Here is a 72,089-nt window from a genome sequence, read left to right as displayed (position 1 = left end):
GCGATGAGCATTATGGGGTTACTTGGCTCCGGAGACGAACCTCTCACAACAAATCCTTCTGTATAAGCATGTGTGATGTCCACACTCCTATTTATCCTTTGTGGAGGACGAGAACCAGCAATACAAATGGCATTGCAAAGTCTAGAATCGGAGTCATGTTCACCATAGCTTTTCAATCACAGTCTCATAATATTACAGGATCAGTAGCTCAATCCTCTTCAATGTAGTGTATTAGCATGAACTTTGAAGAGAGGTAGGTTTCAATGAGGACGCAATCTTCATTTAATAAACAAAATAGATTTGCAAGATATTTCTTTGTCATGATCTTCATAGTTATATTATGGTTATGACATTCCCCTCATAGTGGCAATGTTATCTTTGTCTGGCTTAAACTGCAATACCATCGTTCCAATCCAAATATCAACAATTATAAATGCTAATCGCTGCATTGTGAAATCTGTAAATATATTTTAATTGTTTGTGACTTCCTTGGCATTTTAGACTCGAAGTCTTTAAGGATCTCTTTCCTATTGCATGTAACCGTGCAGTGAGAATGTTTTGGGAGGATTTTTGGTTGCCTAGTTATTGCTAGTTATTTTAGCATTAGTTTGGTTTTTATTTAAAAAAAAATAAAAATAAATAAATAAAAAAATAAAATTGGTGGTTAAACGTTATTGAGGTTGAATTTGTTTAAATTTTCTCAATTTCCTTTTAATTTTTAATTAAATCAGTATAAATAAATGCCCATAAATATCTATCTTATTTTTAATGTTTAATTAAATTAGTATAAATAAATGTGCAAAACATCTCTCTCATATTATTTATCTAAACCAAAAAATCATATAAATTAATTAAATTATAATTCATTATTATTAATAAATTAATTAATTTAAGTTAGTTTTATATATATAGATTCACTCTCATTTTATTTGGTAGATTTTTTATTGTAAATATATTTTGTTGCAAGATCATGACTTGTTAATACTAAATATCTAAAAAAACATAATTTATATTGCCACATGTTTATACCATGTTTTTCTTAATTAATCAACTTAATTAAAAATACAAAAATGGGGTGTGGGGCGCACACACATATACACATTAGTATTACCTTAGAATAGCAAAATATCTAGATACATCAATTAGATAGCCATTGTTTAAACAAAATTCACCCTAGGTTGTCCTATGCATTTTCAGGAACCATGTTGGTAGAAAGAAAAAAAACCATTGAGAAATCCCCAATGAATATGCCTCATTGTCCACATTCCATGCATTTTTAGTAACCATATTGGTAGAAAAGAACGATACCATTGAGAAATCGTTCTCAAACTTGGTAGAAACTTCTTCATACAAGTATTTTGTAAAAGTTGCTACTTGTTTTTGCTATTGCTTCCCTTTACTCTCCTTATCTAGACACTATGATGTATAATGGTTATGCTTATGGCAAGTGAAACACTTGATTTGATTCATGTCCTTTCCTAGCTTTGAGTTTGACTTGTTACTCTTTCCTTTATCCTTGTCGAGTCATTTAATTTTGCCTTCAATTATTTGACCAAATGTGGTTGGGATCTTGTCATCACACTTATCATTGGTTTTTAACTACATCAGAGTCTCCTCTTAAATACAATCCTCCCACAACCTTTCAAAGTTAGGAATGTTGTCGTGCGTAAAAACATCTTAGATAAATGGTTCCTGTGAAGTTGTAATCCATTCAATTCCATGTATACCAACTTTGCATTTGTAATATTATCCCCAACTATTGCAAGTTGATCACGAATCTAAATGACCTTGCTAATATAACTGGTGAATATGGTATAGTAATCTCTAGGGGTATGAGTTCATTTTGCAATATCATCTACCTATTTATGTTCTCACTATGGTAGAGGCCAACTAGGGCATCAAACATCTCCTTTATTGTTTTCTTTTTTAATATACGAGGAATCAAATGGTCCTTTATGGTATTCATAATCTTCCTCTTCACCTTTGCTTACTTATTTATGTTATCACTATGGTAGATGCCAACTAGGGCATCAAACATCTCCTTTATTGTTTTCTTTTTTAATATATGAGGAATCAAATGATCCTTTATGGTATTCATAATCTTCCTCTTTGCCTTTGCTTACTTATGAGCTTACCACTACCACAAATCTGTAGGCTAAGCATAACATCCTTGACAATATCACATTGATCATTCTCTTCTAATAAATTGTAACACTCACTTTGTATGACAATAAATTTGAGTTTCCATCTAATCTATCCTCAAATTTGATGCTAGATTAGGCCATTTTTTAGATCTAATGCATAAATTCCCAGATCTAAAAATTAATCCTTAAAATAAAAATTGAAACCCTCTAACTACTAGTTCTTTTTTGAAATTAATTGATCGCTATAAACCATTGAGAATATTAGTAAGAGAAAAGCTTTGATACCATGTAAATTTTTCGATCCTAGTTGATTGTTGTTTTAGTGCTCTTTCATTAGATAAGTAAAAAAAAATGTATTTAACAAAAAAATAATTTTTTGAACATTCAATTAATGTCACACTAGTTGAAAAATGAATAATGAATGAAATAAAAAAACACATAGAGGTATTTCTCCATTGAATCATATTTCCATTCCTTCGGAAAAGCCGACAAGGTGACCTTTACAACCTACCTTTAACTAGCAACTATATGGTCATTAAATCCCCTAGATTTGAAGTGTACACCTCATGTAAGAAAGGAAAAAGTTGAAAAAATACGATACATTAGTATGAATTTCTCCTTTGTGCCATTTTTTACTCTTCCTCTTCTATCAACACTGAAGCACACTTAAGCAATCATTAAAGACAAAGTATGACATATATGGAAAATATTGCTATAGTTGTGTAGAGTCTATTGTATTGGCTAGTAACTTCAACAATCTATTCCTTTCTCCTTGAATGCACTTTGTCCTATGTTATCTTTCTTTCTCTCTTTTATTACGAGATTGACCTCTCCTATCTTGTCCTATTTATGATTTTGAAATAATATAACTAATGCCTTGAATCTTAGCAACTAATCTCCTCAATCTTAGTTGCCACCTATCTTAATCTTGAGATATATAGCTAAGGTTAAATGTTAATCCAATTCATAAATGTTCTTGAGCTTCTAGAACATTTCATTTAGATTTCTAATACTAGTTGGCTTCAAAGCATAAAAGCTTTCACTTTTTCTTTTAATCATGCAGTGCAATTACAAAATAGAGTAATTTTCCACTTTTGCTAACTGGTCACTAAAGACATTTCTTGAACTACTTCCTACATATTGTGACATTCAACCTATGCAAAAATTTCTTCCTTAAGCTACATTTCTCAATAGAGTCCTCATGCCATTATTGGAATGATGTAAGTTTTCCTTCATATTTTAGCTTAATGAGGAAGACATCTAACATTGTTGCAAAAAATTTTCATGATTAGTTTGTAAAATTAATTATGTGCATCACACAAGCCAATGAAATGTTTGATATTTGATATATAGAGGCAAATAAATGACTTTGAGATAGTCCAACAGATGAGGAATATAATATGGATTATGGAAGCATATGATTGAACACATATGCATCAAAACCTACAAAACTGTAATAATTTTTTTATGGAATTTTGGTTTTGACTCTTAAGCAATTTTTATTTACAAACTATAGGAACTGTGTTTTCTAATTCCCATTTTAAGAATGACATATTTAGGCATAAATCAAGGTAAAAGGATGAAGAGGTACATCGAGAGAGAATAGTATGTCATTTGGGATAAGTACTTGATTGGAACTTCAATTATGACTTGACAAAATTGCTTGGTCTAGCCCATTCGAATTGAGATCAATATTCTAGCTTGCATTTATATGGTATGCTCCACGATATATTTGTGGAAAGCTATGAGTCATGTTGCAAAGATGTTTGGATGATATTTTTATGCTGCAAGGAAAGTGTACATGAAATAGACTTTTGTTGCTTTTGCAAGTCTAATCTTCAAATTCTACTCTTGAGCAACATTTTTCCAACTTCAACTAGAAACAATCTAGTCAAAATTTTGAGTATTAAATCTATACGATAAAGAAAATATATTCTCAAGAGAAATTAATATAAGAGATTCATATATTAAAGACAAGGAAAAATAAGAATTTTGAGCCAATAAATCAATTTGCACATTCATTTGTATACATTTATCTCATTTGGTGTGATGTTATTGTTGCATTGTCTAGAATTTGTTTCTTTTTGTCATGTTGCATTACTTCCATATTTTCTATGACCTTGACTAGAATTTTTGGCTCATAGTAAGTGTAATTAATTCTAGTAACTTTTGCTACCTATATTGAAGAGGAGGATTAAATTAATTGAAGTGAATGCTTATATCTTAGCTTATAATTGTAGCTATCCTTAGAAGATCTCAAGTTTACTATAAATTTAGGTGATCAATTATGCAATATTTAAGACATGGTGATTGATATGGTGGCCCAATTCCTTTAGAATCTATGAGTGATGATAGTTGGTTTACTTATCACACCTACATTTCATAATAATGGTTGAAGTGCATGTATAAAGAAAATGGTATTTGGAAGTAATGACTATTAGGGTTTTTTGGGTAGGTTTTGTTCTCTATTTTGGCTTGGTGAAACATGTTAAGGTGAAGCTTTCGCTCAAAAAGTTTCAAACTAATGATGAGGAGGAAGGAGTAATCAAAGGAATGTTGCATTAAGAATTGGGATGAAAATCCAATGCTACTTATTAATTCTACAAGAGTTGATAAAGTGGGATATTTAGTGCTTATGTTCAATACTTTTTCAATTATGAAGACAATTTGAGAAGGATCCTCTTTAATCTAAGGGTTGAAAAGTTGATTGTTAAATAAATAATCTAGTGTCTTTTCTTCCTTGCTAATTTTACTCTAGGGGTTGAGAAGCTGATTGTTAAATAAATAATATAGTGTCCTTTATCCTTGCTAATTTTCCTCTTAGGAAGATAAATAATCATTTCTACAAGGTGGTTTATGGTCTCTAACTATGTTTATCATTTTATTGGAAGTGAAATTGAATTGCTTAGCAAAGAGGGCTTCCTTTTTTCTAGTGTAGGAAAGACTGCCATTCTAAAATTTTGCAGAAGGGTTTGTAGGATTTGTCAAATTGTTTGTTTCATTATTGCCAAACATGATAACATGATGATGATTGTGAAGAAATATGTGGAAACTATGCTTGAAAATATTATATATGATATATTTGCACCAATTGCAAAGTCATTATATAGTTCCCTAGTGTTACCTTGCTTTATTTTATCATTGGGAAGGATCCCTTCGTATGCACCAACATTAAGCAATATGTAGGAAGATCTTCTAGAAAGGAATATTTTTTAATTGAGTTAATTTTCCAAGCATCCAAAACTTCTAGTTGACAAAGAATGATAATCCCTATCTATTGTCTTATGCTCCATGGTATATAAAAATGATACTTCCAAAGGGCATCTCTTGTAGAAAGGTATTTTTTAAGGATTTTGTATTAGTCTCCAATATGATTTTCGAAACATAGGATTATCTTGTACATTGTTTGGAATGCATTTTTAATTATTTCACTTGTATCATAATTTATGTATTGCTACCATTTTGTCCACCATAGGAGAAAATTATAATTTGTGTTTACAAGTCATGGATCTTAAAGCGTACTACACCATGCAATAATATATGATAATGTTGATTGGAAAATGTGATGGTGAAGCAAGAATGATATTGAAATGACAATGTAGTCCCCACTCAACATACATAGGATATCCATAAATACCTTGGGAGGGCATTAGAGGCGAGCCCTTGCAAAACCAACATTGGAAGGAGCTACTCAACTTACTGCATGAAGCTCAATAGTTGTTAAAGAGAAGATCCATTAGTTCCTACTTATCTATAGAATGGGTTGTTGGATCCCAAGAGATATTGAAAAGAGAGTGGAAAAATTATCCATGTATCCCCCATGCCTTTAGACCCAATATTTAATACAATTGTTGGTGGCTACAATGGTTTTCCAAAGAAAAAAAGTATTGTACTACATCCTTTTGTGGCTTTATGTCATTATTAAAATTTAATGTTGTTATCTCAATGCTTTAGATTCACAATTATAAATGATATAAAATAGATATTTGAGTTTGAATGTTCCTTGCTCATTTCTAGATCAAAAGTTTAAAAGAGAAGGACCATGTGTAGAAGATGTTATATATTTGTATAAAGACCATGAATTATATAGAGATTATCCCACGGGAGGAGGATGGAGACAAACAAGAAGGGAATAAGAAGGATTGGGGCAAAGAATAAGGGAGGAAGTAAGGATGGATGCCAAGGTATTTTCCCTGAGGATACTTTTCCAAATGGCAAGGTACTGTAAAAAATGTGGCAGGAACACTACAAGAAGATCTCTGAAGGGTGGGTTGTGAGCCCAACCCTTAGTCCCATAGCACTAGCATGACAACGTTCCTAATGTTCATGGGCTTAGCCGATGGGGGTGGGTGTTAATAAAGGAAAATTTCCATTAATAAAGTTAATAAAGGAAAAATAATAACTAAGGTCATGGGACACGTATTCCAAGTTGAATGTTGGGCAAGAAATCCTAGTGTGGGTGTTCATTTGGTTTATTATGGCTAAGGAAATTGGTAAAGGCAATGGCAAAGGCTTTGAAAAGGAAAAATGACATTTTTGGCAATTTATTTATGAAAATAATAGAAGTTAGGATAAAAGGAATGTGAAAGGTCAGAAGTTGCATGTGAGGAGGAAATGAAGGAAAATAATGGAAAAATAAAGAAAATAGAGGCCTCATTAATAAAAAGGCTTCAAAGGATCAGTTGGTACATTTTGTCAATTTAACCTTTTGTCAGTTTCGTGAGTCCTGAATTTGCCCCACCGGACATGCCTCCCCGTATTATAATATAATATTATATTATAATAATAATTACCCAAGGGATTAATACTAAAATCCCTTAGGATATAATATAATATATTTATTATATTATTATTAACCAAGGGATTAATACTAAAATCCCAAGGAATTATGAACCCGAGGGAATAATATTAAACAAAAGGGACTAATATTATAAACCCAAGGAACTAATAAACCCAACCATTTAATATTATAAATCCAAGGAATTAGTGAACCCAACAGATAAATATTAAAAACCTAAGGGATTAAGAACTACAAGGGATTGATATTACAAACACAAGAGATTAATAAAGCTGACCATGATTGATATTATAAACCCAAGTTAATAATAAACCTGAGGGATTAATACTAAAGCCCCAAGGGATTATGAACCTAAGGAAATAATATTAAACCCAAGGGACTAATATTTTAAACCCAACATTGGTAAACCCTAATATAAGTATTAGAAAGACTAAAATAAACATGGTTTATTTTCGTGGTGAGACAATCCTTGTCACAATGTGGCATTCAACCATGGTTGGCTATGATATACAATGGTTGACCATGATCGATATTATAAACCTAAGGGAATAATAAACCCAAGGGATTGATATTATAAACCCAAAGGAATAATAAAACTAAGGGATTAATACTAAAACCCTAAGGGATTATGAACCCAAGGGAATAATATTAAACCCATGGACTAATATTATAAACCCAACATTGGTAAACCCAAATATAAATACTACAAACACTAAAATAAACATGGTTTATTTTGATGGTGAGAAAATCCTTGTCACAATGTGAAATTCAAACATGGTTGACCATGGTTTGCTATGATTGACAATGGTTGACCATGATTGATATTATAAACTTAAGGGAATAATAAACGCAAGGGATTGATATTACAAACCCAAATGAATAATAAACCCAAGGGATTAATACTAAAACCCCAAGGGATTATGAACCCAAGGGAATAGTATTAAACCCAAAGGACTAATATTATAAACCAAACATTCGTAAACCCAAATATAAATATTACAAAAACTAAAATAAACATGATTTATTTTCATGGTGAGACAATCCTTGTCACAATGTCAGATTCAACCATGGTTGACCATGCTTGATATTATAAACCTAAGGGAATAATAAACCCAAGGGATTGATATTATAAACCCAAATGAATAATAAACCCAAGGGATTAATACTAAAACCCCAAGGGATTGATATTACAAACCAAATGAATAATAAACCCAAGGGATTAATACAAAAAACCCAAGGGATTATGAACCCAAGGGAATAATATTAAACCCAAGGGACTAATATTATAAACCCAACATTCGTAAACCCAAATATAAATCTTACAAAGACTAAAATAAACATGATTTATTTTCATGGTGAGACAATATTTGTCAAAATGCCACATTCAACCATGAGACTAATATGGTAAAACCCAAATATAAATATTACAAACACTAAAATAAACATGGTTTATTTTCATGCTGAGAAAATCTTTGTCAAAATGCGACATTCAACCATGGGACTAATATTATAAACCCAAATATAAATACTACAAACACTAAAATAAACATGCTTTATTTTGATGGTGAGACTTGTCTATGATTGACAATGGTTGACCATGATTCATATTATAAACCTAAGGGAATAATAAACCCAAGCGATTGATATTATAAATTCAAATGAATAATAAACCCAAGGGATTAATACTAAAACCCCAAGGGATTACGAACCCAAGGGAATAATATTAACATTCGTAAACCCAAATATAAATATTATAAAGACTAAACTAAACATGATTTATTTTCATTTTGAGACAATCCTTGTCAGAATGTGACATTCAACCATGGTTGACCATGGTTGGCTATGATTGACAATGGTTGACCATGATCGATATTATAAACCTAAGGGAATAATAAACCCAAAGAATTGATATTATAAACCCAAAGGAATAATAAAACTAAGGGATTAATACTAAAACCCCAATATGGTAAACCCAAATATAAATATTACAAACACTAAAATAAACATGGTTTATTTTCATGGTGAAACAATATTTTTCAAAATGCGACAATCAACCATGGGACTAATATTATAAACCCAACATTGGTAAACCCAAATATAAATACTACAAACCCTAAAATAAACATGATTTATTTTGATGGTGGGACAATCCTTCTCACAATGTGACATTCAAACATGGTTGACCATGGTTGGCTATGATTGACAATGGTTGACCATGTTTGATATTATAAACCTAAGAGAATAATAAACCCAAGGGATTGATATTATAAACCCAAATGAATAATAATTTATGAACCCAAGCAAATAATATTAAACCCAAGGGACTAATATTATAAACCCAACATTCGTAAACAAATATAAATATTACAATGACTAAAATAAACATGATTTATTTTGATGGTGAGATAATCCTTGTCACAATGTGACATTCAACCATGGTTGACATTGGTTAACCATGATTGATATTATAAACCTAAGGGAATAATAAACCCAAGGGATTGATATTATAAACCCAAAGGAATAATAAAACTAAGGGATTAATACTAAAATCCCAAGGGATTATGAACCCAATGGAATAATATTAAACCCATGGGACTAATATTATAAACCCAACATTGGTAAACCATAATATAAATATTACAAACACTAAGATGGTGAGACAATCCTTGTCACAATGCAACATTAAAACATGGTTGACCATGGTTGGCTATGATTGACAATGGTTGAACATGATTGATATTATAAACCTAAGGGAATAAAAAACCCAAGTGATTGATATTATAAACCCAAATGAATAATTCTAATACCCCAAGGGATTATGAACCCAAGGGAATAATACTAAACCCATGGGACTAATATTATAAACCCAAAATTCATAAACCCAAATATAAATATTACAAAGACTAAAATAAACATTATTTATTTTCATGTCACAATGTGACATTCAACCATGGTTGACCATGGTTGGCTATGATTGACAATGGTTGACCCAATCACTCGTCCCTCTAGATAGATTAGATTGTTCAAGCATTCGTCCTTCTATATAGATTAGGTTTTTCAATGAATATTCATTCTTAGAGTGAGTAGAGCCCCATATTACAGAAATTCCACCTATTGTAAAGAGTAACTTGTAATTTCAGATACCTAAAATTGACTAGGTTCTATTGCAAAATCCACTTGGTTTTATCTAATAAGTAACACCTACTCATTAGTACAAGTTATTAGATAATAAGTTTGTAGCATAACTCCATTTGTGCCAGATACCATTGGAAAAGCAACAGACATCTGCGTGGTACCAATGATCCCCATGTAATCTAAATTACTGGGGTCATCTACACAGGCATAATGTCATGTTGGAATGAGAAAGAGAGAAGTAAAAGTATCATATTCTGGATGAGTTTTATTCATAGTGATTGATATCCTTTGCAAGCAACACTCATCCTCTTTTTCAGTTCTAAAGCCACTTGTATGCAGAAGGTAATTCCAATCGAAAATTTCCACGGTCTATGCAATTGTTACAACATCGATTGAGGGGGTTCCTTATGCCCAGACCTTAGAACATGTAATATTCTCTTATTTCTATTGGGATTTAGTCGACCAAACAGAGATAGAATAACTATTGGCAGGAACAAAATCATTCTATCCCATTCCTTCTTGATACTCATCAAAATTGTATTGTTGTGTTAGAAGAAATCTAGCTATACTAGTCCAGTAGACTTCAAAGATACCCTTGGTATAACATTGACAGTCAAACAAGGATTGGAGAAGATATCAGTAGTTTTCCATTTCCTAATATCTATCTTTCATGGGATCAATTCTCCCTTGAGTGACTTTACAATAATATATGGAGCTGAGCATGTCTGGGAATACGAGAGAACGCTCCTTTTCTGACATTATTACTAGTATTAGATACTGGGTTATCCAAAGCATTACCATACCTTCCCTATTCATTGCAGGTTGGTTATTTGTCAACACAAGTTTGGCTTATGATGTGTTCGGGAGCCCCTGGCCAAATGAGTATTTCACAGAAAGTCAACAAGAGGTCCCATTAGTAACTGGCGGTTTCGATCTGTTAGAGCAACTCGATGAATTTAATAGATCTTCTTAGGAGGCACTAATGACTATAGATAAAACTTATCCAATTTCTACAGTTAAGTGGTTGCTCGTTCACGAGCTAGCTGTCCCTATGGTTGCTTTCTTGGGATCAATATCGGCAATGCAGATCATCCAATGACAAAATCTATACTAAAGGAAGAGGAAGTATATAGATATGACACAACTGAAACCAAATGACCAAAATGTTGAATTGAATCGTACCAGTCTCTACTGGGGGTTGCTACTAATTTTTGTACTTGTTGTTCCATTCTCAAATTATTTTTTCAATTAGGAAAAATGAGAATATTCTCACCCCATTCGAAGAGATCCAATACGCATAATTATCTATGCTATGACTATTTATGACTTGAGTATGACCACTTAAGAAAATGTGAAAAGGATTAAGATAAATGGCCGATACCACTGGAAGGATCCCTCTTTGGTTGATAGGTATGGTAACTGGTATTATCGTGATTGGTCTAATGGGTGTCTTTCTCTATGGTTCATATTCCGAATTAGGGTCATCCCTATAATAGTGGAAATGCACTTACTATGGGAAATAGTATACATGCGAAAGTGAAAAATCGATAAGGCCTTACCCTTCAAAGAAGGGTAAGGCCTTATTGAAATCTTTTTTTGAGATTATTTCTATATTAATATGAATTAGAAGAGAGGATTCATACAAATAAAATGACTCTATCATTTACTTCATTCAATGCCTTTCAGTCAAGTGATGAGCGAATCTATTCTTCCATTATATGATCCAAAAAAAAAAAAAAATCGGATCGATCCAATTTCAATCTCTGTCAAAGGAACAACATAAAAATGAAGAATATTAAGTACTAAATATTTTCTCATTTCTATGATGGGAGATTATGCGAAGTTTTTGTAAAAACCTGAACTATGAGAATCTAAATGTGCATATAGAATCTTTTCTTCTCTTATTTTGGATTACAAAATAAAAGAGGAGGAAAAACACCTTTTATTCATTTTCTCTCATTAGGAATGAACCCTATCAAAAGTTTTATGGTTTTTTTTTTAGTGATATTGCCTCTTACTTGTTTGTTCTTCCTTCCTTACAAATTTTCAATATAACGTACAAAATAATCTTAGTTTACGAAGGAATTGACGAATAGGACAGGATTAGAAACCCAATTAGTTCTTGAATAATGAAATAGGATAAAGAATGGGATCAAAGAAAATAGGAATCTTCTCCAATATTTCTTAGTTATTATCCTCATCTCTCCTCCTTGTGATCTATGTCTATTTTCTAGATCATTTGGACAAGGAAAGGAGGGAATGACATGTATATGGTACACAATATAGCATATGGGGATCGTTCAACAAGTTGATATGTTCTAGTGCTTATGGAGTCACTCCCTATTTCAAATTTATTCCAATTTAGATATATCTACATTAACATTTTCTCAAGAACATATAAGGGAAAAGAAGGATAAAAGGCTCCAAAGGGGTATTCATTTTTGAATCAATAAGTAAACTTCATGCTCAAAAATCTATGCACCTAAAGATTCATCCCGGCCAATTGAACTTTTTCAAATTATTTTTACTTAAGGACCAAAAATATATGTGCTAGAATGACAGATGCTAATAATAATAAAAGACCTTTAACACGTAATGGATTTTGAAGTACTATCTTTGCATCTCCTTGACCAAATCCATTGCATTAGGGTTATTTGTTAATGGCTAATTGACCTTGATCAATTCGCCTTCGGAAATAAGAAGCTCCGGTCCTCGAGGTACAATGTCAACCACTTGCCCATCATTATATGTATTATCGACAGTTATCTCATATCCATCCTTTTCTTTACGTAAAATTTTTCTCATTCTTCATTTTGTTGAAGCACTATAGACCGTATTGTTGCTCTTACTCCCATCGGGATAAATTTGTCCTCTTCCTCTATTACCACCCACATATATAGGATATTTCAGAAAGTGAGCTTCTTTATTAGTAGCAGGATCTGGTGAAAGGATGGGGAACACAAGTTCACTATATTTTTTAGCAGGAATAGGACCTATTACAATAATGATTTTTTTATTGGGACGATAGTTCTGAATATAAATATTACCCATATTTTGTCTAATCTCGGGGAAATACGATCCAAAGGAGCTAATTCAAAGACCTTGGGTAAAATTCAAACAACTCCTACATTTAAAGCCCATTTCTTGCCATTAGCAAGAACTTGTTTCATTTGCGTACCATAAGGGATCTTAACAACTGCTTCCAATACGGTATTGTGAAGAACGGACTGTGGAACCTGAATATCCACGGGTTTTTTTGCCAAGTGACAATTGGCACATACAATACGCATCATAAGAACTTAATTTTTGTATTAAAGGGTTAAAAATAGGAATTTGTCAAATTAAACAAGTTCCAAGCCATGGACTCATGGGGGAGGGGAACTCTAGCTTTAATATAATGTCGTAAGTGTAATTTTTTTGATAATTTATCGATTCAAGTCCCAATTACCATCTTTTGGTGAGTTGTAGCTCACTTCTTGAAGCCATGAAAGGACACATAAAAAAATTTTGTTGGGAAAACAAAAATCAAGATAAGTAATAGAATTAAGTGTTTGAAGCTCCTATACATGTATTTTATTAAGGATAATGTGACCAAGATATCCACAAGCTCCCAATCTAGAGTTTTAAAACATTGACCTTAAAGTGAAAAAATGCATTGTCTCTTACTAATCAAAACCATAGTTCTAGTAATCATATTTTTATTTTTTTTGTCATAGAGTCATGGGAGGGGTGTGAATAGGTGTACTCCTATGATAGTAGTCCAAAAAAATTGAAGATTAATCCATCAGAGTCCTAGTTTTTGTTTTATGATAAGTTGCAACTTAATTTAAAAGGTTTTTAGGTACACATGGCAACTTTGTACTAGGGGTATAGAAACAAAAAACAAAAAAAAAAAATTAGTGTCATAATTTAGGCGAATTTAGATAAGGCTCATGCTAACATGTTATCCAAAATCTCTTGTTCCATATTTTTCAAAATTAGACCTTTAAGTGCAAAAGTTTCATTGATTCATAATTAAGAAAACCCAGGCTCCAAAATACTCAATTAAAATTAGGCCATATTCATGAATTTGTGGGATATGGCTAGCCATAGATGAAATATGATGTCGCGAGTGCAATATAATTAACATTTTGCCAAATTAAATCCCAAGTAATATTTTATGACCAGTTACAACTTGTTTTTTGAAGCGATTTAAGGAAACATAGAAAATTTCTACTAGAGACATATAAATCAAACCAAACACCATAATTGAGTGTTATAATAGTTAGTTCTAGAAATTATAATGAATAAATTAATAAAATTTTAAAAGAATATATATTTTATATATAAAATAATAATTAATAAATTATTGTAAAGTCAAAACAATATAATATATTTATTGGATTAGAAACTTAAAAAAAATGTTCCATTTTAAAATATTTCGCATAAACCTAGTTTAACTAATACATATATTCAAACTTGATTTTTTGAGCTCATAGAAGTACACTTGTTATTTAAAAAAATAAAAAATTGAAAAGAAAAAAATCCTAATAAAGAATGACATTTTTTTTACTGATGCCACAAATTTGCTTATAAAGCATTTTGTTTTTGTTTTTTTTCAAAATATCTGATTATAGGAATGTTTGAATGATTTTTTTGATGGTGAAAATAGATTCAACACTATCAAAACCTCCAACGTCACCCCAAATCTTGAAGTTTAATAGCTATAACCCAAATTTACCAAATGTTTTGCTAGATTTAACAAAAATTATGGGGAATTTCCACATTTTTCCTCGACAAATTTGTGGCCTCTTTAAACTACTCTATAAAAATTAACAAAATGATAAAAATTTAGCAAATTTTTTCTATCGTAAACATATTAAAATTATAAAGAATTAGACACTTTTACCTTAAAATTATATATAAAAAATTTACAAACCATTTTGAAATATAATTATTATTTATAATAAATAAAAATATATTATTTATATTTTCAATATAAAGTAAAATATTTTTAAATGACATATATATTATACAATAATATAAAGTTAAATTAACATAATATTTATTAAGTTTTAGATTTAAATTACAATAATATAAAGTTAAATTAATATAATATTTATTAAGTTTTAGATTTAAATTTTAGTGGGAAGCAATGGATTGTGAAAATAGTTGGGTTGAGAGGCACATTCTATAGTCTAAAATGTGGGTGATGTGTAAGTATGTAAAGACTCCAATAAAAAAACTTTTACTTCATGACAGTGTAAAGAAAATGAAAATAACTATTTTGTGCATTAAAATATAAAGGTAATATATGTTACAATTTATTTAGATATTTAAAATAAACAAGTTAAATAGTAGATAAATTTAACTTAATTTTTATTAAAAAAATTCAAAACCTTGTTACACTTAGAGAGACTTGATCTCGAAGCATGATAGATCCGGAATTAGATGGATATATATATATAAAGATATATATATATAGATATAGATATATATATATATATATATATATATATATATATATATATATATATATATATATATATATATATATATATATATATATCTATATATATAGATATAGATATATATATATATATATATATATATATATATATATATATATATATATATATATATATATATATATATATATATAGATATAAACTAATAAATAAGATATATACTTTTAATTAAAATGGGCAATATAATTTCTAGAAATTTTGTGATTTTTTATTATATAAAATACACTTTTAAATACATAAATAAATTTAACATCATAAAATTTCCATAAAACACTAGAACTTTATAAATTAAACAACTTAAATTTATTATTCTTAAAAAAATCTACAAACCAAAAAACACATTAATAAGAAAAAAAAAACATTCAATATATTAGTTTAAAAAAATCTACGAGCCAAAAATACACACTAATAAGGAAAAAAAACATTCAATGTACTAGTTAAACTACAATATATTTAGCAAATAACAACTTATTAAAGTACAATATATTTAGCAAATAACAACTTATTAACACATTAAATATTTTAAAAAACATACAAACCAAAAAACACATTAATAAGGAAAAAATCATTAAATGTATTAGTTTAAAAAAATCTACAAACCAAAAATACAGACTAATAAGGAAAAAAACATTCAATGAACTAGTTAAACTACAATATATTTAGCAAATAACAACTTGTTATCCCATTAATTATTAAAGCCAAGCTTAATTTATTTCAGAAAACCAAAACGGGAAAAGGAGAAAGAAAATGAAATGAAAATGTTCGGTTAGTGTCCGCTAACATGGCCTCGCAGGGTTTGAAGACAACACTAACAATGGTGCTCTTATTCGGTGAGAAACTCCTGTGAAACATTCCCTTACTTGTGCTCGTACTCGATGGGATGTCTAACTCTTAAGTTCGTCTGTGTTCAATGTTCAAGTAAAGATTTCAGAGGTTTGTTATGTTCCTAATGGACTCTGGGAGCGCCCGCAGAGTAGAGCACCCTCGCAGTTGATTTTGCGAAGGTCAATCGGGTTTCCAACAGAGTCTGCAAAGTGGAGCCCCACTACAACTCGAGCTCCACTACAAGTTGATACTGTGGAGGTTCGATTTATTTGTGACAAATAACAGGCCGGGCACTATTGGGAAAGTAAGCCAAGCCACGCATTTCAACTTTTTGAAAGATAATAATGCAGATTTTTTTTAAATTCTGTACTGTGCCCCGTCTCATATTTCATGTCAATTTTTGAAATTTCCGGTGCACCTGGATGAGTTTGAAGTAGGATGGGAAGGTGGCATTCAATGCAGGTCTAATCCCATACATATAGTTAAGGCATTGATTTCGCATTACATTCAGGTCTCACTTACTCGAAAAGATTGAGCGATCGGAAAAATGGTGATGAAGTTACATGCATGCTCATGGTAGTCATGCAGTAATCCATGTGCTTCGTCCTTATGGAGAGATGCAGATGATGTACTTAGTGGCATTAAATACCGAATACCGAATAGCATTAAATACCCCCACCCCCCCCCCCCCCCCCCCCCCCCCATCCTAACCAATAGGAATATTTTGTGCAATTTTTTTGCTTCAGCGAATACAAATAGTTTCGAGCTTCAAGGCCTTATCTTCTTCTGAGAGAAAAGGACTAGTCTGTTGACAAAACTCTTGGTCGTCATAATGCATGGCATCACACAAAGGTGAGTGTGGAGGGTTTTTAGGGATAGAGTTAGGCTCTGAGAACATTTGAGAGTTAACCTCCCAAAAAGGCATGTTTCTATCGAAATGGTTTCAGGTAAGAAAATATCCCCAATTGTCTCTGAATTTAACCAGTTGATGTTTAACTAGGATAACGATAAAACTATGGTGAATGAGAGAGCGCTTATCATTTTGGCATTACTTCCAGTAACTAAAGGACATTTTGGACAAACTCCTATGTAGAAAGAAAGGAAATTTTAACTTATAACCTAAAAAAACCCTCAACAGCCTTATGCAATAAAGGAAGACGAGACTGCAACGTCCCTCGTAGGTCATATAATGGCGCAAAATAAAACCATATTTTGCCACTTTGGTTTGAGATAGGTAATGGGCATACCTTTTATGTCATAAGTGTAATCCTTCTTTACCAGCAACCTCCTCCAGGAAATATCACTGAATTATGCGGAGGTTAGTTGCTTCCGCTATAAAATCATCATCTACAACAATTTCTATGTCTCCCACTTTGGCCTTCTTGCCATTGAATGAATAGGTGAATGTTTCAGCCACACCTAGACTATACCCTTGGAAGAGTTGCAGAAACCTGAACCAGCCAACATTACGAAAAATATCTCCGCATTCTTCGTATACTGCAAGCATCTCAGTACGAATGGCGTTGGTTCAGATAACTCGAGCCATTTCTAAACTCTCAAATTGTTTATAGTCGGGCTAGAAAGCCAAAAATAGAAGATGGTTATGTGACAAGGAGAAACCCTCGAAACCCTGGTTCATGACATTAACATAGTCAAATTAGAAAAGAATGATATTGTCGAATGTCCATTCGATCCCAAAACCCTAACATTGAATTCGCAAGTGGATAATCAAATACATAGTATGAAATAATATCATGATGATAGGTATAGGGTGTGGATAATCATTAGATTAACACAGGTGGAATGAATCAAGATGTTCAGTCCTTGACACAGATTACCACAAACAATAACCCAAAATCACCATAACCTTGAAATCATTAAAGAGGCGGATCGAGAAACTTTGAAAATAAATATATCCATACCATAATCACAAGCATAGGTTTTTCATTTGATATTAAACCATGTTTAATGGTCAACAACATAATGTTAAAAATATATAAACCAAGGTTAATATATGCATCAAGCGCAAGGTTTTCAACATTCGATAAGCGAGTTTATAAACCATGCATACATTGTTTAACCAAGGTTATAAAGACTAACCATAAATATAATTTCATGCGTTTGATGTCAATGGATTAACATTTAAACAGACTTTAAAATATAAAATCCCTAATATAGGTTGAGGTTGCTATAGAATGCAAATATTGTAATGGCCTTATTTTTCAAATATTAAAATGCAAAATAAAGTCATAGGCCTTTGGTAACTATTCTTTTTATGAGACCAAAACCAAAGTTATTTTCTCTTTGTGAGAGTCCAGTGAAAGTGAACACATCAGTCACCAAGAATAGAAAAATATAGAACTTTGAGAAGTAATCAAAGGTATATCATACAACTCTTTAGAAAAAATAAAATAAATTGTACATTATGTAGCCAAACCAAATCAAATTGAAAACCAAAAAGTGAAAATCAAGAGGGGCCCATATCATTTGGTGGGAAATGAGAGGGGAGGTGGTTGGCCTGCCAACAATTGGTGGCTTACTAGGTCGAACCAATTATCTTCTCCTGAAATATTTACAGTAGAATCAAAGTCACATATTATGTATTGAAACTTTAATTTCTCCTAGTTTTTTATGCAAGTCAACATAAATGTCCATTAATACTTTCATAAAAAAAATAAAAATAAATAAATAAAATAAAATAAAATAAATAAAACATTTTATAGATTTTAAAATAATTTACTAGGTATTTAGAAGGATCCAGAAATATAACTGATTGAAATGATGAACAATGATTAAGAAAATTGGCATAATAATAATACTTCAATACCACAGGTAGAGCAACTGCTACCAACAGGTGTTCATAGCCTTGGCAGGGTTACCTTTTACCCCAAGATGTGCCAGTATCCCATCCATTAGAAACAAATTCAAAGTTAACAGTAGTAAATAAAATTATTATTATTATTAATCGAAATCCACTACCCTGGCTTGGTAACCAAATAGTGGCAATGCCATTCACATGAACTAATAGGGATTAACAAGTCGACTCATGATGAGACCTCTTATCTTTCAACCATGTGACTAAAGGCCATTACCCTGGGTTGGTGACTAATAGTGGTAATGTCATCTCTGGAAGGACCTATGATCATGGTAGGTTCTCTCGTAATGAGACATCCTATTTTCCAATTAATAATTTTATATTTTTGAATCACACTCTGAAAAATATTATTATAAACTTAACGAATGCGGAGGAAAATATGCTCCTTATGAGCTGGGATGGTATGAGTAGTTTGAGTCTCCAACTTTATATAGATAATGTTGTTAAAATATAACATGTTTACTATGAATTCCTCTCAACAGAAGTGAACTGAAAGGATTCCTATATTTTTTTTTAAAGCAAAGCAAAGGATACCTTTGAACAAAAGAAATGCATATTAAGATCAAACTGAAAGAAACATTTCAGTAATCAACACATGAATCAATAATTTAATTGATAAAGAAAAGATGTTAAATATGTTCCCAATTAGACTTACTGTGGAATGAAACATAAATTAACACACTAAAAAAAAGGAATAGGAAATCAAACTAAAAAATAAAAGAAATATGTACAAAAATCTCCAAACAAAGATAATGCAAAATATCTCTTTAAAAGTTGGCCATTTACCGAGAGTGACTCAAGTTGACCTTCCATATTTTGCATTTAAAATGTGTTGGGTCCAATCTTTTCTGTAATAATGAAAGGTCCCAACCATAACTTCTGGAGCTTGGTCTGCTCTCCCTTGTTCTCGCGAGCCTTATCCCGTTTTAGAACCAAATCACTAACTTCAAAATTCCTATTAGAAGAATACTTATCAGCAAAGCAACATTTGACAATCTGGTGATGTCAATCAAACTTGGTTTAAGCTTTTTGTCTCTATTCTACCAATTCTAATGTCATAAATTTTGTTTTCCATGGTTGATGACTTAATTTCTTAAACAATTTGAGACAGTTACAAAGAAGGAAGAAAGATGTGAGGAGGCACGATAGCTTCTCTACCATATACGAGAAAAAATGGTGACTTTCCAATGGCATCTTTTGGTGTGACCTTATCCAACGATAATGCATTGAATAATGAATATGCCAATTTTGTTTATCTTCTAAGACTGTTCTTTTAAGAATTTTTAGTAAATTTTTATTTTAAGGTTCAACGAGGTCATTTCTCTATGGATAATAATTTACTAGATTTTTAAGGCTGAAAGCATGAAGATTGGTTACGCTTTTGGGCCAAATGTGGCGATGAAATTTCAAGTTTGTCCTCTTTTATCAAATTGCACCCCTCAAAATTCATATAATAATTATGGATTTTGATTCGGAGTAAAAAGATAACATGTGGATAATTATGTTATTGTCCTAATGATATTTTTTGCAAAAAAGAATTAGTGTCATATAATCTCTTAATTTTCCATTAAATGCAATATATGTCCTTACAAATTTTCGCAAAACTTAAGAGGTATGTGTGTTTTCATGTAGCATAACTTACTCTAAAATGTGTACTTTAATATATATATATATATATATATATATATATATATATATATATATATATATATATATATATATATATATATATATGAGCATGATCTACATAGAGAGAACTAATTTTTCATATTAAAAATTTATTTTTTTTTATGAAAAAATATATTTTTTATTATTTTTCAAAGTTGTCAAAGTAATATTTCAATTACATTTTGGAGACGCATGTGTTCACATAAGATTTTTTTTCAACTTTTTAAATAAATTGAAAAATCAAGAGAACCTTTTTGAAGATGATTCGTAAACAAAGATAGTGGTATTTTTTGTTTAATTCATTGTGTATATTTTATGTTATTGATTTTTTATTCAGCCCCTTTGACACTGCCCAAAAAAATTCAAGTGTTATGTTTAAAAGAAATTAGATGAAAAATATCATATGAATTCAAAAGTGACAAATTCATATGCCATTAGATAGAGGATTCTTTCACGAATCCAACGTGATCAACCTCGCCACTTAAGGACAAATTCTGCCCTAAGTCTAATAGGGTACAAATGAAGTTGCAGATAAATCTGCGGAATAGGTGTCGAAACTGTAATTTTTAAAACTTCAAGAACTCGATCAAGTGCTTTAAACACTCGATCATCGCTTAAATTTAAAATAAAAATGCTCGATCGAGTGTTAAAGTAACCCTCGGTAAAGCAGCATATGTGGTTAACCAACAACTCGATCGAGCCATTAAAAGGCTAACTTGCCAGCGCCCTTACCAACTTTTATTAATGGTATTAACTCCCGATTGCGCCGTTAACTCGGGTTAGAAAACGGATCTATCTAGAATTTGTTTAAATACTTGATAAAATTATTTTTAAGCGCCTCAACAACTCAATCGAGCGCTTAAAAATTGCTTGATCAAGCACTTAAAAATGCTTGATCAAGCATCTGTTTTTCAACAAAATGTGCCCTCATTTCGCCAAAAAGTGTAACCCAACTCCATGCTCTGACCTTCAATATTTATTCATTTTTCTATAGCATATGCACCCAATTCATGAGATGAAAATTATAATGCATGATCAAAGACAAGAGATTCAGAACACCAAAACATGTGATGATGTGAAATTCAAAGAAATTAATAACTTGATTTGTGTTTACTACACGCAAAGGTGTTTCCTCAACCCATCTTGTAAAATAATTTGTAGTTATAATATATTTATGTTGTTTGGTTGAGGAAGGATTTACAGGTCCAATTATGTCCAAGCCCCATTGTTGAAATGGAGCTTCAACAAAAACAAGCTATAAGGGAAAAGTAAGTTTCTTTAGCCTACCAAGACTTTTCAGCATGTTTCACATTTCCTTACAAGGGTATGGGCATCTCTAAATAAAGTTGGTTAATAATATATTTCCCTTAACACCTTGTGAGTAGTGGTAACATAGCGAAAGTGACCGCTAGCAAGGCCAAAATGGAGTTCATGGAGTATTTTTGTGGCATCTTCCTCCTCTAGACAATGAAGTAGCACCCCATTATAATGCTTTCTAAAAATGACATTATTTATGAGTTGATAAGAAGTTGATTTTAATATTAATTCCCTTCTCTGAGCTGAATTGAGATGAGAGAGAGTTATACCATTTTTCAAATAAAATCAATGTTTGAATACCATGAATTAGAATCATAAGCTTGACATGAGATTTAATTTTTTATAAGATACTTCATTGGTAAGAGAGGAATCATTAGGAAAAGTGGAGTGATCACCAAGAGGAGAAATAGACTCAGTGGCTAACTTGCAAATACCGTGACCTTTGATCATTTGTGCTAGTGTAATTTCAAGGTCAAATTCTTGCAAGGTTGTCATCCAATCAACCCTTTTCTCGTCAAGTTCCTTTTGGATAAATAGGTTTCTAACTGTTGAGTATGGGACTATCACTTTTATTTTAGATTTAAGCAAATAGAAATGAAAATGTTTAACCACATTATATACTACAAATGCTTGTTTTTCCACTGGTGCATAATTTAATTATGCTCACTTGAAAGTGGAGTTGATAAAAGCAACAGGGATTTCTATGTTTAAATCAGTTTTTTTGTGTAAGCACAACAACATAAGTTGAATCTAAAGCAAAAGTATACAAAAGAAACTCTTTAGAGAAAACAATACTAATGAAGGTAGGTGTCTCTGCAATAGCATGTTTAATAGTGTTGAAAGCTTGTTTTTGTGGCTCTCCCCACCTGAAAACATTAGTATTTTCAACTAAGTCCTGAAGAGGTTTTAAATTTATGAAAAGCTAGGGATAAAGCGTTTTATAAAAATTCCTTGTAGATCAAACTACTTATGTAATATGCTAAAACAAAATACTTGAATCTACTCTACTCATCGGTGAAAACAATTAATCAATCAAGAAATCACAACATAAAAATGAGACAGGATTCAATCACATATGCTCAGAGATTTATCTAAGGGGAAAGAAACTGCTGAAAATGTCTTCCTATTTGTATTGCATTAGTCAAAATAGAGAAGAAATACAATGCTTGTTCAAGCCTGAACAATCTTTGCACAAGTATAATATTTCTCACTACCTCGCAAGATGACTATGGCCAATACTTAGCCAATTTTTATGCCTTCCAAGCTCCTATTTCCTTGCGTTGTTTCTCAAGGAATTAACCCCCCTATTAATTAGGTAAACCCGCATCATGAATTGTGTGATCCCTATAGGCCCTTCTCTGACTGCATGCACCACCTATACAACTCGGTAAATTATACAACTGATATTACACTACCCTTGAACTCCAATCTCAACTGGATAACTCGAGTTTCATGCATACATGAGTTAATTATGGTTGATTTATCAGTTAACTGGTTGAACATTAAAGTTGCACCCCATTGCTATACCTCCTACTAGTTCCTCCAACGATTGGAACTAGTTTAACTGACTTTAACTGAATTAAATTATTACAACTCAAATTAAACTCAACCTAGGCTCCTAAAATTTAGGAACCACTCTACATGACTCAATTCAGGCCCTCGACTTAAATTAACTCAGCCAACTAAGTGAAATTAACTTAGTTAACACATTCTTCTTGTTTTCTGATGTGGAATTACAATTAATTTCTCCTAATTTAATTCAAGGGAAAATTAAATTAGGATTTTTTTTTGACATTTTCAACACTCCCTCTCAATAAGAAAGGGATTATCAAAGACCGTGATCTTGTCTCTATGGAACTCGAAATTTTCCTCTTGACAATGCCTTTTTCAAAATATCTGCATCCTATTCCTCTGTAAAATGTATTCCAACAACATGATCCGCATTTGCACACAAACTTGTAGATGGTGATACCGAATGTCGATATGCTTGGATCAATCATGAAAAACTGGATTTTCAAATAGTTTGATACAACTCTCGTTGTCACAGTAAATCACAGTGGGATCCATCATCTGACCAAATAACCCAACAATAATCTTTCCCATTCAGATAGCTTCACAAGTTGCTTGACAAGCAACCATGTCCTCTACTTCTGTTGAACTGGGTGCAACTAATCTTTGATTCCTGTTGTACCAAGAAACAGTTGTTGACCCAATACTAAAGATTCCTCCTGAAGTGCTCTTATGATCTAATGGACTACCTCCCCAATCTGCATCGGTGAAGCCTTGAACCTTCACTCCCTTTGTCTGTTTGTACCAAAGACCATATTGAGTATTGCCTCTGCGGTATCTCAACACATGTTTGGTTTCCTTCTGATACAGTTTGTCTAGTTTAACCATTGCTTGACTAAGTTGGTTAACTGCAAAGCACATGTCTGGTCGTGTGTTCACTAAATACATAAGTGAACCCATAAGTTTCCTGTAAATAGTGGCCTCCACCTCCTCACCTAAAGTGGCATCCTCTTTCCTCCAACTACTTGCTAGAGGAGTTTCCATGGGTTTGCTACTCTCCATGTGGAACTTCTTCGATATCTTGCGGGCATACTTTCCCTGAGAGACAAGCAGTTCCCCATCTCCTTTCCACACTTCCAAACTCAGGAAATAATGCATGAGTCCCATGCCCTTCATCTCGAATTCTCTTGCAAGATCCTATTTGCAAGACTTGATAAGCTTCTCATCACTGGTTAAAATTAAGTCATCAACATATAATACTATAATCAATAATTTACCATCAGCAACAATATGGTAAAGGTTTGCATTTGCTTCACTTTTGGTGAAGCCCAACCTGGTGAAACAATTGTTGATCCTAGTGTACCAAACATGGGGTGCTTGTTTCAATCCATACAATGCTCACTTGAGTATGCACACATGCAACTCTTTGTCGAAGGTCTCAAATCCTTTTGGTTGTTCAATGTACACCTCCTCCTCAATCACTCCATTGAGGAATGTTTTCCTCACATCCATCTGATGGATCTTCCATCCCATCTGCGTTACAAGTGCTAGAATTGATTTGATAGAAGAGTACCTTGCTACTAGAGCAAAGGTCTCCTCATAGTCAATTCCCTCCACTTGAGAGAACCCCTTGGCCACAAATATGGCCTTGTGTTTCTCGATGCTTTCGTTTGTTGCTTGCTTCACCTTATAGATCCACCTCGAACCTACCACTGACTTGTTCTCTGGTCTTGGGACAACTTCCCAAACATTGCTTCTGACTATGGAATCATATTCCTCTACCATGGCATCAACTCATACTGGCTTCTGCACTGCTTCCTCGAATGATGATGGTTCTCTCATCTAGCTCACTCAACAGAGCCATGTACCCAGTGTACCGATCTGGTGATCTCCTCTTCCTGTGGTGTGATGTGGGTGCTCCCATATTCTTTCTAGCATCATGCAATAATATGTGAGCTTCTCTAGTGTACTTCCTTCCATCTATAGATGTCTCTGCATGAGTGGGTGCTTCCACTCTCTGCTCCTTTGCTTGTGTATACTCCACAACATCCTGAGGTTCTTCCTTTGGAGCCAAAAGCTCCTCATATACATGCAAATGAATCTCCCTCACAAAGGAACATCTCATAACCTTCTCTGCATCTAACTTCACATCTCTACGAACAACTATCATCTTGTGAGATATCATGTACAACCGATAGTTGTGAGGTGTATCAGTGTACCCCACAAATATCCCTAACTAAATTGTCGACTCTAGATTTTTCCTTGTGTCCTTGGAAACATGACAGTAAACTATTGAAACAAAGATCCTGAAGTGTGACATATTTGGTTTCTTCCCTAAAAAAACTTCTTCTGGTGTGCTCATACCGAGAATCCGATGAAGACTCATGTTTTGCACATATACAGTTGTGTTGCATGCTTCAGCCCACAAATGCAATAGTAAACCCTGATCATAAACAAACAAAAAAATAATAAATGAAAATATATTATTCCTCTCATTATATGTAAACCTAAAAAAAACATAAAAAATAAATGTGCCTAATATAACTAAAACAATTTTTTTACTTAATAATATATTTCCTCTAATAATTATTTTAATTTACACTAATAATAATAATTTTAAATTATTTATAAACAATTTACCACTAAAATTCCAACCTATATAGAAATACAAAAACATTAATTATTTTAATTTACCATAATAATAAGTATAAATTATTTATAAACAATTTACTCATAAAATTCCGACCTATCAGAAAATACAAAATCATTAACATTAATAGGTGAGTCTCCACGCATAGGATACCATATGATCACTAAATCAAAATAAAGACCCATAATCTCTCCACAACTACGAGAGAAAGTGCAATCATTTTATTAGTTGTCGGAAAATTCTTTAGAGTTTCAGCGTTAATCCTTGACACAAAGTTTTATTTGTACATCCATAGCTGCCCTGCCTGCAAGTGTGATCGGACGATGTTAAAGTAGGAAGTAGTCGTGAAATTGAAATTGAAATCGAAATCGAAATTAGGATGTGTTTAGATTTATTCGGTAAAAATTTAAATTAGCAGTCGGTGAGATGTGGCTAAAATTTATTAAATAAAATTTTAAACTTATGATTGTTGGGATGTGTCAGAATTTGGGAATTGTTTTATTACGTGGGTTACTGTATCAATTTGGTAAGAATGGTAATATGAAATTTGAATCCGAATGCCATATCACACATAAATTTATTTTAACTAAAGATTTAATATGAATTTAGAGAAATAAAATTTATTTTGGTGTAAATTTATTTTAAAGTATAAAAATATAATGTGTAATTTTTTATTGTTTAAATTGTATTTTTAAATGTTATAGAGATTACATAACATGTGCATTGACCTATTTATTAGAGCACATTAAATTGGTTTTTTGTTATTAGTCTATTTTTAAATATACATTAATATTAATTTATATTAAAATATTTTATTCATAATTTATTGGATATTTTATTCCATACAACATTAAAATAATTTTTTCTTAACACTTTTATATAGAAGTATATGAAGATATAACGTGTTAAAATGTTTTTGAAAAGTATAAGATTTAAACCTCGTACATATTGTTTTTATTTCTAATTACTTTTTATAAAATTATATTAAGTTATATAAGCAACTAATTAAATATGTATAACATATTTTTTCCTTTTTATTATAACGGATATTATTTTTCTATTTAAAAAATATTTTATTTTTATTATAAAATGCACAAATATATAACCTTCCCACATGGCCCCTCAGTGCACAGGTCAGACGGTAAGGGTTTTCGGTTTTCTCGCAGCCCGCTGCTGATCGAATCTCTTCATTGTGGCGCTGCGTGGCTATCAACGTGCAGTTATATAACAGTGTAATGTGATTAATGTGACTGATGACACTTGTATATATGTAAATGTTGATCAATGAACCTAATATAAAAGCTTCTAGAGAAAACAACCCCAAAAACCTTCCCACTCAACTATAAAATAACCTTTCCCTCAGTAAAATTGGGATTGTAAAATAAACCCCTCCCTCAATAAAATTCGAACTTCGAAAAAAACACCACCACCCACATTGAAACAACATACACTCACCACCCCCACTAATTTAAATATTATTTTATGACATTTTTCCAACACTTCGCCATTAAAAATTTGAGAAACTGGAATTTGAAGGGTAAAAAAAATCAAAATTTCTAGAGTTTTTCCAAATAAAAGGATTCCTTCATTTAATTTTCAAAATTTGCAAAAGTGAATGCGTATGAACTGATATTTGAAGCGTCAAACAATCAAAATTTCTACGATATTTCGGGATAAAAGAATTCCACAATTTCCTTTCGTATTCCTGAATCCCATTTTAGTCTTAATTTTTTCCGATTTCCCCTTCATCCCATTTTAGTCCTTAAATTTGTCCGATCTCCCCTTAAAATTTGCAAGTATGAATGCATATAAACTGAAATTTGAAGGGTCAAACGACCAAAATTCTATAGTACTCGCAGAAAAAAGAATTCCACAAAGAAACGGGCGGTTTTTTGTTCCTGGAACAACCAAATACGTACATTTCCTCTATGTAGCTGCACAGTTTTCTCCTTCTGTACACCCAGTCTTGAAGGCAGAGCATTAATTCTGCTGTATACTTTTCTGGCAGCAATGCACGTTCCTAGCCGGTTCGAGTAGACCTGCCTAAAATTTTCTTTGTAAGCGCAATGAAGCTCCTCCTACCCTGTGTTCAATCCGTCCTTTAAGAGTCTGTCTTTCCTGTGTTTCCTCAAACTCAATATTCGTATTTCCGGATTGACGCCAAGCGTTAGAAGTGGTAAGGCTCTGAGCATTAGAGTGCTAATTTGGGGCTTTTCCAGTGATTTGTGGTCAGAATTTTGCATTGGGGACCGAGCAGAAAAATCCAGCCATGTCCGCCAAGGGATGTGTGACTCGCAACGATTGCGGCCGCCATGGCCACAGGTGGGAAGAGTTGCCCTTCAAGAGATTCCTGCAGGTTCTGCTGGCGTTGCTCTTCATCGTGCTGTTCGTGATCCTTGTCATCTTCTTGGTGCTGCATCCGCACAAGCCACGGTTCTACCTGCAGAACGCTACGGTGAGCGAGCTGAATGTGAGCGACGGATTGCTCACTTCCAGCCTGCAGTTCACCGTGGTGTCGCGCAACCCCAATGACAGGATCGGTGTCATCTACGACAGTCTGAGCACCTACGCCTCGTATCTGGATGAGCAGATCACGGCCGAGTTCACGTTGCCCCCTTTCTACCAGGACCACAAGGATATCAACGTCTTGGCTCCCATTTTATACGGGAATTCCGTTCCCTTGGCTCCCGTCGTCTGTGACCACCTGAATTATGAGAGTCTGAAAGGGTCGTTGAGCTTGAGTCTGAGAATGAACGGAAGGGTCCGCTGGAAGGTGGGCAGCTGGAGATCTGGGCATTATCATTTGTATGTCAATTGCGAAGCCATCGTGTGGCTGAGCAATAACGGCAATGGAGGCCAAGCTCCTCTGCAGCCCGGCACCAGATGCCATGTGGAGGTTTAGGTTTCAGTTAGGAGGTTTTGTAATTTATCAGAGTTCCATGGTAATTTAATTCCCTGGTAGCCAGTCAGTCTGCTTCTGGTTTTATTTGAATAAGTTGAGCAATTCCTTACCCATTCGACCGCTCTGTTGTTTGTGTTAGGCTCTGGATCTGGTGCGCGGAAATGTTGTCCTGATACTGAGCCCCTAAATTCGATAAATAAATTCATAAATCCGAGTATTTTAGTCCCACATTAGGATTGTAGAGATTTTGTATCTACAAGTTTTCCTTTAAGGCATGCAGTTACGCAATGGATGGCATTTTTCATAATAGCTTTTATTGTGGCATGTTTATGCCCGTTAAATGAAATTTTTCATAGCTATTAAATTTTCATATAACTCAATTTTTTTGTTAAAATGAATTGAACGGGTGCTAGAGTTGTCTAAACCGTTAAATTTGACGGGCGTTGTCTAAAGTTTTAAACCGTTCATAAATTTGACGGGCGTTGTCTAAAGTTTTAAACCGTTCATAGCTATTAAGAGTTGTCTAAACCGTTAAATTTGACGGGCGTTGTCTAAAGTTTTAAACCGTTCATAGCTATTAAGTTTGCATATAACTCAATCTCAATTCTTTTTTGGTTAAAATGAATTGAACGGGTGCTAGAATTGACGGGTGCTGGAGTTGTCTAAAGTTCTAAACGGGTGCTGGAGTTGTCTAAAGTTCTAAACCGTTAAATTTAAACCGTTAAATTTGACGGGTGCTAGAGTGGTCTAAACCGTTAAATTTGACGGGCGAAGTTGTCTAAAGTTCTAAACGGTTAAATTTGACGGGTGCTAGAGTGGTCTAAACCGTTAAATTTGACGGGCGACGGGTGCTGGAGTTGTCTAAAGTTCTAAACCGCTAAATTTGACGGGTGCTAGAGTGGTCTAAACCGTTAAATTTGACGGGCGATTCCCAAATGATAGAGCTGTCTAAACTGTCCAATTGATAAAGTTGTCTAAATCATCAAATAAACCATCAAATTGATAGAGTTGTCCAAATCATCAAATTTACCGGCTATTCTGATTTGATAGAGCTGTCTAAATCGTCAAATTGATAGAGTTGTTTAAATCGTCAAATTTATCTAAATCGTCAAATTGATAGAGTTGTCTAAATCGTCAAATTTACGGGTGATTTCGATTTCATAGAGGTGTCAAATTTAGGGGTGATTCCGATTTCATAGAGTTGTCTAAATCGTCAAATTTGTCGAGTGATTTTGATTTGAAATTCCTATCCTACGGGTCAAATTTGACGGGTGATTTTAATTCGAAATTTGAACATTTTAATTTGAAATTCCTACCTTGCATGTCAAAGGGCGATTCCCATTTGATAGCGCTGTCTAAACCATCAAATTGATAGACTTGTCTAAACCATCAAATTTGGGAAAGAGATAACCAGCCATCCCCAGGGTATTTAATGCCGGGGGATATGCACGCAGCTTAGCCCGATAACACGCGAAAGCCAAAATATTAGGTGTTAACCAGCGTGCATATCCCCGGACATTAAATACCCTGGGGATGGCTGATTAGCTCTTTCCTCAAATTTGCTAGACGATTTGAAGTTCCTACACTAAGTGACGAGCAATTTTGATGTGAAATTCGAGTGATTTTGATTTGACATTCCTACCCTACGGGTTAAATTTGACGGGCGAAATTCCTACCCTATTAATTGCTATTAATGTGCAGTTGTTACTAGACTTTATTATAATTATAATTCAAGGACAGTTATAATTAAAAGTTATTAATGGTTCGAGGTACTTGCTCTCAGGACTCGAATTTGACGTTCCATAGAAAGTTTTGTTTCTAGGGGAGAGATTCCTAATGTTGTGCAGGGACCAGTAGTTGATATAATACTGGTCCCACCAAACCACCAGTGATTAAGACTTTTGAAACCAAAATTTAGACAGAAATAAATAACATTATGTATAAATAAGTATTAAATTATGTCCAAAAATCACCCATACATTGACTGGGCCCACAACTGTCCATAAATAGTATTTTACTACTTAATATTGCAAAACATATTGACCCAAGTAGAAAACAGCTAGAGCCATAAAGGCTTCCAAACTGGTCTATTCCAGAAGTACAAAACAGCAGTCACTTCAACCCCCACTCATCAGAACTGCAACTTTGCATCCCAAATAAATATGCCTACCTGCACATAACAAAAGGAATGTATGTCAGCATAACTGCTGTGTTGTTCAACAGCTAAACACCCTATGTTCAATAAATGACACCCAACCCAATAACAATTAAATCCACTTTGTTCAATAAATGACACCCAACCCAATAACAATTAAATCCACTTTGTTCAATAAATGATACCCAGACCCAATAACTGCAATAAATGACACCCATCTCACTCTATTTCTCATTAAAACAGATCAAAGCACATGGATCAACAAATAAACAATTCCCAACCATTAGATCACATCAAATTAAATCCATACCACACATTCAAAATGAAGCCATTGCAATCCATGTGCATCCATGTCCACCAATTAAAATCAAGTCCCCAAAACTATAAAAGAAGTCCACCCACTGTTGAAGTTCATCTTATGCTTTCAAACTATTCAGCAAACTTGAAGACAACATCACAAAACAGTGGCCAATATATTCAAGTTAGTTATATGAATTACAACTCATTCTTCTTACAGTTCTGTTTTCATTGTTTTCATTTATCAGATTTCTTACATTACAGTTCTGTCCATAGGGTGACAGTTAACCTATACAGTTACAGTTAACCTTTTTTATACAGAGTTTATGTATGTGTTCTAGCTTATTATATCATCAGCTTCATAGTGATTACAGCTTACATATCACAGAGGTTACGTATGTCGTGTTAGTACTGTAGTCATAGCTTGTTTACTTTACAGGAATTGAACCTTAGCTTACACCTTAGCTTACAGGAATTGAGCGAGCGATTATTATGGCTTGGGTTCTATGTAGAATGAGTTAAAACATAGAGCAAATAAGTGAATTTCTACTACTGGTGAATGGACCATAGAACTGTAAGATTTTAGATAATGAGAAAACACAATTATAAGTAACATAGCAGATGACCGTCTTATTGGCCTTCATATCTTTTCACCTCGTTGAGCTCGAGACCTTAGGGTATGGAGAGCCCGAGCCATACGAAGTTGTAAAAGTTGGACCAAAGGAATGGGGATTTACATAACTCAGCTCTGTAAATTAAGTCACAGATAATGGAGAGAAATCTTGGAGCAGAGATTGTTCTTCACAATATTCAAAATAACTAAATAAATTATATGAAAAATATAAAAAATAAATGACTGCAATGAAACTCGATTAAACTGAAGTAAAACCGATTGTCTATGACACCTAGGAGACCATAGAATCAAATGTAATAGTGATTACAGCTTACATATCACAGAGGTTACGTATGTCGTGTTAGTACTGTAGTCATAGCCAATAGCTAATCACTGGAAGAAGAAACATGACTCGCTATCCTTCCAAGCAAGCAATCCCCACATCCCTTCCTGTTCCTTATATAGTTTCATCTCCCTAGCCATATCCAATCGGAGACCGAGTCTAACCTTGAATAGCATCAGAATCAAAGCCAGCATTCGAACCATTTCCAGCCCAAGATTGATGCAATGCAAAAAAAGGTAGGTAGTAAAAAGGCAGTTAGTACTGTAGTCATAGCTTGTTTAGCTTACAGGAATTGAAGCTTAGCTTACAGGAATTGAGCGATTATTATGGCTTGGGTTCTATGCAGAATGAGTTAAAACATAGAACAAAAACGAATTGTAACTTTAATGACTCTGATAAACTTAGTAATTTTTCACATATTTTCAGACCTTGACAATCATCATTGAAACATCACATTGAAACATAATCGAAAGACATTGAAACATAATCGAAAGACATGTATTTTCAGAAGCATGAAGCTATTGAGAAAGCAAAAATTTTGATATTGAGTCGAAAGAATGCAAATAAGTGAATTTCTACTACTGATGAATGGACCATAGAACTGAGGAATGGTTTCTTAGAATGGAAGCCCGAGCGGATGACCATTTCTCTTTATTGGATTAGATGACTGTAAGATTTGAGATAATGAGAAAACACAATTAGGTAAACAAGCATGGTTAGAAAGAGTCATATGTAACTACTGTGTTCTAATTGCATAACTACTGTGTTCTAATACATAATCAATACATATGGATACACTGTAATCACTGTATATGTATATCCTAATGTAATACATATGGATAGACTGTAATCACTGTATACGCATATCCTAATGTAACAAGCTCTGTTTCCTCATTACTTTGATTTCCATGGTTCTACTTATGGCACTGATTCAACCATTAGTAATGATTACACTCTACTCTATAAGGTAAGTACATATTGAATAGACCTACTTATTACCTGTATTCCCTAATCTTTAACAGATATAAGGAGAATGACGTAATTCATACATGTTTACATACCTCATTGGTTTAGCTGTATAAAGCTGTTGAAAGTAAATGGAAAATGATATATGAAAACAGTGACATACATGTTGATAATTTCCTGTAATAGAGGAAAAGTATTTTTGCAGAAGTAATAAAGCATAATTTGACATATATTCTAATGTCTAAATGCAACATACATGTTGATAATTTCCTGTAATAGAGAAAAAGTAATTTTTGCAGAAGTAATAAAGCATAATTTGACATATATTCTAATGTCTAAATGCATGCAATAATTTTACAGGTTGTTGCATCTATGGCAAAAGGAAGTTACTCTGCTCGTACAAGGAGAAGTGGTAGGAGAGTGACAAGGGGTGCACAGCTGCGATGCACATCGTCCGATGATGACAGGCCAGCTGATGTCAATGCCGGCAATGCACCAGGGAACATTGTTGAAAATGACCATGTGACAGCCGCTGATGTTGACACAGCATCAGCCACAGAACCACCATCAACAACAGTCCAAGGGGCAAGCTCAACTAAAAAGATCAGTGCTATAAGAGGATGGACAAAAGAACAAATGTTAGTTGCAATTGACGACATAGAGTTTAATGGATACTCAGTTCGGGCATCTGCAAAAAAACATGGTATTCCTCCCTCATCAATACATTATTGGATAAATGGACTGACTCATACAAAACGTAGAGGGCCTCTTACAGTTATGACTGAGGAGGAGGAGGCCGAGGTGGTTGAGTGGTGTAAAGAGATGGCCCAACTGGGACATGGGCTAGAGTTGATACAACTCAAATCAACAGTTGCTCAAATCTGTCAAGGGAGGCCAAACCCATTCAAAGATGGGTTTCCTGGTAAATCATGGTGGTTTGGGTTTAAAAAAAGGCATCCAGAACTTGTATTGCGTACTGCTGAGGGCCTTGACAGAGACAGAGCATTAAATTTGCGCCCTGCAGTTGTGCAAAAATTCTATGACACACTTTCTAGTGCTTACGATAAACATTCTTATGGAGCAGACCATATATGGAACTGTGATGAAACAGGTTTACAGGCAGGGAGGAATTGTGGCATGCGGGTAATTGCCAAGAGAGGGAGCCGAAATGTGCCAAAGATTTTGCCCAAGAGCAGGGAGTGGATAACTATTTTATGTTGTGTTAATGCAATTGGTACTTCAATCCCAGGATTTTATCTATTCAAAGGTAAAAATCAACTGAAAAACTATATACAGAACTGTGAACCAGGTGCATGCATGGCTGCACATCCCCATGCATGGATGACTAAAGAACTGTTTCTAAGTTGGCTTTTTCACTTTGCTGCATCGGTACCAGGTGGCGTCTCGCCTAATAACAGACACCTTTTGATATTAGATGGCCATGGGAGCCACATGGCTGTACAAACAATTGAGGAAGCAAACAATTTAGGCATCGACCTGTTGACATTGCCCGCTCATACCACTCATAGGCTGCAACCCCTTGATGTTAGTGTGTTTGGCCCTTTCAAGAACTATTTCAGGTCGGAGCGTGCTGCATGGATGGCAAAGAATCCAGGGGTTGAGGTGAAAAGGTTTGAGCTAGCAGAGCTTGCAAGTAAAGCTTTTAAAAGGGCTTTGACACCATCAAATATCAAGGCTGGCTTTAGGAGGACAGGAATCTGGCCACTGAACTATGATGCTCTTATGCATGATACTGGTTGTAGCCAAGCGTTTCATGTGGATGGTCAGGAAGAAGGGAATGTCCAAACAAGTGTTGAAGTGCAAGAAGTAGATGACCAAGATGATGTTGTTGCAGCTGGCAATATGATTTCCCTGTCTCAAGGACACTTATATGCTGAAGATGATGAAACTGTATGTGAAACACAATATAACAATGAACAAATTCCTAGTAACATGGAGATTGTTCCACCAACTCAAGAAAATGAAATTCCTGTTGCTGATATTGCTAATGATATTGTTGAACATGCAGTTGACAATGACCAATTGACATTGCCAAGCCAAGTAACCCCACCTTCATGGCTAGCAGAAGCAATGATCAATATGAATGCACATAGTGTCTCAGCAACCAATGAAGAAAGCATGAACATGCCCTCACAACCAGTAGAATTGAACAGTGAAATTGTTCATTTTTTTGTGGACAATAGATCAATGGAAGAAGATGAAGGACATAATGAGGCATCAAATGAAGATAATGATATGGTTCAATCAGTTCCAACAGATACTGAAAGGGAAGTACCAAGCAATGACATGCAGGTGGGAGGGGTGGAGAAGACACTTGGACGGTTTCTAAAGCTACCAGTAGAGAGAGTATCAATGAAAAAAAATCAAGGTGCACCAGGTAGTCTTCGTCTGGGCCGAAGCTCACAGTTACTCACCTCAGAGGACTATATAAACCTGTTAGTTGAGTCAGAAAAAAAGAAATTTGAAATGCAAGAATTAAAACAGAAAAAGAAGGATATAGTCAAGGAGAAGAAGGCAGCAAGGATTGTTGCAGCACAACGTCGAGCAGAAGAACGGATTGAAAGAGATAAAGCAAGGCAAGTTAAGGACCAACAAAAGCAAATGGCAAGACAGGAAAAGGAAAAACGAAAGGCACAACAAATGCTTGAAAAGGAACAAGGGATGATCAACGATACAAGAATAGCTGATGAAACCAGGATTATTTCAAACTCATTGGACTCCATTGCAGACAATACACCATTATTCCAAGATCTCATAAACATTCAAGTGCCCCACTATCAAACTGAGGGTTTACCCACTTGCCTTGTTCCTACCAGAGCTGGTGTCAATTCTCTGTATGCTCATTACACACCTCCACTTAATGCAGGGGTCAGTAGGGAAAATGTGAGGTATGGGTACTCAGTACCTCCATGGTTGGAAGCTGCAAATTGGAATCAATCATATGGCATCAATCAACCGTTTCCTAATCAGCCCTTGACTGGTAGGCCAACCTACCTGGCTCAAGAAGGTAACTCGGGGAGTTTTGGCACTCAAGATTCTCAGGGCCATAAAGAATAGGGGTGCCATATGTTTTTGGTTCTAACCACATTATGATGTGGATTTTGGATAGATTGTATCTTTTTCTTGGCACAGAAACATTTTGGCTTACAACACTAGATTGTATCTTTTTCTTGTCACAAAAATATTTTGGCTTAGAACACTAGATTGTATCTTTTTCTTGTCCTAAGAAACATTTTGGCTAACAACCTAGTAGTGATTTCTTGTGGCAACCTAACTGTGTGTTGATAAGAAATTTTCAATGGAATATGTCTTTCTGTAAAATATTAATTATGATAAAACTATTTCTATAAGTTATTCTGTGCACCCTCCCCACCACGTCAGAAAACCACGCGTAAAAGCACATGGAGCCGGTACAACACCTGTCCACCATGGAGCTCATGTGTTGGCCATCATATCATTGCATAAAACTTTGTGTTCGCGCCATTTCACAGGTTTGTTTGGGGTCATTGCTGCGATGTTTGGGGATTCAATAATAACATTTCAAGTTGCATATGAAAAAGGCTAAATATAGAAATCAAATGACCAGACAATCTTATTATGATTGAGAGCACTCATTATCAAGTTGAGTATGAAAAAGGCTAAATACAGAAATCAATGAGGAGGCAATCTACCTCATAATAAGTTTTATTAAATGTGAAAAAGCCACTAATAATTTTATTGATTGAGGGGACACTTGAGAAATTGAGAGCACTCATTATCAAGTTGCATATGAAAAAGGCTAAATATAGAAATCAAATGACCAGACAATCTTATTATGATTGAGAGCACTCATTATCAAGTTGAGTATGAAAAAGGCTAAATACAGAAATCAATGAGGAGGCAATGTACCTCATAATAAGTTTTATTAAATGTGAAAAAGCCACTAATAATTTTATTCATTGAGGGGACACTTGAGAAATTGAGAGCACTCATTATCAAGTTGCTCTCATTATCAAGTTGAGCATGAAAAAGGCTAAATAAGTGGACCGTTATCTAAAGGAACATCATTCAACTTGATAGCTCATGCTTCAACCATAATGCTTACAAAGCAATTTCTACCCATTGTATTCTGTAATAGCTAGTCAGTGAACCCCAAGACGGGTTGGAAACAGAGACTACTTCAGATATTCACACAATGAGTAAACTATTATATCATATACTAATTTACATTAGAACTTTGAAGTGAACATCTGAATCAGAGGGACCTAGGAATAAGTCATATTTGCTCATTTACATGATCCACATCCTTAATTAAATTAAAATGAACAGTAAGGCCACTGAATGTGCAAGCCCCATTCTTGGGAGCAATTGGAGGGATGACCTTGTTCGCTGGAAGTGAAGGAGGGAGAAGTATAGCTTTGTCCACTCAACTCCCTCACAATCAGATGGAAACCCTGAGACAGATACTCTTGATCATCCCGTATTGAACATTCTTTCGATTTCTATATGTGGTTCCATATTAATATGTCTCGGTTCTTCTACTTAGTGGACAGTTCACACCTCAATGGCTCAATGGCTAGACAGTTCGCACCTCAATGGCTCAATGGCTTTTCATGTGGTCAATAAATTTTGACATCAGATGTTAGGAGAGATGGGTTTGACACTCAACCCATTAATCTTTGGATGATCTTTTCTCTAAGAGCATTTTATACATTGTATTTTTTATGCCTTCGATCTCAACATTGAAGGCATCAAATTTGCAGCACTGTACAAAGCTCTAAACTCACTTATGGCTCCAATAAGTGGACCGTTATCAAAAGGAACATCATTCAACTTGATAGCTCATGCTTCAACCATAATGCTTACAAAGCAATTTCTACCCATTGTATTCTGTAATAGCTAGTCAGTGAACCCTAAGACGGGCTGGAAACAGAGACTACTTCAGATATTCACACAATGAGTAAACTATTATATCATATACTAATTTACATTAGAACTTTGAAGTGAACATCTGAATCAGAGGGACCTAGGAATAAGTCATATTTGCTCATTTACATGATCCACATCCTTAATTAAATTAAAATGAACAGTAAGGCCACTGAATGTGCAAGCCCCATTCTTGGGAGCAATTGGAGGGATGACCTTGTTCGCTGGAAGTGAAGGAGGGAGAAGTATAGCTTTGTCCACTCAACTCCCTCACAATCAGATGGAAACCCTGAGACGGATACTCTTGATCATCCCGTATTGAACATTCTTTCGATTTCTATATGTGGTTCCATATTAATATGTCTCGGTTCTTCTACTTAGTGGACAGTTCACACCTCAATGGCTCAATGGCTAGACAGTTCGCACCTCAATGGCTCAATGGCTTTTCATGTGGTCAATAAATTTTGACATCAGATGTTAGGAGAGATGGGTTTGACACTCAACCCATTAATCTTTGGATGATCTTTTCTCTAAGAGCATTTTATACATTGTATTTTTTATGCCTTCGATCTCAACATTGAAGGCATCAAATTTGCAGCACTGTACAAAGCTCTAAACTCACTTATGGCTCCAATAAGTGGACCGTTATCAAAAGGAACATCATTCAACTTGATAGCTCATGCTTCAACCATAATGCTTACAAAGCAATTTCTACCCATTGTATTCTGTAATAGCTAGTCAGTGAACCCTAAGACGGGCTGGAAACAGAGACTACTTCAGATATTCACACAATGAGTAAACTATTATATCATATACTAATTTACATTAGAACTTTGAAGTGAACAACTGAATCAGCGGGACCTAGGAATAAGTCATATTTGCTCATTTACATGATCCACGTCCTTAATTAAATTAAAATGAAAAGTCACTGATACAGTAAGGTTTTATCGTTGGAGCCCGAGAAGGGTTAGTTATTGAAATGCATTTTATGTATGAGAACATAATTCATTACTAAAAATATTTATTCTCTTATCTCTGTAACCATCAGTAACCGGTTTTGGAATCGACTGTAAAATGTGTGAACTTTTTTTTTCAGAGAAAAAAGCATCACAGATTATATTGACAATATAAAAAACATCATAAGATACAAAAGGGTGGCATATGACAGCCACTGTCCGAGACATCTCGAGGAAAGGAAAATGTCAGAGGTCCGAAAACATATACATCAGGTTCAGGAAAATAGCAAAAAGCATCAAAATTAATAACCAGGAGTAACAAATTCCAAAAACGAACAAGACTTCTCTTCCTCCATAGTTAAATAACTGCAATGGTAGACTTATACTGCCCCATACATATGGCCATTAAAGAATTTGTTATTTTCAGCGCAACCAAAAAAAACCCCAAATTTGCTTAAACTGTAAATATACTCAAATTAGTCAATTGTGAGCAGCGTCAACATGGAAACAAAAAGGACTGTGTATACAGGATATCCATATTGCAAAACATATACATCAGGTTCAGGAAAATAGCAAAAACACCAAAATTAATAAGCAGGAGTAACAAATTCCAGAGACGAACAGGACTTCTCTTCCTCCATAGTTAAATAACTGCAATGGTAGCCCATACATATGGCCATTAAAGAATTTGTTATTTTCAGCGCAACAAAAAAAACCCCATATTTGCTTAAACTATAAATATACTCAAATCAGTCAATTGAGAGCAACGTCAGCATGGAAACAAAAAGGACTGTGTATACAGGATATCCATATTGCAAAACATAGCAAAAAGCACCAAAATTAATAACCAGGAGTAACAAATTCCAACAAATTCCAAAAACGAACAGGACTTCTCTTCCTCCATAGTTAAATAACTGCAATGGTAGACTTACACTGCCCCATACATATGGCCATTAAAGAATTTGTTATTTTCAACGCAACCAAACAAACCCCAAATTTGCTTAAACTGTAAATATACTCAAATTAGTCAATTGAGAGCAGCGACAGAGGGTTTCGAGGCTTCATTTCAAATACAAAAAGTGAAGTTCCTGACAGAAGCTTTCACGGACGAGGAGAAGATAAGTTATGCAAGTCAATTGAGAGCAGCGACAGAGGGTTTAGAGGGTTCGTTTGGGGTCATTGCTGCGATGTAGGAGTTTCCCTTTGTATTTCTGCTCGGGGGCCGAGGGCACGGGACGGCCGAGGAGCACGGGACAGCCTTGGATAGCACCGAAAACAGCAAAAATAACAGCGAGGGCACGGGACGGCCGAGGATAGCACGGGACGGCCTAGGATAGCACCGAAAACAACAAAAATAACAGCGAGGGCACCGGATGGCCGAGGATAGCATGGGACGGCCTAGGATAACAGCGAAAACAACGAAATTTCAGATAAACCCTAAACCTTCAACAACAAACAGCTCAAAATATCCCATAAACCCTAAACCTTCAACAACAAACAGCTCAAAATATCCCATAAACCCTAAACCCTCGGAAAAAAATCCTCCAAAAAATGCCATAAAATGCCATAAAAGTTTACAAAATATCCAAAAATAGAGATGTTGTGTTGAAAAACACAGAGAATGCTGGTAGGATTAAAATCCTACCGGGTACATGGTCGCCGACCTCCCCCACCTTCCCTGGAGCTCGCCAGACCTTCTCCACACCTGCAACGACGTTCTGCACACCTGCAACGAGAAGAAAAATATATATTAGGGAACTGAAAACCACAAAAACACCACCACAAAACAGCAAATTGACAGCAAAACACCATTTGACCTCGAGCTCAGTAAAACAGCGACCGACTCCTCCCCAAACAACAAAATCGTCGAATAAGACTAGCAACAGAGAAATGCTAAACAACTGACATTCCAGAACGACCAAGAACTCCAAGCGGAAAAGCACAAGAAAAGGAGAAGCGCTGTGCCAACCACAAACCCTGAAACTCCAGCAAACATTCGCACCAGCACCTGCATACCAGGCGAAGCGCGCAGGTCCACAAACCCTGTCAACCGAACAAACGCCTCAAACAACACACGAATAAACGACGAAGTGCGCAGGTTCCGGGGCCGTCCCGTGCCATAATCGGCGGGGGGCTTCGCCCAACAACCGGCCCCGAGCAGAAACACAAAGGGAAACTCATACATCGCAGCAATGACCCCAAACGAACCTGTGAAATGGCGCGAACACAAAGATTTATGGGTTGATAAGGTAGCCAACACATGGAGCTCCACGGTGGACAGGTGTCGTACCGGCTCCATGTGCTTTTACGCATGATTATCTGACGTGGCGGGGAGGGCGCACATGTAATGGCAACCCTCCCCTAGCAAAATATAAAAAGTATAAGTTTTATTTCAGGATTAGAAAAATTGAAAAGTTAAAAAAGTATGAAGTGATAGGTAAAAGTACGTTGAAATGGTGAATGTGACCTTTAAATATTTAAGTTGAGTTGTTCGTTATAAATTTTAGTGAGATTTAGCTAGAGGAAAGTTTGATAATTTGTTTAGTCGTAGTATTTATGCGTTTATTTATTGTCATTATTTTTTGATTGAGGGGTTATAAATGAAATTTTTATAGACATAAAAAAAATATGTTTATGATAAATTTTAATGAGTGATTGAGATAGAGATCAAGTTTGATAATTTGTTTAGTTGAAGTACTATGAGGTTATTTATTGGTGAAGTTTGATCATTTGTTTAGTGGAAGTATTTATGAGGTTATTTATTGTCATTATTTTTTGATTGATTAGGTGTAAATGAAATTTTTATAAACACAAAATGGAATGTGGAGAAAGATTAAAAATTCTTATAGACACAAAATGGAATATGGAGGGAAGATTGAAGCAGTGGCATTCTCTAGTTGAACATCAATAGTGCACATTTTATAAATTAGTGAATTTGAAATTTGAAATTTATGAATTTATATAAAATTCAATAACTATCTTAAAGCTTACCTATCCATTGTTATAAAAAAATTGCATATAACAACACACCTAAATTTGAAATTAAAAAATTTATATAAAATGTAAAGTGATACACATTAATAACAAATGATTATCATCAAATTTCCACATAACAAACAAAATAAATTTAAAATTGTTATGTTCTTGCTGTAAAATGTTATTTAAACATTTTTTTTTTTTAAATTGAAATTTATCTTTATATATATAAACAATATTATTTTATGATTTTCAATAAGAATATATATATATATATATATATATATATATATATATATATAATTTTATTATATAAATAGTTTTGTGTTGAATTTATATGTAAAAAGTGTAATATAGTTTTATGATCCCCACACACACACACACATATATATATATATATATATTTTCACGTTTTCTATAAATATTTAATCTAGTGTTTTTTATTATATAATTAGATAGTGTTAAAATTATATTTATATTTTGATATAAGGTAGATATTTAAAATTACTTTTTTATATAAATTTATTTTGGAATTTAAAAATGGAATATATATATGTATGTATGTATGTATGTATATATATATAAGGTTTCTATTGTTTTAAAATAGTATATGTAATTTTAGCATTGTCAGAGTGTGTTATTAGGGAAACCAAAACTATTGAGAATGATCTACTTTTTATCATTTAAAATCATTCTAAAATAAAATGGGTTGCATTTCAACTGTCTAACATGTCGTGGACTAGATATACAAAATTTCAAGTACGAGTTACTACTAGCTACTCAATTTTAGCATTGTCAGAGTTTGTTATTAGGGAAACCAAAACTATTGAGAATGGTCTACTTTTTATCATTTAAAATCATTCTAAAATAAAATGGGTTGCATTTCAACTGTCTAACATGTCGTGGACTAGATATACAAAATTTCAAGTACGAGTTACTACTAGCTACTCAACTGCATAAAGAAATTATTTTGTTGAAAGTACAAAACATTAGCCAAGAGGCTAAGAGAAGCATCAATTATCTGAGGAAGTGACTAAGGTCCGATCTTGGGTGGGGGTTTGAGACCATATTGAAGATGGCCCTCTATGTGAGTCATCTGACCATCTAGGTTGATGAGACAAAAGCGTTTGTGCCATTAGACTCATTGAATCTCATTAAGACAAGTTATAATATCATTGCAATCCCCATGCTTTTCCTTAAAGACCCTGCCCAGTAGTGTCTTTATTTACCAATGGAGGGTGATGGAAATAAGATATTGGCTTTGTCATCCTCTAGTAAGACCACCATCGGGAACCCAACTAGGAACTTCATTTTGGATGTCAAAATTAGAGTAAGCTTGGTGATCATTAGTAGATAAGGTTTCTAGCTAACGAATTTCCTCTTGGATTTTTGAAGGGGTGGAGGAGTGGAATATGGCCGCAATGTTTGGAGCTTGGGACGGGGCCCAAGTTCGATGCTAAGGGCCTCAACCTACCCCTAACGAGATATCATTTGTTGGCGAGGCATGCTACTCATTAAGGTGAAAGGCCCAATTAGAGACACCCCCTAGTAGAAGGGAAAGCCAATTAAACAAGTTGACAGAGTCTAGGAAAATATTAGAAGAAATTTAGCACTTGGCTACCAAAGGGGCTTATGCATTAGATTAAAAAGTAGTGATAGAAGATGAGCATATAGAGAGTAGCTCTAGGAAGAGTCCAATAGTCATCAAATCCCTGACACACCAATGAGAATCCACACCATCGAGATGCACTGTATGATCTGGACTTATGCAAGAACGCAAAAAAATACAGATATACAAATAAACTCAGAGATGCAGCAAAAATAAGACTTCATTTCATTAACATCAAAGAAATGAAATATGCTTACATACAAAAATGGAAATAAACTAGCCCAGGCGATGGTAACTTAACTCTGAGAAGAGATGTGGTGGATACATGCCTCTGAACTGTGTTATAATGAGGCTCAAAGGCCTATTTATTATTGAGAAACAATGGAAAACCCTAAACATCCAAAAACCTAACCCTAGGAGATGAAGCACCAAAATTGTGGGCCGTGTTTAGATAAATTAGTACATCAACTTCCGAAGGTCGTAATGTTGGCATGTGATCTTTGTTTGGCTATCATAATACCTCGTTTCGAATATCTTTAAGAGGAGGTTGAAAAAAAATGAGTATACCAATTTAGTATTTTTTCAGTCTCTTTGTTTTCCCCAAAAACATCTTCTAGTCCCTTAAAACGACTCCGGAAGTTTAGGACCCAAAAAACTTCCAAAAATAGTAAGTTGTGCTACAATTAAGGAAATGGAAAAGAAACAATGATCGGGGTCCAAGTGGAATAGGCAGGTGGCCACCAATATCCACCTAGATCAGTCCTCTCCCCTTAGGAACCAATGGTCCCCATTACGTTGAGTGCCTCTATGAGATGGGGAAAATTCTGTTGAACTTTGTCCCGAGTGAGCACTTGCTTTGGTGCAGGAGTTGCCCAGCTTTGGCAACTCGATACACTTGGATCTTCTGATGGTGAGTGCTCTTGATTTGTGTGTCCATGATCTGATCAGTTGTGTCATGTTCCATGCAGTCTAGGTTTAACTTTGTGGGTGTGAGTTGTTCTACAATGTTTGATGTGTTCAGTAATGGTGGAAAGTATGGTCGAAGGCGGACCACATTGAACACTAGGTGTAGGCCAAGGAATGGTTGAATGCTAAGATTGAAATAGTTGTCCCCTATAGCCTTAGTGATTGTGTAAGGCCCATATCAGAGCAGGCGAAGTTGGCAGTGGAGCCCAACAAGGTGCTCCATCTACAAATGTAACCAAACTTTGTCGCCCACCTAGAACTTGTGTGGCACTTGATGTTGAACATGATGATGCTTGTACTTAGAATTGGCTTTGTCCAATATGTCATAGACTGGACATGAACTGAATCCACCTGAGTAGTTGCAAATGGTATGGCCACATCAATGGGACAAAGTGGTTGGAATCCCAACCCCACCTGAAAGGGGTTGTGGTCAGTTGAGCTATGGAGAACCCTGTTGTAGTTGTGTTGTACATAGGGGATGCTTTCATCCCATGTGCGTGGATGCTTCTAGTTGTACATACGCAAAATGTGTACGATCATCTTGTTGACGACCTTCATTTGGCCATCAGTTTGGGGGTGGAAACTCATGGGCTTAGTGAGCTTAGTATCCAACATCGACCAGAGACTTGACCAAAATGTACTTAGGAACCCGTTGTCCCGATCTGAAATAATGGATTGTGGGATCTCAAAATGTACCCACACTCGTTCAAGGAAGATCTTAGCAGTGGCTTCTGTTGTGATACTCTTCTTGGAGACTGCCAAAATGGCCATCTTAGAGAATCTGTCAATGACCACGAAAACATAGTTGTTTCCATGCTTAATAGAAGGAAGGCCCGACATGTAATCCATGTATATGGATTCCCAAGGTCGACTAGGAGTAGTCAGAGGAGTATATAAGCCTTGCTTCTTGATGGTTGGTCTGGCAATGACACAGGCAGTGTATGATCTGATGTGCTTCCCAACATCTTGTTGAAGGTTCAGCCAATAAAAGTACTACTGCAACATTGTTAATGTTTTCTATACCCTAAAATGTACAGCAACCTGACTGTAGTGTGCCTCTCAAATTATCTTGGCACGCTCACTTGAAGGAACACAGAGGTGTCCCAGGTGGAATAACAACGCATCTTGGAGGTGAAAATATGGAACTTTATTTCCTTCCAGGAGTGTTTGGTATGTGTTGTCGAATTCTAGAACACTCTTGTAAAGATGCGGCCACCTCGCAGTCTCATGCCCACAAGAGTCGAGCACAGTGGTTAGCGCCATGACCGACGGTCGGCTAAGGTAGTATGTGACATTGTTGGTGTTACCCTTCTTGTACTTAATGTTCAAATGGAATTGTTGTAGGTATGTGGACCATTTCTGATGACGATCATTCTGCAACTTCCCTTGTGTCTATATGAACTATAGGGGTCAGTGGTCTGTGCGGATGACCATTTCCTTCCACATAATGTAATGCTTTCGTTTTCGGCAGGTGTGCACAATGGAATACATCTCTTTGTCATAGGTGGGATACTTTTGGACTATGTCTGAAAGTGTCTCATTGTGATATGCCACTGGATGCCCTTGCTGAGTAAGAACTACACCAATAGCATATTCAGAGGCATCTGTCTCGATCTCAAATGGTTGTTGCAAGTCTGGTAATGTGAGCCCTGGTGCAGAGCAGAGGCGATGCTTCATCTCGACAAATGATTTCTATTGGGATTCAAACCAAAATAACTTTACTTTCGCTCCTCCCTTGGTGACTTGACTCAAAGGCCAAGTGATATGAGAGAACCTCAACATGAACCTACAGTAGAAGTTGGTAAGACCCAGAAAGCTACAAAACTCTATTAGAGTGGTTGGGGCTAGCCGATCCCAAATGATTTGTATCTTGGCTAGGTCCACATGCACAACCCACTCATCAATGAAGTACCCTAGATATTGAACCTGGGTCATTTCTCCAAATTGGCACAAAACTTGTGTTGTCGCGGGGTTTGGAGGACTTGTTGAACATGGTGGAAGTGTTCTTCCCAACTCTAGTTGAAGATCAGAATGACATCCAAATACACCACCATGAATGAGTTGGTGAAGGGTCGCAAGATGTCGTCCATCAACCTCATGAAGGTTATGGGGCATTCGTCAACCCGAAAGGCATGACCATCCATTCGAAAAGTCCCTCCTTGGATTTGAAGGCAGTCTTCCACATATCGGAGGGTTCGATCGGTACCTGGTGATAACCGGACTTCAAGTAAATCTTGCTAAAATATTTGGCCCCCTTGATCTAGTTCATAAGGTCATCAATATGTGGGATTTGATACCTATTTCGTACAATGATCTTTTTAGCGCCCGATAGCCAATACAGAGTCTCTAGGTCCCATCCTTCTTCTGTACCAACATGATCAGCCTCCCACAGGGTGATGAACTGGGACTGATGTTCCCTTTCTATAGCAGCTCCAGAATCTACCTCTTGATTTCATCATTCTCTAGAATAGAGCATCAATATATCGTTCCATTGGGCAGCGGTGCGCCCGGGGTTAGATTGATGGAGTGCTTGACCTGACAGTGTAGAGGTACCCCTATGGGTGATGTGAAGATGTCCCTCTAGACCTATAAAACATTGTCCACCTGGTGTTGTTGTGCGGAGGAGCCCTGTCTGGAGGTTGTGACAATGATCTTCTTCTTTTCCTGAGGGAGAATCATAAGGAAAACAAATTTCTCGGCCTGGGAAATGATCTTACTGCATTGCTTCGCAGTGATTAAAGAAAAAGCGGTAGGCGGTGCTACCTATGGTATCATGTACAACTTAATACTTAGAGTAATAATAACAGTGCGAGGCTTATACTCATATAAAGCATGTCGCTTCCACAAGTATGGTTGGCCTAATAAAACATCACAAAATTCAAGAGGAGGAACATCACATAATACCTCATCTATGAATGTCTTGATGTTGTAGGGAAGGCAACACTGTTGGCTGACGTTGAGATCTCGCCCTTGGTGAAACCATTCGATGGTGTACGACTGTGGGTGTGGTGTGGTCAGTAGGCCCAACCGTTTCATGACCTCTATTGAAATGAGGTTTTTTTGGCTCCCGTTGCTAACAATGAATTGCAGTGGAGAACCCTTCATCCACATTTGTGAGTGGAAGAGCCGCTCCCCCTCCTCTGGATCTTCAGGCTCATACTTTTGGATCTTGGTGGTGGAAACAATGGCTCTAGGCTCTACATTAATAATCTTCTTCCCTTTTTCATTCCCCTTGTTGGTTTCTAACTCAAAGTTAAAACATGCGTCTGATTCGGAAGCCTTCAGCTCGGCCACCAGTAACTAGTTAGCTTGGCACTCACTTGTGTTGTGAGTGGGGATCTTATGGAAATCACACCATTTCCCTGTGTCCTTATTTGTCTTCATGGTGTTGTTCTTTGCTTGCGGCTTCGGCAGGTTGTCACAGGCCGCCCCACCTTAGCTTTGTCCCTTGTTCTGCGATTTGGGGGTGCCTCTCCCCTACTTCAGATTTGCAGATCCAAAGTATTGCTTCTTCTGTTTAAATTTCTATTTGATCTTGATAGTGTATCGATAGGCGATACTAAGCGAGGAGATATCTAGGAACTCCATCTCATACCGGATGTACTTTTGTAGACAGTCGCGGTACTTGAGTACCAAATGATGCTCATAATCCTTGATACGCAGCTTCGTGGAAAGGGTATGGAAAAAAAAATTTGAATTCTCGCACATCTCATGCCCTTTCCTATTGCAGCGTGGTCCACTTTATGTATTTATCTTCATAGCTCATGACAGGGTAATATTGTTCCTTGATGGCATCTCGGAAAGAATTCCAAGTGGGCACGGCTAAAAACAGTGAGAATTCCCTCTCGTCTTTTTGTTCATAATAGGTTTCCCACCAGTCCTTGACATGCGGGATGACTTTGAGGAGTGAAAAACTAAATTTTTTCCTGATTGGAAAAGTCATGAACTAGAAAATATCCTTCCAACAAATTTAACCATCTATCTATGGCATCTTCATCTATCTGTCCTTCAAATATGGGAATGTCAAAGTTAACTTATACCTTAAAAGGAGTGGCACCTCTAGATTGGCTGTTAGATGAATATGTGTTACCCGTGGGTAGCCGCTGAAGGATCTAGGGAAAGGTATCCATCATCGCATTCCTTTGTCGCTCGAGGGATTGCTCGAGAAATATTTTGAAATGATCTCCTGCCCCCTCATTTTTATTTTCTTTTGCCATGAGAGGTCGTCGGGGTTTGTGAGGCTAGTCTTGCAAAGGTTCAACTAGTTCGATCCTTAACTACTTATACCCTGACCTCATTGGGGAGATGCAAAGAAAACACAGAGAAAGAGAAGACTGCTCTGATACCACTGATCTGGACTTATGGAGGAATGCAACAAAATATAGATATACACATAAACATAGAGCTACAGTAGAAATAAAACTTCATTTCATTACTATCAAAGAATTTAAATACGCTTACATACAAAAAAGGAAATAAACTAGCTCGGGCGATGGTACCTTATCTCTGAGAAGACATGTGGCAGCTACATGCCTCTGAACTGTGTTACAATGAGGCTCAAATGCCTATTTATTATTGAGAAACAATGGAAAACCATAAACATCCAAAAACTAACCCTATGAGATGAAGCGCCAAAACTATGGACCCTGTTTGGGTAAATTGGTACATCAACTTCCTGAGGTCCTAATTTTGGCATACGATCTATATTTGACTATCATAATACCTCATTTTGAAGATCTCAAAGAGGAGGCCAAAAACCAACAGGTTAAATTTGTTTTATATAAATATTTAATTTAGTTTATTTTATTATATAAATAGATTGTGTTAAAATTATATTTATAATTTGATATAAGATTAATATTTCAATTTACTTTTATATAGAAATTTATTTTCGAATTTAAAAAGGAATAAATATAAATTAATAAATTATTTTATATAGTTTTTTTTTTTAATTAAGTTTTCTATTGTCTTAAAATAGTCTCTGTAATCTTAGCATTGTCACATTCTGTTACAAGGGAACCAAAATTGTTGACAGTGGTCTACTTTTTATCAGTCAATATTATCCTAGAATAAATTGGGTTGCATTTCAAGTTTCTAACATGCCCTAGGCTAGATATAAAAAATTTCAAGTACTATTTATTGCTATCTACAAAATTGCATAAAGAAATTATTCTACTGAAATTGTCCATGGGGTTTTGGATAGACAGTGATAAAGTGATCTGTTAAGGCACCTCTTGATGTGAAGTCACCGGTTCAATTCCCCATCGTGATTAGAGTGATATATTGTACATGATGAAGATGTAGTCCCACCAAGCTTATATATATATATATATAGATGTATGTATGTATATATATATATTATTTTTTGAAGGACAATAGCTTGAGTGGTAGCTAACAAGTTTAATCCCCCCTCCACCTTGGTTCTATTATTCGGAGACATGTTAACCTGTGTGACAAAACATTAGCCAAGAGGCTAAGAGAAGCATCAATTATCTGAGGAAGTGACTAGGGCCTAATCTTGGGCGTTATGCCTATTGGAGATGGGGGTTTGAGACCATATTGAAGATGGTCCTCTATGTGGGTCAAGTGAGCATCTAGGTTGACAAGATAGGAATGTTTGTGGCATTAGACTCATTGAATCTCATCAAAACAATCTATAATATCATTGCAATCCTCATGTTTTTCCTTAAGGAATTAGATTAAAAAGTAGTGATAGAAGATGAGCATCTAAAGAGTAGCTCCAGGAAGAGTCCAATAGCCATAAAATCCTCGACACACGAATGAGAATCCACACCATCGAGATGCATTGTATGATCCAGAATTATGTAGGAACGCAAAAAAATACAGATATACACATAAACACAGAGATGCAGTAGAAATAAAACTCCATTTCTGTTGTAGCGGCTACAACCACCCTCTAAAATTTTGGCCTGCACCAATTTTGGAGCCTCCCCTGAAGAGTTTCACTTGATGATTAAACACACTCGGGTGCACTCCGTGGGCTCTTGTGAGTCTTTACATTCGCCTTTCTTGTTCATTGCATCCAAGTCTCTACATGTTGATGTCCAAGTCATGCTTGCAACCGTGTTCTGGTTATGCTCAAATTCTTTGCTCCGTATGTGTCTGTTGTGTTCACCATGAAAGAATTTGTCGCACTCACACATAGAGTCACGTTCACTGTTGCAAAAACTTCATCTCGATCATGAGTGATCAAGCACAAGTGTCACGCTTGTCGCTTGCACCGTCGATCAGTGATGTTGAGCATGTGTATCTGGATGGTTTGTTTGTTTTGTTGTCAAGTCATGCGAGTGTGCGTTCATATGATCACCTATGTAGCTTTCGACTGTTCACACACTTAGTCATTTTTGATGAAGTTTTGACGACCAAACTCCTCACTGACAACCGGACCATCACCTCGCCTTCGACTCGATTGACTGTCAACCAGAACAGCGCAGAAGAACCAAGCTAGTCCTTCCAAGTTGCACTGCCCACAAGCAATCTCAATCAACTCTCATGCTGGCCTCCTAGACAGTCGGACCCGACAGTCACCTCGGGACTCACTCCCCTCAAAATTTTCACAGAGGCCATTGACCTCCCCCATTCAAGTGACTAAGGAAATTGCGCAGATAGGTCAGATAGACACCAAGTGCCTGTCCCTGTCTCCTTCAGAAAATTGCGTAGTTTTCCCAGTCAGTCATCCAGATAGTCGACCGACTGTTCATCTCAGAAATTGTGCAATTCTCATGAGCAGACCTTCCTCTACCCATTAGTCTGTTCAGCTCAGAAATTGCGCAGAGATGATCAGTAGGTTGGCCTCTTGGCCTCAGTACAATTTTCCCAGCGAGCAGCAGACTGCCTGTTCCCTCCAGGAATTGCGCAGTTTCTGCTGCCAGTGACTAAGAAACCAACTGTCAGTTCCCTCCGGGAATTGCGCAGTTTTGGCTACCAGTGACCCCAGCAGCCAACTGGTAGTCCCCTCTAGGAATTGCACAATTCTCGTTGCCAGTCTCCCAGGCAGTTCCCCATAAAAACTATGCAATCCCTGCTCGCTAACTCTTCATGCATCCCGACTCGTTCCTCTGGAAAATTGTGCAAATCTGGCTGTCCAACGCCTACTAACTGTTCATTCCAGAAAATGCGTAGAGCATGCCTGCCTTGCCCTCCAACAACCCGGACTTTCCCTCCCAAATTGTGCAATTTTTCCTCCCAACCAAGCCAAACCTTACAGATAGTCATTGTTGACTCAGATTGTCTGTCTCCATCCCTCAGTGACTCTTGCGTAGCTTTCATCAGCAGTTGCCTAGAGCCATCATCTTGCATCACAGCATTGCTGCCTCTCTTGGTCACCTGCATCTGAATGTGTGTCATGGTAGACTAGGAGGTTTTGGATTTGATGTCGTCTCATCATGAGTGACTACAGGTACAGGTACACCAACAAACATGTCAAGACGACGAACGGGATGAACGAAGGGAGCACATGCAGATGGATAGGTTCACCAATGGACGAACGAACGAAGCATGCGAAGCGGACAAACGTGACGAACATCCACCTTCGCGAACAAGTGAGTCGGTCAAGCCTTCCAGCATGAAAACAAGGAACAACACGCTAAATATTCATCAAGCGAACCAAGGACCATCGAAGACCATCGAAGACTCCGCGCACTTCACCATGCGGAGGTGAAGCTATGATACACCATGAAGACATCCATCACTCAGCAACACTTTAGCTTGACATGCACTCCTGCAGCAACACAAACGTACCATCATTGTCATGTCAAGTCAAGTCATGAGTCATATTGCCCACATCTCCATTATGGGCGTGTTGTCAATCAATGTGATGTAACATGGAAGTCCAAGAGACCCACTTGTTGAACATAGAGTCGTGTAAGTCAAAAAGTCATGGAAGTCGAATGGTCATGGGGGTAGTCGAACAACCACAAGGGTTAGTTTCAACCTTGGCTATAAATGCCCCCCTCATTTGTAAATGAAGGGACTTTTCACCTCAACTCCTCCCACATAGCCAAGAGAGTCTATAATATTTTCTTTGAGGAGTAAGTAGTGGCTCCAACGCCCTGCTGATGGGGTTAGTGATGTATGGTGTAACGATGTGTCTTGGAACTTTTGCTTAATTCAAAAGCCTGTCAACAGGCCAACACATTTTCATACATGTATTGTATTTGTTGTAAGACTAATCTTTAACACTTGTAATGCATGTTTCTTTAACTTGTGTTCTACATCTGAACTGATTCATTTGTTGTAATGCATAATATATTAATGGAAATGTGTTGTATATGCTGCTAATGTTGTCCCGTCTGTGTCGACTACTCTACTAGACATCAGACAGACCTTTCACATGAACCTTGCTCTAACAGCTGTTGCACTCGTTTAGACTGATATGTGAGTGTTGTACGTGTTATCTTACCTTGTATGTTGTGACTGCCGCATCTGAGTGGATTGCTCTGTCGGACGCTGTGTATGCCCTTTGTGTTGTGTGTTCCTAGCCGAGTTTAGACTGATCCCTTTCAACCTAGAACTCACCTTCACCTCCTTCCCCTCATAGTGAAAGAACCATTGACACAAGTACACTTACACTCACCAAGCATGCGAACCTCACTTATCGAAGACAAAGCGAACCACTCTCCTATGCTGACAAGCAATAGTTGAGGAAAATAGTTAAGATAATGGAAATAAGGCCATCATACCAGATGGGACTCCCACACCAAACTGTGTGAGGTCTATTTGGGACTTTGTACCGGGGTGATCCTCTGAATGTTGGCGGGTCCAGCACCGTCAACATTTTTGGTGCTAGAAGGAGGGCAGCCAGTTGTACATGGCTGAAATTCCCCTCACACTCACTCATCAACCATATGGTCAAGGCAGTAACTCGCACTCCCTCTCTCATGACTCAACAATTGGTTACTCCTCACCTCCCAGAATTGAACACGAGATTTCATATCAACACCTTCGCTCCATCCGTCCCATCACTTGCCAGTTCGCGAAAGCAGTCAGACTGATCCCAGGTGTACAGTATCTTCCACATGCATCTAAGAAGCCAAAAGCCACTCCCACAGGGGTTGTTGTATCATCGGTGGAAGAAGTAGTCCTTTCTACTCTTGAAGGTTTGGAAGAAGCTATTGAAGATGGAGAGGAACCTCCAATCTTCTTTGAAGATGAACAAGGCACTCTTTTGGTCTTGGGATCAAACTTTGGTATAGGAGGTAGAGGGGAAGGCAGCGGAGGAAGTGGAGGCAGAGACAAACCGATAGAGTCAGATCTAGAACCATCAGATTCTGAAGGAGAGGAAGAAGATGAGGAGGACAAAGAGGACAAAGAGATGGTTGACCCAAATCTTGAATGGATGACTTAGGGACCATTGGCTCTCCTGACTGTTCTGTACAAGATGCCGAAGCGAGTAGAGAGAATGAACATCAAGTTCAACCCTGGCAGCGCAGTGAAGGTAGAAGACCATTTTGACAACTTCTGCCTATAGCTACAGACCCTTGAGGTACGTTATGACGACATAGCATGTAGATTGTTTCCATGTACCTTAGATGGCTGCGTAGCTGCTTGTTATCACAGCCTTCCGCCCAACTCCATACATAACTGGGGTTCTTTCAAACATATGTTCCTTAAAAATTTTGCTAATGATAAGACCCCAGCCATGCTACTTAAAGAATTGGGAAGCCTTAAGATGGAGGGAAAAGAGAAAGTGAAAGATTTCAATCAGAGGTTTATGTGTATTTCGAACAAGTTTGCAGCAGACACTAAAACTCATGATTCCACCACTGTCAACATTACACATCTGCGCTGCCAACCACCATTGCGCAGTTCGTCAAGCGAGCTGTGAAGCCAAAACTTTATGAAAGCTGCGAAGAGGCTATTGCTGTTGAGAAGGACTTTCACATCATTAGAGTCATCAAGGATAACGAATCAACGAAAGAGTCCAAGGATGTGAGCAGAAAGCCCCAAGCAATGGCGAGGAAGGGCAGAGACAAGCAAGCAATTGATATTGAGACCCTCACTCGCCTTGTCAAGAACTTGACCACTGAAGTGTCTGAACTCAAGGACCGGAGGATGAACACATTCGTGAGCAGTCATCCGCCCAGACAGAGACAAGAAAGTAGTTCATAAACCAGCTCATCAAGCAACAACCGGTTCAGTTCCAAATTTGCGCAGAAGCCTATGTTCCAAATTGATCAATGCGTTGATCCTAAGTTATGTTCCTTTCACGAAGAATTTCACCCTGAGAACTCTTGTTCAGATTGGAAGTGATTTGTTACCTCTATCTATACTCATACACTCGATGCAGATGGTGACATACAAGAGCAGCTGGAAGACACTGATGATAACGAAGAGGTTGCACCTGATGAAGCACCAAGTTCTAGGCATGTGGTGAATGCATACTAGTGCTCGCAAGTAGTCTTGAAGACGAACACCGAGAAGCAGCCCCAAAAGAAAAATGATCGTTACCATCTTAGGAGTAAAGGGGATCCCCCTACACTTGAGGAGATGCAAGAGAAGGTGAGACAGTTGATAAAGAAGGCCGACCCACCGATTTCCTCAAAGCAACAAACACAAAGCAAGTACAGGAAGATAGCGACAGATAAGAGTATGTCCATAGGAAGAAAGTTGTAGAACACTCTGCTAGATAGCACGAACATATGTTCCACCCTAGACACCTTGATGAGTCTACCACATCTGGATTACAACATAGTCAATGACATGAAGAAAAATTGAGCAAACATCAGTTTGTTCGAGCTAGCCAAAGTCCATAGTCAGCGAGATATCCTGCTACGCGCATTGGGACAAACAACAATAGACAACGCGACCTCCACTAGCAAGGGAGAAAGCACACCTCCTGGATCACTATCCACTGTGCTCAATACACTTTGGATGGAAGAAGAAAATTCAGGTTGTGCCCCATTCCTTCTTTCATTCGAATTTTTCAGCTACAATGTCTACAACTGCTTGGTTGATTCTGGCGCAACAGGAAATGTCATGCCGCTCTCCATTGCTAAGAAGATCAATGCACGATGGAGTGAAACATCTGCCAGAATCATCCAACTCGATAGAACATCAGTACCAGCCATTGGTGAACTACGAGACGTGATCATTCGACTATCCCATGATAGTCGAGTCCACCAATGCATCAACATAGTTGTTGTGGACATACTAGAAGCATATGGCTTGCTACTCAGCAAAGACTAGTCCAGCAAGCTAGATGGATATTTTGCTACAGACTGGTCTCACATGTGGCTTTCGTACAAGGGTAGATGCAACCAAATCTGGGTGTTATCGGAGAGGTATATGAAACACAATTTCACTCCCCTTAATGGCGAGAATGAACCATTGGCCTTCACAGAACTCATGTTTGGAAACTGCTTCCTGGAAAAGACATTGGAGTGTTATCTTGCACGGCCAACCCCAACCTCATCAGACAAGCAGTTGGGACTCCTTCCTCACCCAACTGATGATAATGAAACTTGTACATTTTATTATTATTATTATTTTTATTTATTTTTTAATTTAATTTAATTTAATTTTTAATTTTTTAATTAATTAATTATTTATTTATTTTTTTGATAGTAGCGGTAGTAGCAGCAGTGCTAGCATGCCAAATGGTCCATGTACAGACAAGCTGTGGGCCATGAGTCTTGACAAATCAGGAACACATAATGGCTCAAGGACTGAGTGTATCTCAGCCATCCAAAACAATGAACCATGCGTGATTTCAAGTTTTTTGAAGTCCGAAGTCACAAACTATGATGCTGAAGCACTCGTGCTGAACACACGAAGGACCAACACCATGAACGAACAGAGCAACCTGGGAACCCACCATGATCCGAAGATGGCCAATCTCAGTACAAGTTACACACTGCAGCAGCAACCAACTGTTGACCACTTGATCGAACAATACCAAGATGGGTCTGCACGAGTAGATGATGACCTGAGTACCCATTGCACCCGAGCAATCCAACATGAGATTCCAGGTAAAGGAGGAGACAAGCCATTGCAGCAAAGAACAGGTAACACATACATGTTGTTTGTCCTCCTTTTTCCGAAAAGATTGACTAACATTTTAAGTGTTTGGATTACTTGCAAATTTCGTCATCATACTTGGTTTTCTAATTTAAATCCTGCACATAAGAAATCTAGGAAGATCCGCTTACGCATTGACTTCAGAAACTTGAACCCTTCCCAGAATAAAAACAACTACCCCATGCCATCATCTGAGCCCATGTTGCACACAGTACCTGAAACAGTGGTGTTGTCTTCACTTGAAGGTCTTCTAGAATGCCACCAGGTTTTGGTAGCAGAGCCCAATGGACTGGCACTGGTCCACGAGAAACTTGGTTCACACACATATCATTTGCAATCACTTGATGGGAGGATTGATAATCTTCCTGTCAAAGGCCAAGTCCTCAAACACTAGTTTCAGTAGGTCGGGCCGCGCCCGTGCCATGTACATAGTCTGCTTGCTTCTTGTTGTTTCATTTGGTTTGTTTTGCTTATTATCTTTGCTTTCGCCTTGTTTGATTCTGCTTACTATTTTTTTTTCACATTAATTTTGTTTGTTTGATATATTACTATTTTTGTTTTCGGAAATAAGTGTTGCCAACTACTACATTCTAGCTTTTGAATAGAGTATGTGGCTGAAATTTGAAGAGACTTGTGACACTACAACACTTGGCCTGTCTTATGTCCATTTTCTCTGTGCTTGGTTACAACCTTCAGCCGATGAAGTCCTAACGGAAAATACGAACCATCTATAAAGGAATATTTGGTCCAACCGTGAACCTGTGTCCACATTGGGAAGCCCCATGCCTGTACTTAGTCTTCTGCTCTGTGTGTTTAAGCTAATCCAACTAGTAGAAACGGAGAAGGGGAAAAATCTAAACGAGAAAACCTATGTTAGAGGTCTTACATGCTTCTTTGAAGGAAAAACCTCTTCTGCTCTCAATAAGTCAGGATCCCTCTTCCGCCCCAAAAATAAATAAGTGCCTATGCACAGTTCTCTTAAAAAATACAAAGTCGAAAGAAGAGAAAGTCTTCCAGCATGGAGAGGTGAAGCATGCAACTCCATTGAGGTACTGACCAGGCTCGCTGGCAATGGAGCAATGTGTGTGTTCCTGCATGACTCTGTCGGGGTACTGTCCAAGCCTGCTGGCAGTGGAACAACACCAGAGATGAAAACTTATACTCTGAAAATCTTCAACTCGCGAACTAAACTACCCTTCCCGGATTCGAAACACTGAGATCTAAGCTGCACTTTGGATTGTGTTTGACTGAGTTGGCAAAGGGTGAACCATGTATGTCCATGGGGTAAGTGGGGAAACTGAAGTAATGTCCACAACAATTCAATACTCCCCGAAAAACAAAGGCCGTGTGCTAGCAATGAACCGAAATAGAGAAGCTGGAGTTCTACTAGTGTGTCGCCAATTGTTGTAGTAGCTACAACGACCCTCCAAAATTTTAGCCTGACCAATTTCATAGCCTCCCCTGAAGAGTTTCACTTGATGATTGCACACACTCGGGTTCACTTTGTGAGCTCGTGTGAGTCTTTACATTCGCCTTTCTTGTTCATTGCATCCAAGTCTCTACATGCTAATGTCCAAGTCATGCTTTCGACCATGTTTTGGTCATGCTCAAAGTCTTTGCTTCGTATGTGTCCATTGTGTTCGCCATGAAAGCATTTGTTGCACTCACACACAGAGTCACGTTCATTGTCGTGCAAGCGTTGTCTCGATCATGAACGATCAATCATGATTGTCACGCTTGTCATTTGCACCGTCAGTCAGTCATGTTGAGCATGTGTATTTGGATGGTTTCGTCGTTTCGTCGTCAAGTCATGCGAATGTGTGTTCGTATGATCACCTATGCACCTTTCGACTGTTCACACACTTAGTCATTTTTGCTGAAGTTCTGACGACCAGACTCCTGACTGACAGCCAGACCATCACCCTGCCTTTGACTCGATCAACTGTCAACCAGAGCAATGCAGAAGCACCAAGATAGTCCTTCCAAGCTACGTTGCCCACAAGCAATCTAAATCAACTCTCACGCTAGCCTCCCGGAAAGTTGGACCTGGAAGTCACCCCGGGACTGAATCCCCTCAAAATTTGTGTAGAGGCCATTGACCTCCCCCATTCAACTGACTAAGGAAATTGTGCAGACAGGCTGAACAGACACCAAGTGCCCGTCCTTGTCTCCTTCAAAAAATTGCACAGTTTTCCCAATCAGTCATCCGGATAGTCGACCGACTGTTCATATTAGAAATTGCGTAGTGCTCATGAGTAGGACTTTCACTTCACATCAGTGTATTCAACTAAGAAATTACGCAGAGATGATCAACATGTTGTCCTCTTGGCCTCAGTGCAGTTTTCCCAGCCAGCAGCTCCTAACAACATGTTTCATGTTCTCTCCAGGAATTGCGTAGTTTATGCTGCCAGTAATAGAGCAACCAACTGTTAGTTCCCTCTGGGAATTGCATAGTTTTGGCTGCCAGTGACCCCAGCAGCCAACTAGAAGTTCCCTCTAGGAATTGCGCAGTTCTGGCTGCTAGTCTCCTGGGCAGTTCCCCAGACAAACTACGCAATCCTTGCCTGCTCACCCTTCATGTAGCCCGGCCACTTATTCTGGAAAATTGTGCAAATATGGTTTCCCAGCCCCTCCTGAATGTTTGTTCTGGAAAATGCACAGAGCATTGCCTTTCCCTCCTGCAGCCTGGACTGTCCCTCCCAAAATTTGCGCAATTTTGCCTCCCAGCTGAGCCAAACCTTGCAGATAGTCATTGTCGACTCAGATTGTCTGTCTCCATCTCTCAGTGACTCTTGCGCAGTTTTCATCAGCAATTTCCCAGAGCCATCATCCCGCATCATAGCCCTGCTGCCTCTCCCGGTCACCTGCATCCGAATGATCATGTGTCATGGTAGACTAGGAGGTTTTGGATTTGATGTCATCTCATCATGAGTGACTGTAGGTATAGGTACACCAACAAACATGTCAAGACAACGAACGGGATGAACGAAGGGAGCACATGCAGATGGATAGGTTCACCAATGGACGAACGAATGAAGCATGTGAAGCGGATGAACGTGACGAACATGCACCTTCGCGAACAAGTGAGCCTGTCAAGCCTTCCAGCATGAAAGCAAGGAACAACATGCTAAAGCTTCATCAAGCGAACCAAGGACCATCGAAGACTCCATGCACTTCACCATGTGGAGGTGAAGCTATGATACACCATGAAGACATCCATCACTCAGCAGCACTATAGCTTGACATGCACTCTAGCAGCAACACAAATGTACTAGCATTGTCATGTCAAGTCATGAGTCATGTTGCCCACATCTCCACTATGGGCTTGTTGTCAATCAATGTGATGTAACGTGGAAGTCTAAGAGACCCACTTGTTGAACATAGAGTCATGTAAGTTGAAAAGTCATGGAAGTCGAACGTTCATGAGGGTAGTCGAACAACCACAAGGGTTAGTTTCACCCTTGGCTATAAATACCCCCCTCATTTGTACATGAAGGGAATTTTCACCTCATCTCCTCCCACATAGCTAAGAGAGTCTGTAATCTTTTCTTTGAGGAGTAAGTAGTGGTTCCAATGCCCCGCTGACGGGGTTAGTGATCTATGGTGTAACGATGTGTCTTGGAACTTTCGCTTAATTCAGAAGCCTGTCAACAGGCTAGTACATTTTCACACATGTATTGTATTTGTTGTAAGACTGATCTTTAACACTTGTAATGCATGTTTCTTTAACCTGTGTTCTACATCTGAAATGATTCATTTGTTGTAATTCATAATGTATTAATGGAATGTGTTGTATAAGCTGCTAATGTTTTCCCATCTGCGTCGAGTGCTCTGCCGGACATCGGACTGACCTTTCACATGAACCTTGTTGTAACAACTGTTGCACTCATTCAAAATGATCCGTGAGTGTTGTACATGTTATCTTACCTTGTATGTTGTGATTGTTGCATCCCAGTGGACTGCTCCACTGGAAGCTGTGTATGTCTTTTGTGTTATGTTTTCCTAGCCGAGTTGGTACTGATCCCTTTCAACCTAGAACTCACCTTCACCTTCTTCCCATCACAGTGAAAGAACCATTGACACAAGTACACTTACACTCACCAGGCACATGAACCTCACTTCTTGAAGACAAAGCGAACCACTCTCCTGTGTTGACAAGCAAGAGTTGAGGCAAATATTTAAGATAATGGCAATCGGGCCATCATACCGGATGGGACTCCCACACCAAACGGTGTGAGGTATAGTTGGGAATTCATACTGGGCTGATCCCCTGAATGTTGGCAGGTCTAGCACCGTCAACAATTTCATTAATATCAAAGAACTGAAATATGCTTACATACAAAAATTGAAATAAACTAGCTAGGGCGATGGTAGATTAAATATGAGAAGAGATGTGGTGGCTACATCCCTCTAAACTATGTTACAATGAGGCTCAAAGGCCTATTTATTATTAAGAAATAATGGAAAACCCTAAACATCCAAAAACCTAACCCTAAGAGATGAAGCACCAAAACTGTGGCGCCCATTTGGGTAAATTGGTACATCAACTTCTCGGGGTTGTAACATTGGCATACGATATTTGTTTGGCTATCATAATACCATGTTTCGAATATTTAGAAGAGGAGGCCAAAAAAAAATCATTGTACCAATTTAATACTTTTTTGATCTCTCTGTTTTCCCGAAAACGTATTCTAGTCCCTCAAAATAGCTCTGAAAGTTTAGGAACCGAAAAACTGCTAAAAATAGTAAGTTGTGCTACAATTAAGGAAATTTAAAAGAAACAATGATGGGTGTCCAAGGGGAATAGGTGGGTGGCCACCAATAGCCCTCTCCCCTTAGGAATAGATGGTCCCCATTACGTTGAGTGCTTCCATGAGATGGGAAAACTTTTGTTGAAGTTGGTCCCTGAGGAGCCACTTGCCTTGGTGTAGGAGTTGGCCAGCTTTAAAAACCTGATACAATTGGATATTATGCTAGCGAGTGTTCTTGATATTTGTGTCCATGATCTGATGAGTTGTGGCATGTTACATGCAGCTTGGGTTTAACTATGTTGGTGTGAGTTGTTCTGCAATGTCTGATGTGTCCACTAATGGTGGAAAGTATGGTCGAAGGTGGTCCACATTTAACACTGGGTGTAGGCCAAGGGATGGTTGAATGTTGAGCTCAAAATAATTTTCCCCTATAGCCTTAGTGATTTTGTAAGGCCCATATCAGAGCAGGCGAAGTTGGTAGTAGGGCCCATTGAGGCGCTCCTTCTACAAATATAACCAAACTTTGTCGCCCACCTGGAACTTGTGTGGCACTTGATGTTGATCATGACGCTGCTTGTATTTAGCATTGGAATATGTCATAGACCAGCTGGAGGTTGTGTTTAATGTGCTCAATGAAGTTGTTAGCCCTGTCAGCTTCAGACTTAACATGAGATGAATCTGCCTGAGTGGCTGCAAATAGTATGGCCACATCAATGGGACATAGTGGATGGAATCCCAACCCCACCTGAAAGGGGTTGTGGTCAGTTGATCTATGGAGAACTCTGTTGTAGCTTTGTTGTACATAGGGGATGCTTTCATCCCATGTGCGTGTATTCTTAGAGTTTTCCATATGCAAAATGTGTACAATAATCTTGTTGACAACCTTTGTTTGGCCATCAATTTTGGGGTGGAAAGTCGTGGACTTATTGATCTTGGTATCCAACATCAACCAAAGACTTGAACAAAATGTACTTATGAACATGTTGTCCCATTATGAAATAATGGACTGTGGGATCTCAAAATTTATTCACACTCATTCAAAGAAGATCTTAGCAGTTTCTTTTGTTGTGATAATCTTCTTGCAGACTGCCAAAATGGCCATCTTAGAGAATCTGTCGACGACCACGAAAACACAGCCATTCCCATGCTTAGTAGAAGGAAGGCCCGACATGTAATCCTTGGAGATGGATTCCCAAGGTCGATTAGGAGTAGGCAGAGGAGTATATAGGCCTTGCTTCTTGATGGTTGGTTGGGCAATGAAACGGACAATGTAGGATATGATTTACTTCCCTACGTCCATTGAAGGTTCGGGCAATAAAAATTCTTATGCATCACTGCTAATGTTTTCTCTACCCTAAAATGTACAATGACCTAACTGTAGTGCGCCTCCCAAATCATCTAAGCACGCTCGCTTAAAGGAACATAGAGGTATCCTAGGTAGCATAACAGTGCATCCTGGAGGTGAAAGTTCAGAAATTTCTTACCTTCCAGGAGCGTCTGATATGTGTTGCCAAATTTTGGAATGCTCTTGTAAAGGTGCAGCCACCTTGCAGTCTTGTGCCCACAAGAGTCGAGCACAGTGGTCAGCACCATGATCGGCAGTCGGCTGAGGCAATGTGTGACATTGTTGGTGTTTCCCTTCTTGTACTTAATGTTCAAATGGAACTGTTGTAGGTATGTGGACCATTTCTAATGGCGATCATTCTGCAAATTCACTTGTATCTATATGAACTATAGGGGTTGATGGTCTGTGTGGATGACTATTTCCTTCCCATAATGTAATGCTTCCATTGTCAGCAAGTTTGCACAATGGAATACATCCCTTTATCATAGGTGGGATACTTTTGGACTGTTTCTGAAAGTGTTTCATTGTGATATGCCATTAGATGCCCTTGCTGAGTAAGAACTGCACCAATAGCATAGTCGGAGGCATCTGTCTCGACTCAAAAGGTTGTTGCAAGTATGGTAATGTGAGCACTAGTGAAGAGAATAGGTGATGCTTCATCTCGAAAAACACTTTCTATTTTGATTCAGACCAAAATAACTTTACTTTCGCTACTCCCTTGGTGACTTGACTCAAAGGCCAAGTGATATGAGAGAACCTCAACACGAACCTGTGGTAGAAGTTGGCAAGACCCAAAAATCTACGAAGCTCTGTTAGAGTGGTTGGGGCTGGCCAATCCAAAATGACTTGTATCTTGGCTGGGTCCACATGCACACCTTGCTCACCAATGATGTACCCCAAATATTGAACTTGGATCATTTCTCTCAATTGGCACACAACTTGTGTTGCCACAGGGTTTGGAGGACCTATCGAAAATGGTGGAGGTGTTCTTCCCAACTATGGTTGACGATCAGAATGTCATCCAAATACACCACCACCAATGAGTTGTTGAATGGTCGTAATATGTCGTCCATCAGCCTCATGAAGGTTGCGGGGGAATTCATCAACCTGAAAGGCATGACCAACCATTTGAGAAGGCCCTCCATGGATTTGAAGGCAATATTCCACACATTGAAGGGTTCAATCAGTACCTGGTGATAACCGAACTTCAAGTCAATCTTGCTAAAACATTTGGCCCCCTTGAGCTGGTTCAAAAGGTCATCAATTTGTGGGATTGGATACGTATTTCAGACAATGATCTTGTTTTGCACCCGATAGTCAATAGAAAGTCTCAAAGTCCTATTCTTCTTTTGTACCAACACGATCGGGCTCCCACAGGGTGATGAACCGGGCCTGATGTTCTATTTCTATAATAGCTCCTGAATCTACCTCTTGATTCCATTGTTCTCTAGAATAGAGCATCGATAGATTGGTCCATTGGGTAGTGGTGTGCCCAAGGTCATATCGATGGAGTGCTTGAACTAAAAATGTAGAGGTACCCCTATGGGTGAGGTGAAGATGTCCATGATCACGTCTACAACCTTGTTGATTTATTGTTTTCGTGTAGAGGAGCCCTGTCTGGAAGCCATGGCCACAATCTTATTCATTCCTCGAGGACGAATCATAAGGAAAACAAATTTCTCGATATGGGAAATGATCTTACTGCATTTTTTCACATTGATTAAAGAAATTGTGGTATGTGGTGCTACCTCCAGTATCATGTACAACTTATTACCCAAAGTAATAATAGCAGTGCGAGGCCTATACTCATACATAGTATGTTGCTTCTAGAAGTATGGTTGGCATAATAAAACATCACAAACTTCAAGAGGAGCAAAATCACACAATACCTCATTTGTGAATGGCTTGATGTTGTAGGGAAGGCAACACCGTTGGCTGATGTGGAGATATCACCCTTAGTGAAGCCACCCGATGGTGTACAGATGTGGGTGTGGTGTGTATTATCACTTAGATTTTCCCTTAGAAGTTATCAAAAGAAAGGACACTCTGAGGTAACCACAAACCAATCTTTTAGGTATAGAATCTAGCCAATTTGTACTCAGAGAGGGCTCTCTCTTTATGATTTAGCTTTGTTTTGTGAGATATTAGGCTAGCTATGAAAGCTTGTAGGGGATTGTTGGTTGGGTGGTTGAATTCTGTGAATAGATGGATAGAGCAAGGCCTTCAAGCCATTGGGCTATGGAGTCAATCGAATACTAGCTTAACTGGATCAGATCACTTACTAAAGGGGAAACTCACAGGGCAAGGTTGTAAAACAAAAGGCAAATGTCAAGTTCAGGTGGATGAGATGGTTTTAACCAGGGAGAAAGGGCAATGAAGAATCCTTTAACCAGGGTCAAAATGAGGAACAGAAGAGGCCTATTAATAAATAGCAATTAAGAATTCTTTGTTCAATTGAGCCAAAGGGATAAACTACGAAGTAAGGGAGCATTCAAGAATTCCCTAACTATGATAGTCTAGCAGAAAACATTGAGAAGATAAACAGTTTAAAACAAAGTGCAATAAAGCAATTTCTGAAAAATCATTACTTGTTTATCATTCAGATTTCATGAAAACACATGTGAATATTAATAAACTGAAGGGAAATAGTAAAACACAAGAGATATAGAATACTTATTTGATTTTTGTTTGACACAAGTATCCTGTAAACTGCCTTAGCTTTATTCCTTGATCCAACAAGCCATACAAATGTTGGTACAATAGCACTTCAATTCCAGAAGAAAATGTCTATAGAAATGTTGTAGAATCCACCCCTAATACTTCGAATGAAGAAGTATTTATACAAAGTTTACAATAAAAATATCTCATAACTAGATGAGATTTATTCTAGGAAAATAAAATATCTATTTACACAAATATAGAGACAGATGGTCTCGAATATAGAAACAGAAAGTGAACTGATTGTGTTGTCCCTGTTTTCGTTGAAGGAGCTGGAGGCAGGTCCTATGAATCTGCATCTTGCTGTTGCCCTAGTAACTCTGTGCTGGATATCTGATTTGATCTTTTTAATCGATACTCTTTCACCTGTAACTGATACTTTTTACCTGTTTGCCAGCTTTCATCCTTTTTACCAAAATTTACTGTGGTAATTATTTCTATTTACCTCATTGTTTACCATGGTAATTTATAGGGTGTCAGTCATGTTGGCCCACCAATCATCCTTTGGTATTCTTGTCCTGGTCAGCTTCCTGTAAATTTCATCTGCTTCTGTATATTTTACAAAATTGGGTTGTACTGGGAATAAGTGCTTTACTTCATGTTCAATGAAAAAGAGGTTCTCTAAATTGTCATATAGCACTTTCCCTGTTGGTAATGCCTTGGTTGAAGATGAACTAGCTTGACTGTCAACCTCCTGATGTAATTTGTTAATGTACTCAATTTGAACCATTAACTTATCATTGATGACTAAAGGACAGGGAAGTCCTTTCATTCTTAAGATGTCAAATTTCTTCATGAACTCATCTATATCTTCCTACATGCTTTGAAATATTCGCCCTAGGCCTTGTATCATGTTCCTTTTGGTTAATACTTTCTTTATTTCGAGGATGGTAGCAGTCCTATCTTCAATGTCTAGTTTCTCCAACTGTTGCCTATTTTTACTGTTTAGAAAATTTATTAACTGGACTGCTTCTTTAGGCTTTCTACCTAGTTCTTCTCTAGTCTTTTGAATTTCTCAAGAGCAAGCTTACCTAGATCAATCTGCTCAAAAATAATTTGAATTGATGGCCAAATATCATTGATGGAATCAATGATATTGGTCCATAATATTTTCCTGATGTCTATCAAAGGATTTTCAAATGATAGATCTTTTTCTAATGCTTTAATTTGTTGTGTCATGCCTTTGTTTTTCATTACTTCTTCTGCATAATTCATCTTTGATATATCATATTTCTGCTCCAAAGTAGTGAATTTCTCTTTTACTTTCTGCAGCTCTGTTACTTGGAGTTTCATTTCCTCCATGGACTTAATCAAGTCCTCCGTTGTCTGTGTTGATGTTCCTACTTGTGTTGTACCTGTTTGTGATGTACCTGTTGCCTCTATGGGTGCAGCTGTTGCTAGAGGGATGTTTGGTGCTAAAACATTTGCCAGTGTAGAAGGGACTGCTGTTGAAACAATTGGCACTACAGTTTGAGGCTGTGTGGTCGACTCACTCTGCCATGACTCTACTGCTTTCTCTAATTCCTGCTCTGTTTCCTTCAGTTTCTTATTTAATTTAAGGACCAAGTCCATAAGTTCTTCTTCATTTTTCTTCTCTATTACTTCAGCAGTCTGAGGGTGAATGAGTGGTGGCAACTTCAACTGTTTCCTAAGTGTAGCTATGTCTTCATTCTTTTTCTTAATTAAGCTTTCTGTTGCCTTCACATCCTTTGGGTCATGACCCAACTCAATTACCAACTCTTCCAATGATTTTATTCTGTTATCTTTTGCCTGTGAGGAGGCTTTCTCCAGCTGCAATTGGGCTGTAGTGTTGCTCAATGAATTTTGCAATCTATGAGCCATCATTGCTTTGCTGGTCAGTGTTGAGTAGACCATCTCACTTGTTTGCTTGTGTAATTCAATCTGATCAATAGGGTGGATGTCTTTAGCCATGACTTCAAAGTCAGTTTTGAGATAATCTGCCAAGGATTTTGGCTGTAGCACTGTGGGCTTTAGGAAACTCATTTGCATTTTGCCCTCTTTGATGTCAAAGGCTGACATCAATCTGGTTTGGTTTGTAGGGGCCATCTTTAAGTATTGAGCATAGGCTTGGGCCTTCAGTTGCTCATTTTTTGCCTTGATTTCTTTAAACTTCCCCTTTATGTCTATAATTTTCTCCGAAGAAGATGTAGAAATTTTGAATAATATAACACTTATTCACGGAGATTATCCTGATTATACACTATTTGCGGAATGCATGCATAATACATAACCTCCTCTACTATTGATCATCAATCTGCAGTATTCAGAAACAATTGCATGCGCACATTGAAGCATCAATCACACATATCAACACAGTATATCACGGGGAAAGCATACAGCTGAAAACCCCCAACTATCTGTATATTATATTGATTGAGAACATGTAACAATACATAGTACAATACTCCTCGCAAGTACTTAGTACTATCTCCACCTGTTACACACAAACTAGCTCAGATCTGAATCAATCACAAGTTCAAATCTCCTCCGCTGCTTGCCTGCCTCCACTGTGCAATCCTGCATGAGAATAGATGAATGGCTGAAGCAAACTAGCATTTCCTTGGCTGAACCACGCAATCCTCATTGGCAATACTCAATCCCACTGATTGTGCAAGATCTCATGCACAACTATAGTCACAACTGATAGCAATCTCAACCTCTAACACCTGTCTCCATTGAACTGTCCATGCACTGAGTTAACTAATGTATTCTTTAGTTGCTTTATGAGTTAATAATTAGTGAATTAATTTACAATTAATTCACATCACTCATCACTAGTGTATTCTGCAGTTAGACTAAATACAACTAGTTTAACCAAGTCAAACTGAACACAACTCCATCAACCCCTCAATCAACTCCACCAAACTCAACCACATGAGTTCTCACTGAAGTCCTGCATGCAATAGCTCAACTGACTCACAAGAAAAGTGTATTTCCTTATGACAGCTGCATGTGCCACATCTGTAGCTCAAACTGAAGTGCTCCAAGAGGATAAGATAATGTTTATAGTCCAAATATTATTATGAGCTAATAATATTCGACTGTTCTATTTTTAGCCTGGCAGTCTAAAAATAGAAACCGCCCATATGTCTAAAAATAGAAGTCCATCTATTTTTACCAACATGACCAATCATCCACAAATAGCATCCTGCAACTCATAGACCATGATCCATATGTCTAAAAATAGACATAGTCTAAAAATAGACTTTGCGCCAAAAATACCCTGCGGGCCCACTTAGTGAAGGTGATTCCTTTCCACTAAGCTCCATCATCTTGTTGCATTTTCAACAGAGGACCTGAGGGATGAAACTTCTATACTCTGTTGTCTTTCTCGTTCTTGCCTCTATGAACTTGAAGGTGTCCCACCTATTGGGAATGATTGAAAACTGTCTGTACCTTCCTTCCTCATGCTTTCTGTAGTTTCTCCTATGAATTCCTCCTCTAAATATGGATTCAACCTTTGCCTCTTAGCAAGAGTTTGATCTGTGGGTATGTTTGGAGGGGTAGCTGCTTCCATGTCTCTTTTTAAATTCTTTTCCTCATTTAGAGAAGTCTGTAGTATTGGAGGATTTCCCATATTAGTTTGAGCTAGATGTGGCTGTGGTGAGTCCAACTCTACAGAGATTTTAGGCTGCTGCTCTGATTTCTCTGGCTGTTCTGTTGTCTCTGGTTGTTTTGATGTAGATGGACCTGTTTCCTGAGTTTTGCTTTGTGAAGACTCGGCTGTGGGAGCACTGGTTTCTTGGGCTGGCCTTTGGGAAGACTCTGTATGCACCTGTACAAAAGAGTCCAAGTCAAGTCTCTTCTCCAAATCTTTCATTACATTGTCAACCTCAACCTAATCACTATCCTATTCTATCAAAGTCCCTTCCCTCCATTCATTCAAGTTGGCATATTGTTTATCTCAGGAATTCTATGATGGAAGTAGGGTGACAATTTTTGTTTCATCCTTCTATCGTAGATGAAACTGTGTGGATCACAAGTCCAGATGAAACTCTTTTTCAATCTTTGTCTCTCAAGGATTGTTTCTGCTTCTTTGCCTACTCTCTTGTTATTGCAAATAAAGGGACCTAGGTGATCATTTATCCTCAGTTTGGCTTTCTTCTTTGCCTTCATGAAATGGGTTTCATCGGAGTTGATCATTTGCCAGTACTCCAAGGCAAACAATCTCATGGGAAGATATTTAGGTAGCTTGAAAGGAGGCAACTCACATCCATAGATTCTAATCTCAGTGTGATTCTAGTACAAGTACCAATCACCTATCTTATACTGCTTTGACAATTGGAGAATTCTCTTTATATCATCACTGATCCTAGGAGGAGGGTGTCCTAGTAGCAATGTGATTGTTGGATATACAAATAAATCTATAAACTCTGTGTATGTGTTGGAGCTATGAAACACAGGGGTCCAGAAATGACTGACCTGGGATTACCTTTGGTATCAAGCTTTTGTACAGAAAATGGGAATTTGTCACTTTGGTAATAAATAAATAGGTGATACAAGACTGAAGAGTACTTGAACACTCTTTCGTTCTCGAATCTCATGAATTGATCATGTATCTTTTCAGCAATGAACTTGGCATAATCAAATTTTACCGTTGGAGGTTGACCAGGAGTGAAAATGGATAGGTAGGCAAAAACAATCTCCTCAACAAACTCACTGGTAGTGAAACCTAAGACAGCTGAAATCATGTTGATAATGTCCCTCCCAAGCTGAGAAAACATGGTAGTGACATAGGGTGGGGGGTTTTTTGGCATGTATTTCTCTGCGAATATGAATGTTTGCAGGATTTGGGTTTTTCTTTCACCAGACAGCCTAGCAAATCTTTCAAGTAAATCCGAAATAGTGAGTGGAGTTAGGTTTTCCTCATTTGGCAGCTGGAGCATCTCATTAATGGATTCAGGTGTGATTTTGAACAAAACTTCATTATCTGCAGACATTACAGCTTTCATAGAGGGTTCATATTTGGCATGGCAGTAGTGGACTATTTCAGGGAACACATGTACACTTGGAAACTAGTATTTTGGCAAATTGGATTCCCATAAACCTATGTTGTCTGCACGATTTAGGTAGTTGTCTCAGCATCTGCAGTGAAACTTCAGTGGGGATTCTTCCAAACTAATGTCTTTAATTTGGAAGTCTTTATCGGCCAAGGGAAGGTGGTCTAGATCCCTATGGGGAGTAGAAATTGGCATAACATTTAGGGCCACGGGGGTTTCCATCTCTGGTTCTTGTGGATTCAGAGATGAAAATGGGGCTCTTTGAGTGAAAATAGGTGAAATAGAGGTCCTGGGAGTTTTTTATTTTAAGCCTTGCAACTAAATTACACTGGAATTTTGGGTTTCAACGTAATTGCAGAGGAATTTTAGTATTTAATAGGGTTTCTGGAAGAAAACTGGTAAATACCTGTTATTGAGCGACTGGTAGTGGTGTACTTGTTGACTGAAAGCACACAGTGGACCAGAGCGGTGTCAAGCAACAACTTTCAGGGTAGTTGATGGTTTGGGTACGAGTTGGTTGATTTCTACGTACTAACTACATGCATGGGTTGTTCAGGATAAAGGGCGAAAATAGATTATACTTTGTTTTTATGCAAAAATCAATTTTTTGGCGGGTTTGTGACACGGACAGGTTGCATCAGCGGGGGTGATTTGACGTTTTTGTCGTTTGCGGGAAAGCGGTAAGCGGGTTTTATCGCACTGCTTATGGGAGGTAGGTGGTATTAAGGGGGGGCCGCGCGATTCCACACATTTTTCGACACCTAGCATTGGCACTATTTGTGAAATGCTCACATCGCACACTAAAGGTCGACCAAAAGGCTTGTGCGATATGAGCAATATCTGCCGGATCTGAGGGATCCGATCGGATGGTGGTCGGCAACAGGAAGTGGTAGAAGGTTAACGGAGGGGCCCGATGATAACTTAAAGCCTTTTAATTATATCGGGGGTAAAGCGATTGGTCTGAAAAGTTATTAATTAATCGTAAGGATTAATTAATCCTTATTTTAGCATGGTGGGGGTTGGGTTCTTAATTAGTCACGGGTTGACTAATTAATTCTGTTTTATTGACTTTATTAAA

The 72,089-nt window shown here is 37.0% G+C and overlaps 1 protein-coding gene and 1 long non-coding RNA gene across 2 annotated transcripts; one reads left to right on the top strand and one right to left on the bottom strand.

Annotated features, from left to right (window-relative positions):
• Positions 1-28,551: 28,551 nt before the first annotated feature.
• On the top strand, positions 28,552-29,523 carry LOC149218919 (NDR1/HIN1-like protein 12). The gene has a single exon (XM_089382503.1). The coding sequence runs from the start codon at positions 28,698-28,700 to the stop codon at positions 29,328-29,330; it is 633 nt and encodes a 210-aa protein (XP_089238629.1). The 5' UTR covers positions 28,552-28,697; the 3' UTR covers positions 29,331-29,523.
• A 1,699-nt stretch (positions 29,524-31,222) lies between these two features.
• On the bottom strand, positions 31,223-41,368 carry LOC149218918 (uncharacterized). Its single transcript, XR_016248665.1, has 2 exons — positions 41,232-41,368; positions 31,223-31,500 (listed from the first exon to the last, which is right to left on the bottom strand). It is a non-coding gene; the product is annotated as an uncharacterized LOC149218918 (long non-coding RNA).
• Positions 41,369-72,089: the final 30,721 nt, after the last annotated feature.

This window comes from Pinus tabuliformis, chromosome Q, assembly GCF_031772625.1.
Source record: "Pinus tabuliformis cultivar Carrire ecotype Pingquan chromosome Q, CPIR1, whole genome shotgun sequence".
NCBI lineage: Eukaryota > Viridiplantae > Streptophyta > Pinopsida > Pinales > Pinaceae > Pinus > Pinus tabuliformis.
The sequence above is the reverse complement of the archived record's forward strand: the minus strand, read 5'-3'. Positions and strand labels throughout refer to the sequence as shown.

What these genes read in the sequence shown, in the direction of transcription:
- LOC149218919 (XM_089382503.1), top strand. Translation starts at nt 28,698, where the DNA reads ATGTCCGCCAAGGGATGTGTGACTCGCAACGATTGCGGCCGCCATGGC.